This window comes from Rhipicephalus sanguineus, chromosome 1 (assembly GCF_013339695.2).
Source record: "Rhipicephalus sanguineus isolate Rsan-2018 chromosome 1, BIME_Rsan_1.4, whole genome shotgun sequence".
NCBI classification, from domain to species: Eukaryota; Metazoa; Arthropoda; class Arachnida; order Ixodida; family Ixodidae; genus Rhipicephalus; species Rhipicephalus sanguineus.
Genome location: NC_051176.1, coordinates 335,995,946 through 336,068,034, shown reverse-complemented (window position 1 = coordinate 336,068,034; position 72,089 = coordinate 335,995,946). Strand labels below are relative to the sequence as shown.

The 72,089-nt window shown below is 46.3% G+C and overlaps 1 protein-coding gene across 1 annotated transcript; it reads left to right on the top strand.

Moving 5' to 3' along the window:
* The first annotated feature begins 23,740 nt into the window (after nucleotides 1-23,740).
* On the top strand, nucleotides 23,741-64,192 carry LOC119388877 (F-box only protein 47-like). The gene is made up of 10 exons (XM_037656253.2): nucleotides 23,741-23,750; nucleotides 25,925-26,102; nucleotides 34,951-35,147; nucleotides 41,077-41,153; nucleotides 41,245-41,446; nucleotides 45,405-45,572; nucleotides 51,970-52,116; nucleotides 54,366-54,508; nucleotides 59,635-59,779; nucleotides 63,732-64,192. Exons 1-10 carry the CDS (start codon nucleotides 23,741-23,743, stop codon nucleotides 63,830-63,832), a joined length of 1,368 nt encoding a protein of 455 aa, XP_037512181.2. The 3' UTR covers nucleotides 63,833-64,192.
* Nucleotides 64,193-72,089: the final 7,897 nt, after the last annotated feature.

Here is a 72,089-nt window from a genome sequence, read left to right as displayed (position 1 = left end):
GACTATGGAAACTTGCAACTCCCACTATCTATTCCATTTTTTGTAGGGGTGTGCGAATATTCGAAATTTCGAATATTTTTCGAATAGTGTTTGCTATTCGATTCGATTCGCACTGAAATTTTACTATTCGAACTATTCGAACTTCCCAAAGACAAATGCAGTCAACGTCCGGTTGAAAGTGACCCCTTCAGATTTTTAATATGCTTCACCTCATTACACTCTCGTATTGCGGCAAAGCTACCTTTCAAGCTCCGTTACGGTCGAACTTCCAAGAGACAAAGTCCGGTTGGAAGTGGTCCCTAGATTTTTTAATATGCTTCACCTCATCACACCCCCGTATTGCGGCAAAGCTGCCTTTTAAGGTCCGTTACGGTCGAACTTAGCCAAGAGACAACGTCCGTTTGGAAGTGGTCACTAGATTTTCAATATGCTTCACCCTCATCACAACCCCGTATTGCGGCAAAGCTGCCTTTCAAGCTTCGCTACGGTCGCAAATGTATTAACTCAAGAAAAGCTGGTTCCAACATGGAGATGAAAGATGTGGCGGAGTTGGGGGCTCAATTAAAGCTGTTTTGGACCTGAAATTTGGGCAGGAAGTCCCAAAAATCGGACGCCGAAGCTTTTTAGCATCCAAAATTTCAGATGTTCTTATATATCGACATCTACAAGGCAGATTTGGAACTCCGGACTTGAAGGGAGCACACCCTTGTCTGCCACATCAGTTGGCCTTCCACAGAAGTTGAAAGAGAAGGAGGGGCTGAGGAAATGGGATCTCTGCCTATCACGTGTACAGTGTTGTCGGCAACACTTTCGTTGCACCAAATCATGTACATAAATACAATTCGGCCTCTACATTGCCTCATTCTTGATAAGAAAGACAACTATGAAATATGACCCCACCAGCGCTTCATCAACCTAGTGAAAAGAAACACTTTCATGTTGCTATTTCACAAGAACATACTTAGGGATTCTCTGCAACTTTTTCTGTAATTTCACTTCGAATTATTCGAAAAATGCTTGAGAAATATTCGAAAATGATTCGAAATTATTCGATTCGATTCGCACTCAATCTTTATTATTCGAATTCGCTTCGCACCCAAAATTTTGCTATTCGCACAGCTCTAATTTTTTGGGAGACCATTCTCCTGTTTCATCGGAACTTGACCCCATGCTTAGTCTGAACACGGTAGGAACATGGTTGTGGTGCTGCTCCAAGCATGGTACCTTTGGTACTGATTTCAGTCAGCCATATCACATTGCCTGTTTCCGGCGTGGGGAGATGTGTAGGTTGGTGGCATTGGTCAAAGTAATGGCTCTGCCTCTTCCAAACCTTCCGGCTATTAGTGACCGGTGACCACCTTTCTTGGGCAGAATTGTCCTGGATTGCGGTGCCGAGGCAGCATTGAGACCCTTGTCCTGAGCTGTCTGCCCATTAGAATCTTTGCTGGGCTGACTCCCTTGTCTCTTTAGTGTTTATTGCTCCCGCAAAAGCGCCTCCTGTTTCCTGATTGACAGCAGAAACATGTACCTCTCGTTCTCTAGAAGCAGTCCCTTTCTTGATGTCCAAAGCAGTAAGTGTAAGAAAATAGATAAATGTTTACAAACACAATACGACACTGGCTTAAGAAATAATTATACATATTGCGCCTAACCAAAACCATACATGAAATAAAATAAACATGTTAGCACTGACTCAATCAGAAATAGAAAGCAAATACGTTTTCATAACGTCTTTGAAGCAGTTCAGTGGTGTGTAGTTTTGCACAATTCTGATAGTGTTTGGATGTGGATTTATAAAGGATGGTATTAAATATGTTAGTTTTGTACTGCAGATGGTCCTCTGCAAAAGGGAAGTCTCAAGTGATCATGCCTGAAATTGTATTTGGTGTTACTTGAAAGATACCATTGAAGAAAAAGGGGTACACCTCTCTCAAGTTTAGCTAATATATTTAGTGAGCTTGAATTCATGTAGGTGATTATTTTTTAGAAGGCTGTGTTGTACGAAAACATTTGCCATATGATTGTGGCGACCGAGGTTTTCAATAGAGCAGACTGCTTGCTTTTGTAGAAATATGAGATGATTCAAATTTGAGGGCCATGTAGTTCCCCATACCAGTAGGCAATAACTGAGATGGGATTGAATTAATGTGTGATACAAATGATGTTTCATACAAATAAGAACAAGATACCTAATCCTAAACAATATGCCATTTGACCTACAGATACTAGAATGAATCTTCATGACATCAGGGTTAAAACTCAGATTTTCATGAAAAAGAGCTCCTAGAAATTTGAAAACTGAAGTTTGCTCAATTACAGAGCTGTTAAACTTGACACAAAGCACAGTCATCAGGCTAATTTACAGCCTTAAAAACGATGTATTTGGTTTTGCTGACATTTGACTGTAACTGGTTCACTGAGAACCAAATTGAAAGTTGATCTAGGCTGCAGTTTTGAGCACGCGTAGGCTGTTGCGTGGAAAAAAAAAAAAATCTTTCGCTGTTGGCGTACAAGACTAAATCTAGAGTAAGTGGTCTGTTAACAATATCATTTATATATGAAAGATGCAGAGAAGGTCTTTGATGGCAAGGTGTTGCTGTGGTGTTTCCAGCCTTGGCATGGCACAAGTGCAAGAACACAGCAGGTATCTTTACTTGTGATGGTCTCATTCTGCATAATTTTCTAGTGAAAGGCAACTCTGCCCGTCTTGTAATGTACATTTATGTTTCTTGTCAATTGCAAAACGAGCAATGTCGTTATGGAATATGTTGTTCAGCATTATCGCATACCGTCTCAGAGGTTATCTGTTTTTGAAGACTACATGTACAAATAACCTGTAGCATTTTTTTATCTGTTTTCTTGCTTTCACATATACTCATGCTTGCGACATACATTTTGCTGCCAGTGAAAGTGTACATGATCATTTGCAGTAAAATTTGGCTTGTGTGTACTGACAAGCAGTATTTGTTCCTGATAATTTTAAATTATTGAATGTTGCTCATACACATTTGCATTTTGTAATATACATGGTGTACACAGATGCAGTGCATGCAACTTATCAATTCAAGAAACAATTTGTTATTGGCATTATTTATGAAATCGCTCTGACACTGCTATCAGGTGTGCTGTGGGTTGATCTCTAGGTAAGCATTTCTGTCAACTGCAGTTCTTCGTTATTTTTATGGTTCGTTGTCTGCTGGAGATAATTTACAAGCCCATCACATGTCATGAATTATGCAAAATAATGCTATAGAGTAGATGCATGGAAGGCTTGCCTAAAATAACACATTTGTGATGAAATTTCATCTGTAAAGTTACCACAATGAGAGAGATGCTTGTTGAATGTGCTGTTTTTGCACAGTGCAAACAAATGGGATGGAGATGTCGAAAGAGAAAAGAGTGCTTACTTTGAAATAGGCAAGTACTGTTGTAAAACAGAAAAAGTACATTTATTTAATCCACTTGTGTGCCCCATCTGCACTGAACAAAAACATCAATACCTTAACGGGCTTCGACAAACTACAGCTAATTGGAAGGTATCAAGCCAGAACTTGCTCAAGCAGTAGACCTCTACACACCATCTACTGCATACTAAATCAGAGGCTGAGTCCGAGCTAGTTGGTACAGTGACATTGTGAAACTGGTAGCACTCTGTGTGTCGTGTTCTTGTTCCCACCTTAGTGCGCTTACCAGTTTTATAATCTACTACATAGCTTGCCCACTCGGCTGTTGGCTGTTAGTGTAGGAAGCATTAGCTGAGCTACTAGCCAGCTTGCAGATGCCTAAGGTTAGAATAAAACTTGTACAAAATAGCTACAAGACATAGCCTTAGCCTGATCAAGCCAAAATAGACCTCTACTATAGCTGACTTTGCCTTGCCTGAATGGGGCTGTGCAGGTCCACCACGATTGTCCATGTTGCGATGAGCGTCTCTCCTGCGCATGCGATGTGAGGCTTTTCCTTAAATCTTATTTTTTGTTGTGTGTGCAAGATTGTGACCCTTTGCACAACTCTGCTTCCGTAAGGTGCATGTACAGTAACTCTGCATTTGCAACGAAGCTTGCCTCCTGGTGGTGTCGTTACAAGACATTTCCATATCTTGTCACTCTTTCAGTAATGAACTGTCTTAAGAGAATTCGTTGCTGGGCTAGGGTCATAGTACTTAACTGCAGAGTGCAAATTATGTACGGGACATAAAAGAACACACACACAGCACAGGTCCTGTGCTGTGTGTTTGTTCTTCTATGCCCCATACATAATTTGCACTCTGCAGTTAACAGCAGTGAACCAGTTTTGAAAAAGTACCATGGTAAAAAGTGCCCTAGATGGCATCTTGCAACTTCCAGGACATAAAATTTGCCCTGGGGTGGGTTCTGGTGAGGAGCCTTTTAGATATGGTGTGCATTTATTGTACTCCGTGGCTGCTCAGGTCTTCTGAGTTATATATTGTATTGCCCCTGACATTTAGGTTCTGGAAGCAACAGTTTGTTTATATGGTTAATCGATACAAAACCCTGTGGCACCCAGTGAGGAAGTCTGGTTAGTAATGCATTCAGGATTTTGGTGGTCCACATTTACAGTTATCAAAGCTGAACTGTGCGGCTGTTGACGGACCTTGGAGCATCAGCCCTTGTTCCATTTGTACTGGTGCCTTCCGCTCTATATACTCCTTGGCATAACATGCCATTACATAAGAAGTGTATGACTCGCTAACCTTTACACCTCAGTATATTTCACATTGCATTGACCGCGATCAAGGTTGGCATTTTATTTTATTTATTTATTTATCAGTACTGTTGGCCGAAGGCCATTGCAGGGTGGTTGCGAGACAAGATATTAAAAAATTCACCCCACCTCCCCGAAGGGAATCGTGAGGAAATGCGAATGCATTTGGCGTCTCACAGCAGCTTCCCGAGCACGGAGTTCGGCGTCGGCAGCTCGCTTCAGGCGCTTGCGTTCGGCGTCGGCAGCTCACTTCAGGCGCTTGCGTTCGGCATCACGCGCTCTTCGCTTCGCAGCCTTGTCTTCCACGTCAGCCATCTCGCGTCAGCGAAAGCCGGCGAACGGGTCGAGAGAGAGTAGAGCGCGCGCTCCGCTCCATTTATATACGCTTGTGAGCGAGCGAACGGGAGAGTCGGGCGCCCGCCGAGAGGAGAAGCGCCGAAGCATGCGCCTACCCTCGCCCACACTCTCCCACACACACGGGAGCTCCGCCGAGCTCCTGCGATGCGAGCACCCTCACGCGCCCGAGCGCGCTGTTCCTCTCCACTCACTCTCCGCTGATCCGCCCGCACCACTTGCTCCGGTTGCTAGGGGAGAGGAGGAGCGCGCGCGCTCGCAGCTGTTGCTATGGGAGAGGGGGTGGGAGCGGAGAGATCGCGGATGCCGCACGGCGCCTGACATAGCTCGACTAAGAAATGCATTCGCATTAAAAAAAAAAAGAATTTTGTAACACTCCGTCGTCTTTTTTACCGCATACATCATTAGATTGGAACCACGATCCACGGGACATTGAAAGTAATATTGGTAACCAGCTTTTCCGACAAACTTTAGCTAGCATTGTATAACTATTTGAAAAACTTATTTACCTATTGTATTTCATTGCTGCATTTGTTTTCCTTTGTCTTTTTTTTTGCTTTGTAACCACTCCACTCTATAATGCCGTGTGGCCCGGAGTGTAAAAAGAATAAACAAACATAAATGCATGTCTACGTTTATTTTCATACATAAAAAGGTTCACTAATGCTGAGCACTGAACTGTGAACTGTGAGCACTGAACTTAATGGTTTGTTCGACTGGCATCTGTTCAAATTTGTATGTATTTGCCAAATGTTGGCTGTGTGGTGAGCATTCACTGAACTAAAATTGCATGGTCAAACTCAGTGCTGCTAGTGGACTGCTTCATTTGTGCTGCAGGCAAGTTGTACATATATTTGTGTTGATAGCCATTTTGTGTAGCAATTTACACTGAGGCCTACATAGAACATAGCGTGACCTGCAGATAATGAGAAAGTGAGGAACAAGTGTGACAACAGAATCTAAAAGAAAGCAATAAAAGTTATCAACGATTACTGTACTCCTTAATGGAAAACGTTAACGACGAGGTACGCACGTTTTCGTTTGGCGATCAATTGCGGCAAGGAGTTTCAAGGATACATGTTATGTGTGTACATACATTTGCACGGTACTCTTTATTTTAATTTTTTAAAAACTATTTTAATCTTTGTTGTTTGATTTGTGTTATTTCAGTTTTTGGCATTTTTGTATTTACTATTTTTTATTTAATTATTTTCTGGTTAGGCAGCATGAACTGCAGTTACAGACAATGCTTTATTTTACTTTGCTTTGTGTTATGTATACTCTTTTATATATATATATATATATATATATATATATATATATATATATATATATATATATATATATATTATATATATATATATATATATAATTGTTTTTGCCTATTTTGTTGGTGAAGGTTCCAGAATAATCCAGCCGGCCTCAGCCAAAGAAGAAGAGCATGGGCACTTCAAGCCAGGAGAGCTTTTGTGGTGCTTGTTCGTTCGGTTATGGTGATGGAAAACCACCAATGCTCAACCCAGGGATGTGCGCTTGAAAGCTGTGCTCTAATAGGTGCTTGCGTGCAAACAGTGAGTCAGTGCTTTTTGTTGAGTGTCCTGTCTCATGTTTGCACAATTTTTTGCTGCTTCTTTGCATATCAGTTTATACCAACTTGCAAACTCATTACTTTGATTTTGTGAATCACCACTTCAATTCTGTAGACCAGAATGTCAAATCCAACTTTTACCATTCTGTTTTTCATTCTAGTTCAGTGAAAATGGTTCAGTTCTGGTTCAACTCCAGAATGAAAAAAAAAAAAAATGACAGCTTAGAATGGTTTGAAATGGTGTTTGCATAAGTTTAACCCTTTGCGGTCCGTTGTCAGGCAGCGCCCGACAATACAACACGGCCGTAGCAGTCCGCTATCGGGCACCTCCTGACAAGGGTGTTCGTGGTTTAAATTTCACTGTTTTCTCACTGCAAGTCTCGCACATATTTTGTATACATGAAGTGCCATCTCTTGAGGAATAAATGAGCTTTGTTTGTTGAGGTTTACTTTTTTTACACTAGGGTGCAGCAATGTTCTGCACGGAGCCTAGAGCGTACCCACTCGCGAGCGGTTCGTGGAGAAACATGGCCACGTTTTCATCGCATGCGTTTTACGGTGGTGCTTTTAGCGAAAGCGAAGATGACTTTAGTGAGGAAGAGAATTACGTGCCTCCACCAGACAGTGATGACAGTGATTCGACAGAAGTGAGTGACGAAGACGACGACGACGGCGGTGGATTCAACGCCTCTGTTGACACACAACGGAACAGAAATAACCCTAGCCTGCACCCAGGAGAATGCTCTGAGCGGTATCATACGCTGCCCAAATATCGCTAAAGGAGTTGCCTGCAGAATGCAGGAACAAAAATGAATATCCTGTGAGTTTTTATTGCACAGTTTGTGTTTTTCTTTGCGCGCCAGAAACTGGCAAAATAGTTTCGGACTGGTAGAGCCGGAAAGTGGGTAAAAGTTTTGGACCGCAAAGGGTTAAAAAAGTTGCAGGCACACAGAAGAAATTTATTTTATACCAAGCTAATTGATGCTCCTGAACGGCTTAAAGATTAGGAAAAAAAGAAGGTATGCATGCTACAACACGCACCTCGGATGCAATGTATTGTTTCTGTTGTCTGCTTCAGTGTGTACTAAGAGCGCAGCTAAAAGGGATTTTCAGCTGGGACATGTTTCTTCGATCATTCCAGGAAATATATATATATAGGTCTTCCCCCACTAGTGAATTATTTGATGGTCACCAGCCAAAAATACTAACAAATGTATAACATTGAAGCCTCCCAAATGCTGTGTTGAAAGCTACTCATGGTGCTTCCACTTTTAAAATAAAAGCACACTCACGTGCATTTGCAAAGGAGGCTGCATGGCTGAGCTGCAGGTGCAGGCAACGTACAAGTGAAAAGCTTTGGAGACAGTGTGCCTAACTTGATCCATAGTCAGTCTCTTTTTTTCTCATTTGCTCCGGAGTGGAAAAAGGGTAACAATCAGGCTTAATTCCAGTTTCCAGAAGAATTTAGTTGAGCTTGTTTCGTTACACTCCTGTAGACTGTCTTTCAAAGATTAAATATTTTTGCGGCTGCTTTTTAAAATTTAGTTTTGTTTCTCATTATGTAAATGCCATGCACCGAATCTTGCTTGTTTGCACTTTGCTGTTTCTTCTAACCAAGGACCGAGATGCTCTTACTAAGGTGAATTAGCCGAGTGAGGTGCAAAACTTCGTGCAATGGATACTATTTCTATGGGCATATTTTTTTCATGAGTAAAGCCTGTGTGATGGCAACAGACTTGGTTTCTTCCATATAGCTTATGCACTTTACGAGTGTGCATGTGCTTAAAGTAATTCTGAGCACGTGGATCAGTGGCAACACATGTATGTGGTCAAAGGTTTCCTTGGACAAATTCAAAACTGTTTAAAAAGAAGCTGCAGTGTTTTTTTTTCTGTACTGTGGTATCAATACGAAATCCAAGTGAAGGGTCTGTTTGGCTAGTGTTAATATTGTTTCAGCAATAGTAACCTTTATTAAGTTCGGGCCTTGTGAGATGTTTTGTGGTAACGAATTAACAGTGAGCAAAAAAAGATTAATGACCCATGAAATATCAGGGCCAGCAATGTTGTTTTCATTGTGCTTTTGCGTTTTTCAATTTTGATTTGTTACCATTTGTTACAAACACTAGGTAAAACGCACACTTTGAATGTTCGTGTGCATTCGAAATGAATTATTTTAATTTATTATTGCTTATTTGAATTGTTTTCTTCAAATTGGCATGGTCTTGCCTGCTGCACAGATACACTAGTGCAAAGTGGGGATGGCAAGCTGCTACGAATGAATGACCAATGACTCAAGACTGCATTCGTAGTTTCTTGCACGTTCCTTAAAATGCTTTCTTGTTTCTGAAAGCAAATGTGCTATTGGGAGTTATTAAAATACAAACAGTGTAGTGTGTATTTCTTGTGCAACCTAGCCAAAGGTGTACAGCAGGGGTCTCATACTCACCTCACCTAGTGGGCCGCAGTCACGAAATTGTCTCCTGATGGGGGGGCCGAATAAAATGTCAGATAACGTTGCCATTTGACAGGCCTTTCCCATATCTTATATATGGGTCATTTCTGAAGTTCATTCGTTTAAATGTTCCTTTAAAACACTGTATATATTCCTTTACACACTGTAAACCACTTTGCACCCTTAAGGCAATTTCATGCGATGAAAACGCCCTTTTGCCTAACAAGAATTTGCAGAAATGGGGTTGTAAGGTTGTTTTGCTTCCCCGAACAGCCTTTTGGTTTGCTAAGGATTCATATTCTAACTAAAACACCCTTTAGGAGCTAAGGTTATAGAAAACCCTGTAGCCCATGCGGTTGAATATTAGGTGCGTTTAGGTTGACGAAATTTGTTGTGTGCTATCTAGAAGCACACAACAAATTTGCGCATATTCTGTGAACGTTTTTTATTTAATTATTTGGAACAGGGATATCCCCACCGGCACTGAACGGCAGCTCAAGATAGCATGGCTATATATACTAGACACCCGCAACAGTGGTCTAGTGGTTGTGGTGCTCGACTGCTGACTCGCAGGTCACGGGAATGAATTGTGGCTGCGGCGGCCGCAGTTTCGATGGAGGTGAAAATGCTTGAGGCCCGTGTGCTTAGACTTAGGTGCATGTTAAAGAACCCCAGGTGGTCGAAATTTTCGGAGCCCTCCACTACGGTGCCTCTCATAATCATATCGGGGTTTTGAAACGTAAAACCCCAACAATTTTTATTATTATCAAGAGTCCAAGGCATAGCTTCAAGGGTTCTGTTGACATTGATTGTAATTGCAATTAAAGAGGTGGCTTGAGGTTGAATTTTCCTGAATGACTGTATGAATGTGTTGTATTCACTCATCTACTCCTTAACTGAAAGAGTGCAAACTGCATGCTCAGTGGCTCTGCATTAAATTTGAATGAAGCAGCTTTAGGTGAAAGAAGCCATTTTCACCTTTTACAGTTGTCGGTTTGACCCCTTTTCTTTTCTTGTGGATTTGATTATGCAGCAGAGCACGGAGATATCCCAGAATATTCGAAACACGCAATTGTTCTTTTATTCTGATGGCAATTATATGAACATTTCACGCGCGTTTTTGCAGTCACCGTCACAATAAGGTTCTATATAATGTCTGAGGGCAATAAGATTGCCCTGCGTGTTCTATGTTCCATGTGTGAGTGAAAGCGTGCGAAAGCAGCAGGCAATCGCTGCTTTCACTGGGGAGGGGAAGGGGGCGTGCCTGTGTGTTTCCAGCAAGAACTGCGTACTTTGGGCAGCCGGGCACACCCTATCTTTACAGGGATCAGCTGACTGCTCGTGCCTTTGTACATGCCGTGTTCTCACTGCTCAGTTTGCATTGAAGCGATAGACAGCATTGTGATGTGAGGATAGTGTGTTTTAAAGGGTGCGCGAGTGCAGTGAAAAGGGCTCATTGAGAGAGGAAGAGGACAATGGCACAAAGTGTGGACATGAGCACTCTCGGAGAAAACTCGCCAAAGAAGATGATGCACAGCCAGCTGCAACACGTGGGAGCATGGAGGACTTGCTCAACCGATGAGCACCCTCCACAGTGGGATTGGAGGAAAGCATGGGAGTAGAACGTGAGAGTGAGTGAGATGTGGCCAGGAGATGATGATGTCCAGGGTGCGGGAGTAGTGGCCAGCCAAGTTCTTGGATGAAGCAATTCATTTTTTCCTTGTATAACATCTCAATAGAACAACCTTCCTGAAACTATTGTAAGCATTGCATCGAATCCTCAGTTTTATGTGTGTGTTCAAGACCTCTAGCACTGCACTTGCTTGATCCTGTACTTGGTTTCTTTTATATATGTATGATAACTGGATATCAACAATCTTTTGGTTTTGTTTTCCTGCCTACATAGCCTTGTTCGCTTTGTGTGACTGTTTTGTACTTGCATTCACAAATGTACAACACATTTGTATATCCCCCTCCCCCCTTTCCTGTTATAATACTGTACTCTTGGTTCTAGAGAATGCGGGTTTATGTAATAAGTAAGTAATAAAAAAGTTCGCTGCAGGCTTCCACCTGGTACATCGTAAAGCTTCGGCCCGCTCCCTGGCATTCGTGGATCGTCGCAAGGGACATCTATTCGAGGGCCACCAGTGTCTCCAAGACAAGACCAAAAGCTTCGGCTGGCCAAAAGGGCGTCCAGCCACTGACTTTTACTTGCTTGGTGCTTACACAAGTTGCAACTTGCATGAGTGTGAGAACCCAAAATCAGATAATTTCAGCATGTAATAGCATTATTTTGCAAAAGCTTGTTTCTAAAGTGAATGCTGCTGAATGTTTTGCAGTATTGGATGTGGGAAAAAAAATCGGTATACGAGAAAAGCTTCTTCGCTTTGTTCTGGTACCTAATGGGAAGGGGCCTGACCACTCCAATTTTAAGAAGCTTAAATTATATAGGAATCGCAACAGAGAACCTTGGAGCCCAGGGGTAAGAGAGTGCAGCCTCAGCGAGCAGTGCATACAGCAGTGTTCAAGCATACGTCGGACAGCAGAATGCTAATGCCATCTCTGTACTCTGTGGCTCTCGTAGCCCTAAATTAATGGCACATTTGTTTGGTTGTCTTCAAGCGCTCCAGAGTGCTCTGGCAACGTATGTCACATTTGGCTGGCTCTTTCAGAGCACTGCACCCAACACTGAAAGATCTGAGGCACTCTCACTTCTGACCTCGGAGTGTGACTGACATCTGATCATGTGACTACTGTGCCTCATTTGTTTGCAGCAGAAGACACGTTTCCCCTTCTGGCCTACGATTGCTCTAGTGAGCGGCTGCACGTCCCTCTCGAATAAAGAGTGGGATCCGCATTGCTGCAATCCTAGTCATGAGCATTGTGGCACCCAGCTAGATGTACCACAAGCCTGTCAAGTGCATGCTCTGTGCCTCAGATCAGAAACTGCATGGGAACCGTGGCGACAGTTTGTGAGTTCCTTCATGCGAGTCCAAAATGCCTAGCTGCCCTAGGTATCCAAATTGAAAAGTTAATGCCAACAGCTTGCGTGATGTGCTTGAAGTCACTTTGTCCAGCCCAATGGGTCCAGAGGCACAATGCTCTCAACGTGCTTGTAAATCTTTTCCACTACATTTGGTCTACTGTCCATGACATTAGCGACAACTGGAACGAGATGCTCAAATCCTACTGAGCGCTTTGCAGAGAAGCGAATTTCTCGTCTCTTTTTGTGGTTGAAAAGATTTTCACTTTAAGCTTGCCATTACACAAATACTTGCAAATAGTAAACATGGATCTTTCATCTAATCTCAGGTTGGCTGAAGACGTTTTGTTATCTGGATGTAACCTTCCATCAGGAGCTCACGAGGTGTTCGTGAACTTTTTGAGCGTATTTTGTCAGTTTATGAACAGCTTGGCTTTTGGCCATGCTCAAATGACAAAAACGTGCTCAAATGTGCCTTCGTAGACTCTGGAGGAGTACTTCCATCATTGTGTATTAATTCCATTTCTCGAAGCTTTCACAGAACAAATTGAGATATTCATGAACCACAAGAGCACTTGCTCGACTGGAAGTTTTCCAGCCTTCCTTTCACTTGTTGCGAAGCAAACATGACAAAAATGCAATGTGTATTCTTTGTGTGAGCTGCCATTCTGATGTCACAGACTCTGTGTTGTCTTCTGTGGGAGAGGTACATCTCTGGTACAGAAAACTTCAGCACCTTGAAAAACGCCCAATGGGTCTGATGGAAGCCCTTGAATTCTGCGTGGCTAGCATTTTCCAAAAGGCTCTTCAGATAATGGCCATTCTCCCAGTAACTACACCTACAAGTGAGAGCACTACTGCCTTCAAAAGCCAGTGTCAAATTATAGTGCGAACTGTTACCTACCACCGAGAGAAAGGAAAGTGCCAACTCCAAAGTGCACGCACTCTACCCTACCGGTGAAGGCAGCTGCCAAAACAGCTAGCATGTTTCAAACCAAGTGCTTATGCAATGCCTGGAAGGATCCCGAGACTGTTTCTGCCAATGCACACCGAACATGCGAGAAGGGACTCATTCTTTGCCAAGCCTCTGCTATGCTGTAAAGGGATGAGTCATATTCAAGAATCTAGAATCTGGACGCTACCCGATGTAAGCATGCGGAGAAGAGCAGTCAGTCAGTCAGGGAAGATGTCATATGAAATGATGCAGTGCACTCAGGCACGACAGCAGTCTCTCGGGCAGTGGCACCGAGAAGGCACATGTGATCAGATGCCTAAGGAATGGGGAATTCCTTGCTAACGCTACATTGTACGTGGGCCCATGTGTGTGCAGGTTTCCAGAAGAGGAATCTTTGAGAAACAACCCAAGGATCGCCATGGACTGGACTGTGAAAAGTCTGGCAAATATGAAAGGGATTAAGTGTTGTTGAATATTCTGTAAAGCCTGACCTTGTATTTGAGTGCGATTTGATTCATTGTTTTGTTACAAAACAACTCGGATGGGTTGTTAAACCATCTGAGTATTGTGATTGTATTGTGATTTAACCAGCGAAGTGTGCATGTATGTGAGATATTTGTACTGCCTTAATGGAGAATATAAAATTTTTTTAGTTTGACAACTCTGGGCTCTGACTCAGTCTTTGGACCACAACCAGCATTCGATAGCACACTTAAAGGACCTACTCTTAAATTGTCCGTGCTGTTGTGGTGCTTTTTGGGGAACCAATTTGTCAGTTCTTGAAATCTGCCTGATGATTGCATCTCTTTAATGGGTTGTGACAGAGGGGTCCTTCTCAACTCTGAGGCATCTGAAAACCTACCTTTGCAACACAACCTGCACACTGAGGTTAAACTACACTGTACTAGAAGGGGGTTGTGTGCTCTCTGCCCTATGCTACGCAGGTGGCGCTCTGAAGCCGCTCATGTCGCCGGTACTGGGAGCCACTAGGGGCGCTGCAGCAGTTTCCTCTTGAAGTTTCTCGCGCTCCTATCCTTCTGCTGCTGCCGCTCTTTTGCTGCACACGTGCTAAACGAGGCGGCAAGTCGATTGGTTTTTGGTGCTATTGAGAGGTTCAGTGGTTTGCATCAACAACAACCACGGTATTTGTTTTCTGATGACGTGTTCATGCTAAGGTATGCTAACCAAGTATGTCTACTAGCGGCACAATCACTGTTATCGTGCCTGGGTGCCAAACGTGTGCAGTGTGCGAATTGCATTTTAAGCTGCATTAAGTAATCGGGGACTACATTCATATAATTGATGGCAAAGAGACAGCATTCCTCGTGGTAGACCAACGCTGTCGGCAGACGCTGTTCCAACGATCCTTCCGAATCACCCCGCGTACCTTATCAAAAGGACTCCCAAACCCTGGAGCGAAGGAAGCGACAAGAAGGTGACCAAACAACCAGCAGCAACAAAAGTCGAACCGCAGCATACGCGCCGTCCGCCGAAAATGACCCGAACAACCAATCGCCATCAAATAAAGCATATACATTTTGCGCTAGCGAAGAAGCACAAAAACCAACCTGCTCAGATGAGGTACGGAACTACTTGAACTTTTTTTTTTCCACCTCAACCCCTTCGTAGTGCTAGACGAAGCATTAATTTTGTTTTCCATTGTTTTCCGGTACTCTATTGCACTTCGACATTATGCCAAGAAACGACTGTGGTGTCGGAAAAAGTTGGCATGTATTTCATGCCCACTCCAAGGTGTATATCAGGTGGAGATTTGTTGAACAACATTGTTTGAGTTGCCGGGAAGAAGCAGAAAGCCTGCTCGAAACATTGCAGATGCCCTCGCAGCAGATACGTTCTTGTTATGTAAATGTTGTTGAAAGAAAAGTTGACATTATGTACTGCCACACCATTTTAGAACACAAATTTGTAGTACTTCTGGAATCTAAACAGTTCTTAGAGTGTATTTGCGTTTGGTGGATGTCTTGTGTGTAATCTTTACGCCAATGCTGTTCATAAAGAATTTAAATTGCAGAAAGTAAAAATCAGATTTGAAAATAAAATCGTTTAGCAATGCACCATCACAAGAAAGTTTTGCTCGAATTTATCCATTTTTACTTTAACAGCTGGAATTGCGCTTGCTTGAAATTTCAAGGTAGTAATTTTCCACAAATAAACTGGATGTTGTGGATGCCTTTTATTATCTTTCTGACAACGTGCACTTTCACGTGCATGTGAAGCGTTTTCTTATGCGATAAGCACACCGTCTTTCGTAACTTGACTGGCGAGTTCCGTCGACTTCGGTCACCGCCAACGCTTGGCAGGCGTCGAGCATGCCTTCAAGGCGCATGCAACGTTCGAAAATGCCTGATAGAGCTATGCGTAAACAGGTGCAAACGTCGCGCTAATTTGTTGACAAGCCATCACTTAACTCTCCGGGAGGCAGCCGACATCTCTCCAGCCAGCGCTGCAATCATAGCGGCAGCGTGTTTCCTTTGTATTTCTTAACGAGAAAAGCGAATGCGTGTGGACAGAACTCCAACCGTATGGATAGCAAGCACTTGTTTATAATTACACAGTCCGCTAAAATAACCCGCAACGCCTGCCTAACGTAGCCACGAAACTTGTAAAACCGCATAACCTTTCAAGAGGAAATGCTAGTGGCGCCATCACTCGGAGGCAACATGAGGTGCCTCAGGCACCTCACGTTGCCTCCGAGTGAGCCCACTGCCCCTATTCTAGTACACTGTAAATAAACTGTCCAGCTTTTTTAAATATTTACTAAGAAGTTTCTCTATTGCTAAAGTACATTTTGGACGAAATGCAATGAAGCCATGGCGGCTGCACTTTAAGCTGTAGAGTGTCTTATCTGCAAAAGTGCCGCTGCTACTAATGCCTGCTTGAGACCAGACTTAATGAGCACTATCTCCTGAAATGAGTGGTTTTATACTAGCTTCTGCTAAATGTATATGCCTATAGTTGTGCTTACAATTTTTTGTATTTGTTTTAGTTACTTTACTTGTGTTTAATGATACACATTGTTACCTTTGGGCACTATTTGCACTTATCCTACTTTTCAATACCTTCTTTATTAACTTCTTCCCCCTAGTGTCATTTAGTATAGCACTGTAGGCCAACCTGCATTGCTCGCACATTCTCTTGTTTCAAAGTTCAGACCAACATTAGTCATAAGTAACCTCCTCAGGTACTTCCACCAGTCAGCGCTGCCATGACCGTCTGGCCACTTCTCTACAACTTGCCATCTTTTGTAACAGCGGCGCTGCCATCATATGTGCCGCCAGTACAACTTGCGAGTTTTTCCTGCATTTTAATTTTCATCTGTTATTCCCAACCCCACCCTCTTTCTACCCTCAGAATCTAGGCTTTTTTTACTTGTACCCGTTCTGATGACATTCAAAATGTATAATATTTACTCCTTTCAAAGTTCTCTTTTGCAAGTTGTCAACACCAGTAGCAAGACAAGGGAATGAGCCCATGAACTGCACCAAACTAACACGCCTCTGATGACGCGGCTGCTTTGACAGCGGCAAATCCTTATGTCAAAATGTTGGCCAACTAACCTGAGGCACCTGATTTGATTTTTCAATTTTGCCATCTATGGTATAATCATACTGGTCGAAGGCCATGTGATTTCCCGGGGCTGCAGATATGAATTTGTGAAGTAGTTTTTTTATGGTGATTTAATTTTGAGGTTCCAACTATAACAGAGAAATGTTAGAAAATTAGATTTACATTTTATATCAAGAGCAAAATGAAAACAAGCACTCTTGTCGCAATTTCCCTCATTAAAGAAAGACCTGTTATAAGGAAAGTCATCATACTGGCCTTTTGGTGGCATGCGATTTTGTGGAAGTAAGTCTGGGTGAGGGTGCAGTTTTCCTGCACCACTACTTTGTCAGAAACATTCCTGCAGTGTTACTTGCAGAGAAAAATTGAAAGTGGGCAAAAAATTGGCTAGACCTGATATCATAATCAAGGTGAGAGGAAAAGGGTCCAAAAGGTAGTACTAGTTTATGACCTGTAATTTAAGACCTTTACTGTTGTGCCCTATCAAACTGCACCGGTAAAACTATATCACTGATAAGTAATCAGTCTTCCAGCAACAGCCGGAAACTAAATTCTATTAGAGCAAGACAAAGGCGGTTATGTCTAATACCTGCAATAAAGTGCGATATGGCAAAGGAAGTGGATCCCCGTTTTTTAAAACTTTAGTGGCTTACTTTTTAGCAAGTCTATGGACCATCATATTAAGTACTTGAATAAGGTATTTTTCATTGTCATCTGATATATGCGGTGCCATATCTCTAGCTTTTTATTACCCCAGTCACTTTGTTACTTTATAAACTTTTCCCTCAGCTTTATATCAGTTCTTTATGAATTGCCACAGAATCAGTGTATTTATTCAGACTATGCCGTTCATGTAGATCCAGCTAGTTAAGGGTGGCGACGCACTTTAAGGTATAGAGTTTGGCTAGGCTGAAAGGAGACATAATATAGGATGGCCCCGCCACAGTGGTCTAGTGGTTATGGCGCTCGACTGCTGACCCGAAGGTCGCGGGATCGAATCCCGGCCGCGGCGGCTGCATTTTCGATGGAGGCGAAAATGTTTGAGGCCCGTGTACTTAGATTTAGGTGCACGTTAAAGAACCCCAGGTGGTCGAAATTTCCGGAGCCCTCCACTACGGCGTCTCTCATAATCATATGGTGGTTTTGGGACGTTAAACCCCAGATATTATTATTATTACATAATATAGGATGTTCTGCTCTTATAATTTAGAGAATGTCCAGCTGCAGAGTTTCTTTGACAGCATCAGGGCAGCCACCAACCGGCTGGCACGTCGACACCCATATCACTGCGTGGAGTGACAAAATTGGCAAAAATAAGCATGCGCCCAACAAGCTTGTTGGAAACTATGTTGCACGTTTGTTTATTCACTTTACTGCTTATTTTCTTCGTGCACTGCTTTGCAAAATGGCTTCTTGGCCCTGTCAAGCTTAGGACCTTTTGGGTGAACACTTGAGTGATAAACATCGTCATCATACTTGGCGTTATTATTGTCTTGCATTTTATTCGCTGTTGGAATCCTTCGGCTGTAGCGAGGAAATGGCATATTATGCAAGGCATCTGCCGAGTGATTAGATTTAAAAGACCCAAACACGACTACTTGCCAAGGCATGTTTCCCAGTGTACAACAGTGGGACTTTGCTATGCACATATCTTACCATCTCCCATTTTTGTGAAGTTGCAAGTGCTCAAGCTTAGTGAGGAAGTGGGGGGAGTGGTTGCACCTGCCAGACGTTAACAGGAAGGCAGAATTTGTTGGCCGCATGAAAGTTTGGTGGTTAACAAGTGAGCCATGTTTATGCGTTGCTGTGATGTGCTTCATTAAAGTGTGTGACAGTCTGCTGTTTTGGCAGTGTTATTGCATCTGCCTGTGTGTGCTGATAGACAGGTAGTGCACAAGCGCGTCGGGGTCACTTTTTGGACCCAATAAGGACAAGTTCCCGACTCTATACTTTCCTTGTGGTTGAGTCTGAACTTGTTTGCACATTGTTGATCAATTCAAATGTCCATCTTCCATGAGGCCGTTCGTGTGGTCTATGTTGACGCACAAAAATTTTAAAAGCTGACATTGGCGTGAGGTGGGCCGTGTTAACCAATGTGCTGTTGGTCGAGGTGTGACCATTGACAATGTGATCTGTTTCTTCTGTTTATGATGGCTTAAGATTTCTGATAGAGCTTGACTGCTTTTCATTGTTTTGCCAGTTTTTATTTCTTTTCTAGAAGAAAATAGGTACTCATAGAGATTGTTGTATTTACCAACATAGTTTGCAATGTGGACTACTGTATGCCAAATAAGGTTTGTATTTGACATGTAAAACCCCGTGATGTCTGCAACTTTTGGCACAAAGAATCATGCACAATTGGAATTTTTTGTCTACATGGCACTGCTGAATAGTGAATGCTGTACAGCTTATTGGTATGCTGGTTCTCAGTATTCCTGTGGTTTCCCATCGTGATTTTATGGAAACACAAAATTGCTGTTAGGACTGAAAATAGGCGATGGCTAGCTGCCTATAGGGAACACTTTCACTGAACATAGCAAGCAATCAGTGTTCAGTTGAAGTGTGTTTCATATTGGCAGCTAGCCATTGCCTAAGTCCAGCACCCTATCACATATGTAGGTAGCAATTTATAACATCGTTTTGTATGTAGCAACATTTTAGGAAGAATATTGCCACTTTGGTCACATTTCTGAAATTTGACCAAGAAAGCTCCTTGTTAAAAGCAGAATGATCAGCGAGCATATATTCGCTAACTTGCTATTCTGCAGGGAGAGGGGAGGAATGGAAAAAGGCCCCAGAAGAACGTGGGCAGAAAGAAATGTAAAAGGAAAAGAAACGAGATGCAGGTCTTGTAATAGGTGTCCCAGTCGGTGAATGTACAGTCTTGACAATTACTGTAATATATGGGAAAAAAAAAAGAAAAAAGGAACACTTATGGGTACAGTGCACACTTTCTTCATTGAAGGATCAAAGTTTGCTGAGAAAACCAATAGATTGGATGTATGCGAACAAGAAGTTCAGTGCTTTTTGCTGTTTCAATGGGCAGCGCCAGGGTCACAGCATCCTTGTGAATGTCAATGCCCGGGCCTGGTCGAGCTTTTTTAGAATATCTTGATATTGTTGTTGCTCATCTTTGTATGCCTGCACTCAAGCAAGATGTGCTCTACGGACTCCACAGCGGTGCAGTTGTCACAATACGGGTTTGTAGTCTGGCTGTTGTGGTAAAGCAGACAGCTGACCAAGTGGTATGCTGCATAGAGTATCGTAGATATAGTGTGAAGTGTTGGGTGTTGTCAGACTACAGGGTGCTGTTGAGGTGTCTTGACTGAATGACTTGTAGGCTTAAATTACTTATCTGAGTTGATGGGAGCAATTTATTGGTCTTGCCGTTTCTTGAATTGTGGGCAATTTGCTGAAATTCTTACATATTCTGTAGCTTGTGTGTTTGTCACTGTGCTTTCAAGTAGAAAAGTGCCACGTTCTCTCATGCCTGAGCAACTGCTACATTTTCAGGATAAAGGTGGTTGAAAAAAGTGTGTGTAAACACTTTCTTCAAAAAGAAATTATGGCAAAGTCTTATAAGAAATGCGGCACAGCAATTAAGCTTGATTGGACAAAATTAATATTTGAATATTTTAGTCTGGTTGCAGTGGAAGCTGGGTATCTGAGCCAGCAGACCATACTTTCCTACAGTCAATGCACCTTTGAAGTATTTTCCTTTTTTCGTTTTTCAATAATTCTCACATAGATGTAGTATACACTCACTTGCTTTCAATCTAAGTACCCTCCTTTGCTTTTGGTGTTGTGGGCTCAAAATGGAAGATGGTGTGGTATTCTTTAAAAAACACAGAACAAGAATTTTCAGGCTAATGTTAATTTTTTTTTTTTATCACGTTTATGGATGATGCATTCGCTGTGCAACAAAATGTTGCTGAAAAGGTAAGTTGGATTTCAATCGGGAAAGTGAAGGTCTGATAAGATAGCCGAAATAATGAAATGAGTCCATACTGTTGTATGCATGCATGGATCTTGCAGGGGACATGAAGCATCGTTTTCCTGTATATGCCCACTAATGAAGTGTACCTCTTTGTGACTACTTTTTAATGTTCTTGAATGCCCTTTTTATGAACGATGCTATTGGCATTCAAGTGATGACAACCTTCACAAGCTTTGCCCTCTTGCTTGAATTTGAACTGTTGCGCTCATGCTGAAGGTGTGTAGCATGCTCCGTCTATCACTGTGTGAAGCTATTTGCACTTGCGTAACTTCTAAATTGTGTAAACGAAAGAGGGGGATTGATTGATTGATTAATTGATTGATTGAGAGGGTAGAGCATTGGACGCATTATCCGAAGCTTGTAGGTTCAGTCCCTACCTGTGGCAAGTAGATTTTTCATCCACTTTAATTCCTTTCCATTTATGTCATAATTACTAGTATACTAAAGTTAAAACATACAAGTTATGTCCCCTATACCTTCCTTAGCTTCATTGTCCATTGATTTAATTGGTTTGTGTGGTGTGACAACCCATTGTACTGCCTCATTTTTTTAGGCAATGGTATAAGCACGGTGGTATTGTCCCAGGAGTCGGTGCTTAATTGTGACTTCAAAAGAAATTCGGGCACTGGCTGTTGTAGAAAAACCGTGTGTGATATACACAGAGTGGATGGGACAGAGTAAATTTAAGGAAATAAAAAGTGACATAACAAACTAAACTGAGCTTCGTGCTGTGAGTGAAGCAATTGTCCATGGTGGTGCGGGAGAACAACTAAGCAGACCTGTTTGTTGAAAGGGTGAATGGTACAGGGTGTTGCCCCTTTAAAAGTGAATTGAACTGGTAAGAACTGGCTTTTTGCACGTTGTTCCACTGGTCATTTTGGGGCAGATTTGTAAGTTCCATCATTATTTTTAATCATCTCCAGGGCAGATCACAATTTTTGCTGCAATTTTGAGGCAAATATTCACTTCGAAGTCCAATTCATACATAGCAGGCAATGCTACAAAGGCTGCAATGTCTCTCAACAGAAAAAGCATTACATGTGACAGTAAGAGGTATAGATCATTCAGTTTCATGTGATATTAAATTTAATATTTTTTATGCTGCGAAACATGTTATTGTTACTTGGAAGGTGTAATGTACCTTGACCTTTTTACCATCGAGTGAATGGTGTAACACGGCAGGTCTGTAAAAGAAATGGCGCAGATGGAAAACTTGAACAACGGAAATTTGTGTAAGATTTTTGTAACAGCTGTACTTTTTGTAGCTTCTGCATGACCACATGCTTAGTATGAAGTGGGGTACAGGTCAATGGCTACCAGTGACAAGTTCTGCTGCGATGCAGAGCTGAGGACTTTTGTGTTGCTTTTTTTCGGCAGGTTTGGGTTTTTGAAACCTTTGCACTTACGTGAGTGCACAGCTGCCCTCGCAGAGCTGCCTGTTGAATTTGGCATTACTAGTGTGTTTTCATTTGGACTGTACAACTACTTCCTCGTTCAATGCTTTGTCAGCTGCCTCACCTGACAGAAATGGATGTTGTCATAAACAGTTGTGCCTAGGCACATTTTATCATAAGTGTTATCTTTGTGTTATCTTTGAAAGGTTGCAACATCAGTGAGTGCTTGTCACTGCTGTAGGCATGTGCTGAATGCAATGCTGTTCAATTCAAAAGTGAAGCTGTTGCAAAAAGTAGTTGATTGTGAGCATAACTTGTCATTTTCATGTGGACAAATGTGCACGTTTGAATTGGTGTTTAAAATGCCTTTGACAGAGTGAAACAACCGTATTCACAAGCTTCTTTTATGAACAATTGGGCTACGCTCTCGTAATTTGGTTCCAGTTTTTAAGACCTTGCACACACACTACATTATATCAAAAGTCATTTCACCACATAAACAAATAGGACGTGCACATGCATTTTCAACATTTCAAAGGGCTTGTTTCTTTTTATTTTGTTTTCTCCGAGCTCCTATGTTTAGCAGAGGTGCTATGGATGCCGACCTAATGAGCTCATTTTTGTAATCTTCAATGTTTATTGTCGAGTCTTTGTTTATATTGTAGCAGACTACTTATGAGGAACCACAACCTCAAATTGCGTGGGCCTCATTTTCTAAAACAGTATAATGTATTGCAGTTAGTGCAAGCTAATCATTGGAAGTTAAGCATTTTGATAGAATTGCCTGCCTGGTTGGGTTAAATAATTAGGACTTGCGAATGACTCTGACCAAGTATTGTCACAGTTCTAAGAAATGCTCATTTGTGAAATTTATGCTTTAAAAGTGCGTGTACGTTTGTACCCTCCTTCCCTGTTAAAACATCTATGGAAACTACATATGAGTATTTATTCATGGTAGGACATCTTTTTATCTTCTACAAAACTGATAGAAGTAAATATACACATTCAAAGCCAGGTGATGTGCTCTGTCTCATCTAGCCTTTCCTCACTATGCATGCTCACATTGTACATTCAGAAGGGAACATCCGTGCTGTAAAGTTGATACTTATTGAACAGGTACTACTTTTATTCCAAACAGATACTGTTGCAGAGGATTGGCACGTGGCGCAAGCAACACGCGGCAAGCCTTCGGACTTCGCAACAATGTTGTGCTAAGGTGCAGTCATGCCGGAGTGTGCAGCAGCTAGCTTCCCCCTAAACGAATTTAACCCATTTTCTTTCTTAAAAAAAAACTAACGTGTCAAGCGTTAATTGTGCGATCAGGACCGTAAGATGTGCTCTTTCTTCGAAATTTGAGCGAGAACATCGAGAACATCTTGCCGGTGTGAACGTAACTCACGGGATGAACGGTGACAACTAGAGAGAAACCGGACGTCACCGAAGGACCGAAGCTGTTGGATTTTCTAGGTTGCATTGCCAAAAAATTAATTTTATTATATGTTTGCGAGCTTGTACAGCATTAAATATCGCTGCTACGGTACAAACAGTTTCTACGATGCACTGCCGTCTGCTTCGCGTACCACAGATGTGTGTGCGCATTCCAGACGTCATCACTTGCGGCCTGTGTGATAACCTGTTGTCCGCAAGCTCCAAGCTTTGTTACTTTGTTTGCACCGACAGTAGCTCGGTCGCCACGCTGCGCCCACGATGGACAACGGCAAGTTACTTCTTGTTTATTCTGAATCGGTGCTAATTAGCCGAGTAAGACGGTTTGAAAAACTGTCATTGCTAAGCCTAAGGCAGCCTTTATTCCGAAAGCTACGAGACGTGGTGCTGGGGTGCAATCGCGGAACGACGCTATTTCCGATTCCAATGCCATATTCTATGCTATTCTTATCATCCACCACTCGCGGCTGGCTGATCGCGTTGATAACGCGGACGGACCATCGTTCTGACCAATGGCCAAGCGCGAAAACCACGAAAAGCATTGGAATAAAAAATAGAATCGTTCCGCGATAGCACCCCTGGGCTACGTCCCTTCGGTGCACCAAATGGGTTCCAGATGGCCGAATGATCTGCTTTCGTGCATTTTTATATTGTTCCACCTGGAAACATTTGCTGCCATCTACCAAAGATAAAAGATCACGTGATATCACACGGAATCGAGTGATGAAAAGTGGTTGAACAAAGAAATGTCACTGGATCCAACGCTACGACAGTGGGCTTGCCTTCGCCTACGCAGTCCTGCAGCTTGGCGCATCTGTACTGCAGCACGTAGCTTAACTTGTAGAACAATAATGAACTTGTGGAATAACGAGTGCTCAGCGCAGTTACAGCACTGCAAATTTTGTAGCTGTCCGTTTTCATGAACGGAAAGGTGGTTTCAAAAGTTGTACATTTTACGCGACGCGCCCTCTGCTGCACAGTGTGGCTGAACACGCCGAAAATATGCCAAACATGTTCCTGTTTAAATCGGCCTTTACCCAAATTTGAGTGCAACGTATGATAAATGCTGTGAGAATGAATGGATCATCGACAAAAGTTTAACTGTTTTAGCTAACGAAAAAAATAAGTTAAAAGCAAAGGTTGTGGCCTCCGCGATCGGTAACGGCGCGTTTCCTGAGCCAATCACGAAGGCCACGCAAAAGTTAATTTGCTGCTGTGTGGCGACACCAAGACTCGGCGGCGCTGCGGTAGCTGAAAGTAACGGCGCCATGGTATCATAGAGCTAGTGCTCAAATGCATGGTTTGGGCATGTCTCTATGCCAAGTCCTCGTCAATTTTTTTCTTTAATTTCCCATCTCCTTTCCTCTTTTTTCTCCTCCTAACTTCCTTTCCTCTGTCTCTTCCCTCCTCCCGAAAGAGTAGGCAGGCGTTGTGCCCCTCCTAGTGGCAGTTGCCAGCCTGCTCTCTCCCTCTTTTCTCTGTGTCCTTGTGTATCTATGTATGCAAATCAAATAAATAAATAATGCATGGTTGTACCCTTGGTTGTGATGTTGGCTCTCTTTGTTCTGAGCCCTTTCAGACGCCACCTGTGAAGAACTGTCCGTAAATGCATCAAATCGATACAATGTTATTTCAAGGCACTCTTATTATATTGCAACAAAAATAATGTCGTAATCAGGCCCGTAGCCGGGGGCCTGATTACGACATTATTTACAGGCCCGTAGCCGTTTATGATGTCATCATAAACGGGTATGTGCCACAGAAATTAGGTAAATCCCACTACTCACAGACACCACTGCTCCACCAAAAAAGAAGGCAAGTCATGAACGCCCTGATTAGAAACTTTGAAACTTTATTGATTCCAACATTCCATCGTTCGGGATGCTGAGCAACGACGTATGCAGTGTTATAAAAATGTTCGTTGTCAATAACTTGACGACGCCGAGGTTTCTATATGACACAGGAAGCTTATTTTGCATATTTACAGCTGGGTTAGGGAGCTAAAAGAGGATCCTTCGTCTTTCGTTATTCGAACGTCTCTGCTCAATTGCAGAGTCCCAAGAGCCCGCCACTCTCTCCCTCTCTCGTTCTTGTTAGCGCCGCCGTCCGGTACAGCAAAGGGGCAGTACGAGCTTAGCCATAATCCCGTTCACGGAACATTGCACAGGTGTCCAAATCACACCGCCTCCCTCACGAGAAAGCAGGCGTCGGCCAGACACACGCAACGACTCAAAGCGAAAGGGAGTATCTTGAACATGCAGCTCCTCACTGATTCCCACAGCGCGCGGGATCTGCCGGACTCTTTAGTTTTGCTTTCGCAGCACCTGTTGTGTTATTTTCGCGGACGTCCGCAGTCTGTCCAATCGCCGCGTTATTCCTCCTATACTCTACTGCATGGCCCACAGCTGATCAGCTGTCATCTAGCAGTGGCGGGGGTCCGTGCAGACTTCGACGCAGCCGAGCGGCTCAGCGCCCGGAGGCGCGGCTCGGGTGGAAACCTGACAGTGCTCGACGACGCAATCTTCCAGCGTGCTAGGGGCACTACAGCTGACCGCCAGCGGCTATCACGCTTTGCCAGCTGCCGCCCCGAAGTTCTCCCTTCCACGTTTCCGGCACTGCGATGGTGAGGCCGTGACTGGCACTGTAGGAGTTGGTGCTGCCCTCTTGCCTTGGCTGTAGCAAGAGGGTCGAGAGCTTTTAGCTACAAATGATGATGTTCTTAAGATGCTATAGTGAATGACACTCCAGCAAAAATGCGACGAGATGAAGACCAAGGCCACACCAGTGGTGCGATCTTGTACGCATTCCAAATAAACACGGAGGCGTGGCGTTACATCCAGCGCGCGAATGGCCAATGTGAACCGCGACAGACGTCACGGCCCTGCATTGACCAATCGCGTGCGGCTGGATGTAACGCCACGCCTCCGTGCTTACTTTGGAACGCGTAAAGATCGCACCACTGGTCTTCTGCGTAGATTAGCCATATTGCGTGTACCTGTAAATATACTCACTCTTTTCTTCCTTGTTTCATTTTGGTGGATGGGCATGGCTAAACTATAACGGTTCAAGATAGGCAGGGTGTTTTTTTTAGATAATGCATATTTTAAAAATAAAAATACATGACAGTAAGGCTCCTGTCGTTTTCGCGCACGAACTCCCCGTCGAGGCGGCAGTACTTTGCCGCAGCTAAAATGGCATTGAGGTGACTAATTAACAAAAGTTCGTTAATGAACTTTTGAATTATTGACTTGAGGGCACTTTTTTATATGGGAAAGTTGTAGTCCCTCAAAATTATGCCATACCCGTTTTTTAGAAATAACGAAAGTTGCATGTAGGTTGAGATGTTCGTCATCGAATTTTAATGACAATATCGAAACTAACCGCGCCCCGCGCGCAGGAAACGCGGCCACTCTGTTACGTCAGACCGGAACTTCCCTTGACGAGGAAGTGACGAAATTTGCACCAAGGCGCGTCGAGGCAGAATCTGGTCAGGCAAAGCGCAAGTAGTTTGAAATAGACAAGTAGACCGCTTATTCCTTGCGTGCGATGTGTGGCGCTTATCTGTTTCGTTCTTAAACTATCAACAGGCGCAAATAACTCTTTTGCAGGTCTCCAAAAAAAAAAAAACAAAAAAACAAAAAAGGCGCCGAAGTGGCTGCTCCCGAGTTTTATGCTGTACAGAGAAAGAAAAGATAGATATTGCTACATGTAGGCTGCCGGAATTCATATGGTCGACGCGCGTGTGTGCCCGACGAAGAGGACGAAGGTCGCTAGCTGCTCGAGCTCGTCGGAGCCGGTCTGGTCAGCGCTGCAGCCGCTCTTGCAAATATATCTTGTGAATAGCGACTTGTAAAAGCGACTCGTCACTCACGTAACATATTTGGTGGAGGTGGAACGTTCCCCGTCCTCACCACGCAGCTCCGCAGTGGCCGCGTCATTCAGCCTCTCGCCATGGCTTCCAATGACAACCCGTCCCCATCTCCATCTGCGGCTCCTACGACAACCTTTGTCGCGGTCCCCACACCCCGCGATCCCGGGACATTCTCCGCGCAACCTGGCCTCGACGTCGACTACTGGCTTCGCCTGTATGAACGGGTCAGTCAAACTCATCGGTGGGACCCTACCATGATGCTCGCTAATGTTCTCTTCTACTTGGACGGAACCCCGCGCATCTGGTACGAAACACATGAGACCGAGCTCACCAGCTGGGACACATTCAAGGAGAAGCTACGTGACATCTTTGGGAACCCGACCGGTCGCCACGCAGCTGCACGACAAGAGCTCGCTACCCGTGTCCAGTCGCCTACTGAGTCGTATGTCTCCTACATACAAGAAGTGCTTGCTCTTTGCCGGAAAGTGGACGAGGCAATGCCCGAAGCTGACAAAGTGGGTCACGTTTTGAAAGGCATCGCGGACGACGCTTTTCATTTGCTGGTCTACACCAACGTCTCGACTATCGACCGCATCATTCAAGAATGCCGCCGTTTCGAAACGGCCAAAAGCCGTCGTGTGCACCCTCAATTTTCTCGGTTGCCAAACACGGCTGCCACGTCCACCTGCTCCGATTCCGCCGCTACACCGCCCTTTGAGCGGAGTGTAACGCGTATCGTTCGACGGGAACTTGAAGCGGCAAGTCCAGCGCCGTTCCAGCCCTCTCCATTCGACCATGCCACTATACAACCAACCCCCGCGGTCTCCGTTATTCAGGCGGTCGTACGACAAGAATTCGCCAACCTCGGGTTCCCTGTCGCCTGCCCGGTCTCTCGCCCCTCGTCCCGACCAATGCCCATGAATGCATCTCGAAGTGACCCATTCGTTCCTCCACGATCTCGCAACCCAGCGGAATGGCGAACTCCCGACGACAGACCCATCTGCTTCCGGTGCCACCGCGTTGGTCATGTCTCCCGCTACTGCCGCGCCACTTGGACGCCGCCCTATAGGACCCAACTTTTCTCGCCTTCCCGCCCATATGAAGATCTTCGCCGGTATCCTCCCAGCCGTACAGACCCTACTTGTGACACACCCAACAGCCGCCCTCCTGCTCGTTCACCGTCCCCTCAACGCCGTCGTTCCCCGTCGCCCCAACCACGCCGCCACCCCTCGCCGCCCAACTTTGCATCGTACCCGACGGAAAACTAGATCGTGCAGCTCCTGGAGGTAGTGCTGCATCATCTCCTTCTGCACCAAATCCTCCGTTGACGCTTCCTACGAACAAGAACCTCATCGATGTGCATGTGGACGGTATTTCTTTGACGGCTCTAGTCGATACTGGAGCTCACGTGTCCATAATCAGTGCTCGCCTTTGTCGCCGACTGAAAAAAGTCCTCACGCCTGCTACTACAAAAGCTGTACGCGTCGCCGATGGCGGAACTGTTCCTGTCACTGGAATGTGTACAGCTCGCATAAGCATCGCCGACCGTTACGTTCCTGTCCTATTCACGGTGCTCCATAATTGTCCTCATGACCTCATCCTAGGGATGGACTTCCTATCGACCCATTCTGCCCTGATAGACTGTTCCGCTGGTACTCTTTGCTTGGACCTTCCTCTTCAGCCAGATATTCACCCCGACCTTCCACACAGCCTCTGCACCACGGATTTCATCCGCCTACCGCCTAAAGCCCTAACATTCGCCGAATTCACAACGACTTCATCCGTGTTGGATGGGCACTACGTCGTCACGCCGATTACTGATGTACTTCTGGCACGTGACATCACTGTGCCTCACTGCGTCATTACTATAGCCGCTAACCGGGTACATCTCCCCGTCATAAATTTCGGCTTCACGAAGCAAGTCCTCCCTCAAGGCATCTTAATCGCCACGTTGCGGTCCTTAGCCGATGACCACGTCACCTCTTTTGCAGCAGACGTATGCTCCAATCTTCCTTGTCGCCCACCCGATGCCACAAGCCTCGACATGGCATTGCGCCCCATGATTGCCCCAGACCTCCCCCCAGCGCAATCAGCCGCCCTCATCCGCCTTTTGGCTTCTTACCGCGAGATCTTCGACCTTGACAATCGACCACTCGGCCAAACTTCTCTTGTGCAGCACCGTATCAACACAGGTGATGCTGTTCCCATTCACCGTCGACCGTATCGGGTGTCCGTATCGGAGCGCCAGATTATTCAAGAAGAAGTAAACAAGATGTTAGCTAAAGGCATTATTGAGCCCTCATCAAGCCCTTGGGCGTCACCCGTCGTCCTGGTTAAAAAGAAAGACAACACGTGGCGTTTCTGCATCGATTACCGGCATCTAAATCGAATTACGAAAAAGGACGTGTATCCTTTGCCCCGCATTGATGACGCTCTCGATTGTCTCCATGGCGCACGCTACTTTTCATCCATAGACCTTCGCTCCGGTTATTGGCAGATTGCCGTGGACGAGAAAGACCAAGAAAAGACCGCCTTCGTCACTCCCGATGGCCTGTACCAATTCAAGGTTATGCCCTTCGGGCTATGCAACGCCCCAGCCACGTTCGAGCGCATGATGGACTCTCTGCTACAAGGGTTCAAATGGTCAACATGCCTTTGTTACCTAGACGACGTCCTCGTATTTTCACCTACATTTGAGACCCACCTTGAGCGTCTGTCGGCTATTCTCGACGTCTTCCGCAATGCTGGCCTCCAGTTGAACTCGTCGAAGTGTCACTTCGGCCGCCAACAGATTACAGTGTTGGGCCACCTCGTTGATGCTTCTGGTGTGCGGCCGGACCCTGAGAAAATTCGTGCCGTCACCAGTTTCCCAGTACCCCAATCCGCCAAAGATGTTCGGAGTTTTGTGGGACTCTGTTCCTATTTCCGGCGGTTCGTGAAAGACTTTGCAGCGATCGCTCGACCACTTACTGATCTTCTGAAGAAAGACGTCCCATTTTCGTGGGGGTCCACTCAAGCTGCCGCCTTCTCTCGCCTCATTACAATTTTGACGACGCCACCTATATTGGCCCACTTTGACCCATCCGCCCCGACTGAGGTCCGAACTGATGCCAGTGGTCACGGGATCGGAGCCGTCCTCGCCCAACGTCAGCAGGGACACGACCGCGTTATCGCCTACGCTAGTCGCCTCCTTACACCTGCAGAGCGCAACTATTCGATCACCGAACGAGAATGCCTTGCTCTTGTGTGGGCGGTCTCCAAGTTCCGTCCATATTTATATGGCACTCACTTCTCCGTAGTCACCGACCACCACGCGCTCTGCTGGCTTTCATCATTAAGGGATCCCACAGGTCGACTTGGTCGCTGGGCTCTGCGACTGCAAGAGTACACTTTTGCAGTGACGTACAAGTCTGGACGCCTGCATCAGGACGCCGACTGCCTATCTCGCTATCCGGTTGGCGAGTCGCGCACCGTCCCTGACACGGACGCTTGCGTGTGCACCGTTTCCCAACTGACCCACATAGCCGACGAGCAACGCCGTGATGCATCCTTACGGGCTATCATCGAGTGCCTCGAATCCTCACCTTCGGACCGATCTCATCGCTCGTTCGTACTCCAGAATGGTACACTATACCGCCACAACTTTCATCCAGACGGACCATTTCTGCTGCTTGTTGTACCCAAACACCTCCGCTCGGCTGTACTCCACGAACTTCACGACGTTCCAACTGCCGGTCACCTTGGTGTGTCCCGCACATACGACCGAATCCGCCGTCGCTTCTATTGGCCAGGTCTCGCACGCTCCGTCAGACGATACGTCGCGGCGTGTGAGAAATGTCAACGCCGCAAAACACCGTCGACGCTTCCGGCTGGGTGCCTTCAACCCCTCGACATTTCGTCTGAACCCTTCTTTCGCGTCGGCTTGGACCTACTCGGCCCTTTTCCCCTGTCTTCTGCTGGCAACAGGTGGATAGCTGTGGCCACAGACTACGCCACACGCTACGCCATCACACGAGCTCTTCCAACAAGTTGCGCCACAGATGTCGCCGATTTCCTTCTGCGCGACGTGATCTTGCAACACGGTGCTCCACGCCAGCTGCTCACGGACCGTGGCCGCACATTTCTATCGAGAGTCATAGCGGACATCCTGCGTTCATGTGAAACGCGGCACAAGCTCACTACGTCGTACCATCCGCAAACGAATGGCCTCACGGAGCGTCTGAATCGAACCCTAACCGACATGCTTTCAAAGTATGTCTCCTCAGACCACTCCGACTGGGACCTTGCTCTACCGTACGTGACATTTGCCTACAATTCCTCGCGCCATGACACGGCTGGTTACTCCCCATTTTTCCTGCTGTTCGGCCGCGAACCCACATTGCCCCTCGATACATTCATTCCGTTGCCAGCAGCTCCGACCACTGAATACGCCCTGGACGCTATCAGCCGGGCCGCTCATGCACGCGAAGCCGCTCGTACTCGCCTTCTGACCTCCCAAGAGAACCAACGCCGTCGGTATGATCAACGACACCGCGACGTACACTTTTCACCCGGTTCTTTGGTTCTGCTGTGGTCTCCGACCCGGCACGTTGGCCTGTCCGACAAACTGCTCTCTCGGTACACAGGGCCATACCGAGTGCTTCGTGCGGTGACTCCCGTCACCTATGAAATCGCTCCTGCTGCCTCGTCGTCTTCATCCACCCCGCATGCCAGCGACATCGTACACGTCGCACGCCTGAAGCAGTACCACTCGCCCAATGACGTTGACGTCTAGATGCACCGAGACGGCGCCTTTGCCGCCGGGGGTTATGCTACATGTAGGCTGCCGGAATTCATATGGTCGACGCGCGTGTGTGCCCGACGAAGAGGACGAAGGTCGCTAGCTGCTCGAGCTCGTCGGAGCCGGTCTGGTCAGCGCTGCAGCCGCTCTTGCAAATATATCTTGTGAATAGCGACTTGTAAAAGCGACTCGTCACTCACGTAACAATATCATGGTTTTCTTGCGCACAGCCCGAAAGAACTGCATGTGCCTGAATATGAGGCATTTCACAGATTTTTCAATGTTCGCGCCCCTTCCTTTTCGAAACTACTCGGTCATCTACTTCAATACTTTTTTGACACACTTACTGCCAACTATCCAGCCGTGTGATGTAGTTGCCTCGTGCTTATAAACTTTGTGGAATTAAAAAAAAAGTCGAAATGGGCGCAGAATTACCGTGTTGCTTCACCACAAATCAGATCGTGATATAAAATAGCGGATGTCAAAGGGAGAGAGTAAGAAAGTGTCATTCTTTTTCTAGCAGCCAGCAGAGATTTAAGGCGCATTTTTTAGAGCGTTATTTGGAAACTTGGGTTTCGCCCGCTACGGCTACATTCAAATCACTGTAAGGCACCGAAAAATTTTTCTCTTGCCAAAATACTTTAGGAGAGCAAATGGGGCACTAGAGTGATTGTCCACGATTTTTTCGTGCCCTATGTCCACTGTGTTATAGCTTGTGTTTATACCTGTGTTTAGTCCACTGTGTTGTAGTGAAAATCGAAATGAGCCGCCCGTTTCACTGCAGTCGCCACACTTTTTGTCCGTCTCTTTCTTCCTTTTGCCGAACTTTCCGGAACTGAAGTGTCTCACGCTTACCGGCAAGCTGTTTTCTCCTTACACCTCTGTGCAAGCAGACAAAGCAAACGTTCATTCGTCTGACCCGAGCTTGACATGAAAGATAATTAATGATTAAACGAATGAACTAATAAATAAATAAATAAATAAATAAATAAATAAATAAATAAATAAATAAATAAATAAATAAATAAATAAATAAATAAATAAATAAATAAATATTCAGTATCGCTTAATAAAGGATTTCGATAGCTTGACGGTACGCCAGTAGGCGTAGCAGTTTTGAAGCTCTAACGTTTTATTTGAAATCCGGGAGGCATGGAGGCATCAAACGGCGCCGCTGAAAGACTCATTCGCACTCGCGACAAGCGCCAGTGGCGCCATCACGTTAGTTGCAAAGCGACCGATCGCAAATGGCCGGTTTGGTCGAAAAGCGACTGCTTTGGCTCAGTCATTCGCTGCTCGATTTTTCACCTCTGAACCAATCAGGTGCGCAAGAAAAGGACGTCAGTATTTCTCCGGCGCGTTATACAAATTTATTAACGGCACTTTTGACAAGGGGAGAAATTCGGCCTTGTTGGTAAGACATTGGGAAAAAATCAGCGCAAAATGACACAAGGACGAGAAGGGAGGGCACAACACGTGCGCTTTTCAACTGTTTTGATAATTAATCCGCAATGAAAGTGTGCGTAACACCCGCCGCGGTGGTCTGTTGGTTATGGTGCTCGACAGCTGACCCGGAGGTCGCGGGATCGAATCCCGACCGCGGCGGCCACATTTCGATGGAGGCGAAATGCTAGAGGCCCGTGTGGTTAGATTTAGGTGCACGTTAAAGAACACCAGATGGTCAAAATTTCCAGAGCCTTTCATTACGGCGTTCCTCATAATCATATCGCGGTTTTGGGACGTAAAACCCCAACAGTTATTATACACTAGCGCAACGGTGGCCCATTCATGACATGTCCGAAGGTACTGTGTACACCACACTTCAGCGCGCAACTTTTGCCAAGCGCCCGTATCGCCAGGTCCTGCTGCGAATCGTTGTAAATGACATGTTCAAGACTGAACGCTAACGTCACGGTGTACAGCGAATCCTCTGAAACCTACGTAATCCTCGTCGATTTTACTAGGTGAATTCGCAGGGTATATCACTTATGACGCACAAAGGCCGGCAGGAAGCACGAGTGGCAGCCGCTCCGGAGGTTCGGAAGGGTCTTACAGCTTCAGAATCGTTTATGTGCTAATATTTGTATTAAGCACGTACATACGCACACACGGTGGGCACTGGCGCTATTATGTCTTTAACGCGTCAACGTTAACAGCAGTACGCGTTGGGAAATTGAACGTGCGTCTCCAAGGCTTGCAACGTTGTCTGGCGACGACCACGCGACGTATCCCGGTCGTTCTCGAACCTTGTACGAAGGTACATAGTGTACGTTTCTGTCGCGAATCTACCGCCTGACCGTCAGCAATAAAAATGCAAAAAGTGCCATTAACTTTAAAAAGCGAGTACTTAACAAAAAAAGGCACTAATTTGCAATCCTAAGGTGTTATTTCGCGCCCAAGCCTCATGTTTGATTAAAAGAACCGTGCGTAATTTCTGGAGTTACGTAGTCAAATTTTCGCAAGTGTCCACGCGTGCCCGCAAGTTAGTCAGGCGGCGTTTGTTACGTTACACGCACGAAGTGTAACCGCGACATCCAGTCATTTGGCGTGTATAGTGTTAAGCTCGCAAAAAGACCATATATGTATTGTTCATACAAAGCAAACCAACCACAGAAGCTTTATTACAGCGTCCAAGAGAAAGAGCGACGAGCTCAGTGAAATGCAACCTGTTTATCATGTTATAGAGCGCAGCGAACTGCGCTAACCTTGAAACGTACTTCACTGAGACACTCATAACTCGCGTCGAAGATATTGGCCTGAACTCCTCCATTCCAATACGGTGCATTCACACGTCTTTCTTCGTAACTCGTCGCACCTCAGGACGGTGTCGCGCGAACTGAGTCAAGAACCCGTCACTCGCTCTGCTGACGCAGTGAAGTCCCTTGGTGTCGTCGGCATGTGCTCCAAGTTTATGCGGGACCAAGTGCTTGGTTACCTGAGTTGCCCAACCGCTCTCGAAGTGCTCAGCTTCGAACACATGGAACAGGTGGACGCCATCAGGCACTGCAGATCGCTCGGTGAGTTCGCTTCATTGGGTATACAGTAGAGCACTGCACGGGCCGGATTTTACGGCCCGGGCCCGGCCCGGGCCCGCTTTATGAAGCCCGAGCCCAGCCCGGGCCCGTGGTTCCAAGCGCGGGCCCGGCCCGGGCCCGAGCGTACGTGACCGAACCCAGCCCGAGCCCGGCCCGGGGCCGGGCGTACTTGACCGTACCCAGCCCGAGCCCGGCCCGGGCCCGCCGTTCCAAGCCCGGGCCCGGCACGGGCCCGGGCGTTCATTACTAAACTAATCCAGGGCGCACTTGTTCATGACCAGGCCCGACCCGGGCCCGCTAGAGAATATTAGTTGATGATGATTATTAATGATGCCGTGCGCTCTGTGGCGGGCGATCGGACGGAAAATCCGGTGTGTACTTGCATCGAAATGTTGCTTTGCCCGCAGTGGTAGCTCAGCGGTTAAGCTGTTTTGCTGTTAAGTCCTAGGATGCGGGTGCGATTCCCGCGGCCATGACGTCCGCAATTTGATGGGGGCGAAATGTAAGAACACTCGTGATTATACTTATCTTTAGGTGCACGTTAGAGAACTCGAGGTGGTCGAAATTGATCCGGTGACACTACGGGGTGCCTCGTAATCATATCGTGGTTTTGGCACGTAATACCAAGGAATATAAATGAAATGTACCGTATGTGTCAACCTCGAATAAAAGGCCGAAATCTTTATTCCTCCCATGGGAACAACCGTGATCTGGCCCATTGTTAGTGCTGTTAATATATATATATATATATATATATATATATATATATATATATATATATATATATATATATATATATATATATATATATATATACACACGTGATCTGGCGTGTTTATACGGAAATCCACCACGATGTACTTGTTACTTTGACAAAGTCTGGTCCAGCAGACGAAACGTTAGTGAAAATATACAGTGCCATCTATATCTATACTGGTGAAAAAAAATTGCACTTCTTTCTATTTTTATTGCTAAGCTTTACTAAGAGCCAGCTCTTTGCACGTGTCACTTCAGCTTGGCACAGTATACCTTGGAGCTTAGACCATGCAATGCATAACGTTCGCGTGTGCTCGAAGGCTCGACTTACGCCTTGTAATGAGCGGTTCCGAGTCCGGCCCGGCCCGGCCCGCAGCCTCAAGCCCGGGCCCGGCCCAGGCCCGCGGCTTCAAGCCCGGGTCCGGCCCGGGCCCGCACTTTCGAGCCCGGGCCCGCCGGAAAACGCTTCGGACGGCCCGGGCTTTCGGGCCGGCCCGGGCCCGTGCAGTGCTCTAGTATACAGTACGGGATTGTTAGAGTGGTTACCTCTTTGCTTCTTTTAATTGCTTTCGTACAGCGTTGTTACGTTGCGAATTAACTCCGTGGCACATTAATTAAGGGGCATTAGAGTTCATTCACGGATTGGTTAATATTCTTTATTGATTTTTTATTTATCTGCGTCGCCTTTGCAGGCATTACGCCAGTGGGTGAAGGGGATAGATCTACACAATTTCTATTCAATACCAACACACAAAGCGTGGTAAAATTCATCATTTGACTATAATCGTAATCGTAATAGTAGTCGACATTCACAACAGAATATGCAAAAAGGACTGCCCGTGAACCCCCCCCCCCCTCCCCCGAGAATTGGAATGAAATGCTAAGGGTACTGCAGCACAATAAAATGTATAGATTAGATACTAATAACTAGAGACCGGATTTTAGGCAGATGCCTATTTTGTTGCTTGCGTTCTTATCGCGCCACTTTGATATTTGAGCATGAATTAGAGGCTAAGAAAGACTTTTGTCGAGTTTTTATAGTGCCTATAAATGTCTAAAATGTCTATTTTTGGCGGTTGGGCCTAAATTCTTATAAGTGCCTATAAATGCTCCTTTTCAAAATTGGCGTTTATATGAACACTATTCAACCTGAAATTTCGCTTTTGAGTGCAGTTTGAGACCGTTGTTCATATTACTTTGCAGCAATGACTGTTCAGAACTCTATGGTGTTCAACATGGTCCTCTAGTTCGACCTAAGGCTCCTCTATTTTTCAAAGGTAGCAGCAACTACACGCGCGCCTTCTCGAGGGTTCCAAGGAGTAGCGCTAGCAGACAACGCGCCGCTTGCTCCCGTGCATCTTGCAGACGCCTGAAACCAAATTGAGTGCGCGCGTGAACCGCTTAATTATTAACATCTGGGGTTTAAGATGCTCAGCAAGTATCAAACTACAGGGCAATAACTTCAACGTGCTCGGAGCACGTTAAACGTTGAAATAAAATGCGTGCGTTTCCGAAGCAGCTTCTGAGCAATTTCCCACAGCAGCTGTTATGCAGGACATTTAATTTTTTTTTTCGTTCTTTGCATGTTTTGACATTCAGCGTAACTTGAATTATCACTTGAAGTAGGGGTGATATTTCGGTGAGCTAATACTGCTTGTTTTATAGTTCGAAAAAAAAAATAGGCAGGTTGTGAGCTTACTCCTATTTTCGGAAACCTCATTGGGTACCTAGCGCTCTTGTAGTGCGCAGTGCAAAATATATGCGCTGTTAATGATTTCATTGCGTTTGTCAGCGTTCGGACGTATTCCTATGGTTACACGGTATTTTTAACTAAGCCTATTGTGTTTTTAAAGTATTCTAATAGGTTTACTTAGGAGAAAGAGTTGCACTGCATGTGTGGAATATCAGCAACCAGAGTACATTTCAAGATCCATATAAAATATAGCATGTCCACTAGTGTCTCGCCCTTTTTAATGTTGATCTGTTTTTAAAGAAATGCATTTATTCAAAGCCGCCCTCTTTTACTACCCCCGCCGCCTCTATGTTCTGCAGATATAAAGGTACGAGGGCTATTCAAAAAGTAAAGGCCGTTTGCTAATATTTAAATATTTACACGACAGAATGAAGATTTAGTTCTGCAGCGTAATCTGTTAATTCTTCGCGAAAGTACTGAAGTTGTTGTTCTGACTCAGTAGTCGTCTGCTTTTCACGGAATACAAACGTTAATGTCTGCGAAAATTGTTGCTCGCGCCTGTTCTGAAGTGCGAGCTGTAATTTGATTTTGCTTGGCAAAGGGCTTCTCATATTTATGCGGAGTTGGGCCTAGTTCATGGACATGAAGTGATGAGTGAAGGAAAGGTCATAAAATGGTGTCCAGACTTCAGAAATGGCCGCACAAATGTGCACGACGAAGAGTGGAGTAAAAAGGCCATAATCCAGACCAATGAAACTGTCCAAGTGGATCGGGAATTGCGATTAAATCGACGAATGCCAGTTAGTCGTCTGTCGGATGAATTTCCTCTTGTCAGCCGCACTACAATTTGCACGATTGTAACTGAAAAGCTCAGATATCACAGATTGTGTGAAAAGTGGGTACTAAAAATGCTTACCGACCAACTCAAACAGCAAAGAATTCCCAGGCGGCGAACTTCTATGCAGAGAGACTATAAGCAAACTGGTGTAGCGGTACGAAAAGTGCTTAGAACTTAACGGTGATTATGTAGAAAAGTGAATTAGTTGCTAAACTAAACCAGCCAATAAAAACATTTACTAATGAATATTTATTTTTGGGGGTCCAAAGGGCCCTTACTTTTTGACTAACCCTCGCATGTTGCAATGTTAAGCGATTCATGTGGGGTATCTATACACCTACAGGCCCTAAAACCAGACTATGACCAGAAAAGCTGAGTTGCGTGTCTTTTTGTAGCTATGCAACAGAATAAAGGAGCACTTATTTAAAAAAGGGTTTTATTGCAGTAATTCATTGCAAACTTTTTCTTTGGAACGTTTGTTGTAAGCACTGATTCCCCCCCCCCCCCCCCTCATTCGTTTGCAGAGTGGCTTCCGTTTCTCTTGCCTTGGCCGTATAGAGCATAGATGCTCGGTGCGGCATACGGTTTCAGTTTTTTTCCACTCGGTGTCTTGCAGTATTATTCACTTGAACTCGTCTAAAGCATTAAAGATATCACGCGGAATGCTTCAACGAAGGAGCCTTGATCGACCTCGCGCATAGCAGTATGGCAAAAAAAAGTAGTCCAAAATGGTCCTTTCCTTGTGAGCTTCTAGTGTTGAAGCCACCCCGGTGAGATAAACAAACGCAGTTGTATTGGGGTCCCGAGCTATATATTGTGAGAGATGCAGGGCGTGACTCTACAATGAGTACTACGCACGAATCCACAGCATAAAGAATGCCGAAACAATAATAGCGTTGGTGAGATAATGCTCGTGCATATGCACGAACAAAAGCACGCCGGCCAGGTGATGGGCGGCTTCAAGTTATAAACATTGCAAAATTACTTACTTCGTCGCATAGGCGGGTGTTTTATGTGGGCACAATTCATTGCGCCTGATTTTGTGGAGTCGTACCTTCCTTCAGCAGATATTGTTGGCACCGCCACCGCGAGGATCGAAAAAAAAAAAAACTTTTTGTCATCCTCCGCGCGGTGAGGCAACCGAAGCCCAGCATACTAGCCCGTCACGCTCCAAGCATTCACTTCAAACACAAAATTCCTGCGTCCACTCAAGCATCAGGTACATAGGCACTTCCAGTTGGCAACAACAATGCGCGAGGCGCGTGAAGAGGCGCCTGCTTACTAAAATGGTCCAACTCCACGCTTGAAAACACAGACATCCGTACCTAACATCGGCACGGCGCTGGCGCCGCTGGACCCTTAGAGCGGAGCGCGAAGGTGGAACGGTCACGTGTCGCCAACCAGCCTATCGCAGGGCGCGGCGGCTGGATCAAAAGGTTTCGCTACTTTTGAATGATGGAGGGGCTTTAGTTCGACCAACTTTCGAAAAACAACTGCTAGCAGCGGTGAAATGGGACGCGCCGACCACCATACGCTGCCGCGCTGACATTGCGCGAGCGGTTGGCGAATGCGAAACCGTGGAGAGCCGTCAGGGGAAAGGAGAGGGAAGAGCAAATGTGATGTGCACGCTTTGTGTTTGTAATTTACTTAAGGTGGTCATCAACACGGGAGAAATCGACCCCACGCGATTAGAGCCAGATTAGTCATGTCGAAAAGAAAGAGACCCAGGAGAGTGTTTACTCAACAGGGTACACTAGACTCGTCACGCTAGAGAATAAGAGAGACCGTTTTCTGCGAACCGTGCGGGAGAAAGGACAATTGCGCGCATATATGTTCAACTGTTGGCGCCTGTGTGGCATCATAAACAATTCGTATGAGCGCGTGTTGTTTTGCTCGCTTTCCACATGTCAGTACGTAGCGTACAGGCTCGCTATAGTTTCAAGCGTCAATGTGGAATTTCGTTTCACTGAAATGAGCCTTTAGAGCGGAGCGCGAAGGTGGAACGGTCACGTGTCGCCAACCAGCCTATCGCAGGGCGCGGCGGCTGGATCAAAAGGTTTCGCTACTGAATGATGGAGGGGCTTTAGTTCGACCAACTTTCGAAAAACAACTGCTAGCATCGGTGAAATGGGACGCGCCGACCACCATACGCTGCCGCGCTGACATTGCGCGAGCGGTTGGCGAATGCGAAAGCGTGGAGAGCCGTCAGGGGAGCGAACCGTGCGGGAGAAAGGACAATTGCGCGCATATATGTTTCAAACTGTTGGCGCTGTGTGGCATCATAAACAATAAGGTTTTTCTGCTTTCCATGTCGTAGATACAGGTCTGCTCACGTCTTGTTTTGAAATTTCCATTTATGTAAAGTTTTACTGGGCCTACATTTATGACGTTGGAGCCTAAAAAGTGTTTACCTGCCTATTTTCGGCGCCTCAAAACGTTGTTTTGCCTGCACTATTTTAAGTGCCTAAAAATCCGGCCTCTACTAATCACTACAACAGAAACATCAGATCTGGTCTTATGACCATGAATAAAGAGAGGAGTACCATAGAGCGCATATGTAGTGTCACTCAACTGTTTACAAAGTAACAAATAAAATGAATTAAGACCTCCATCTATTGCTCCAGGGGTGCTGATGAAGAGGGTCACCTTCTTGTTTCCGATAATGGCACGACTGCGCACCATGCTGCCGTTCATCGAGAAGGTGAGCTTACTATGCATCGCCGGCCCCTGGCTACACCAGAATGTCTGTCTGTCGACATCGTCATAGTGACAGTGGAGTGCATATACCGCAGTTTGTGGGCCGGCCGAAGCTCAATCTGAACGAGCCAGAGCAAGACTTGGACGCCACGTGTCGGCGGTGGCACCAGTACGGCGCCTTTGTGATGAACGCCATACTCGGCTGGAGGGACAGCGATTGCGATGTGGTCTACAGCGTCCTTGTAGGGCTGCTACGCACGCGCCTATTCACCGCCAGGGTGCTCGGGGCAAGGTGCGGTGAGTGTCACCATCATACGCAGTGCTACGTAATGCGGGCCTTTTCAGCGATACTTTATTGATATACTGGAGGTGCTAGCCTGGCTTGCTACTAAGACGCCGCGGGATAACTACTGCAGGGGCGTAGCCAGAATTTTATTATTCTTTTTTCTGGGGCCGGGGGTGGGGTGTCGGCCCTTTTTGTGCGTGTTCGTCGATTGTTTGTGTGTAGTGTACTGCGTGTTATACTCATACAAAATGTAGAAATTTCGGGAGGGTTTCGAAGCTTCCAAACCACCCTTCTCCCCACTGGTTATGCCACAGAACTGCGGTATATACAGTGAGCACATAGGAGTTGCGCCCTTACGTATGTGCTCGGACACAAAAGTCCACTGGCGTATCCAGGGGCGGGAAGGGGGGGTGTTAACACCTCTCCCCCACTCCCCGAAAATTTTCAATTTTTTATGTGCATGTATACACTCACACATACAAATATACGCGCTCACCGACACCCCCCTCCCTTCCCCCGTCCCAGAACGAAATTTTTGGCTGCGCCCCTGGAGAAGTCAGGCACAGAAGAGTTGTGGTCAAGATATTGTTGTGCATGTTGTGTGCTTCGATGAAGAGACACTGAAAGTCTGTCTGTCTGTCTGTCTGTCTGTCTGTCTGTCTGTCTGTCTGTCTGTCTGTCTGTCTGTCTGTCTGTCTGTCTGTCTGTCTGTCTGTCTGTCTGTCTGTCTGTCTGTCTGGTAACAACATGACATAGCATGACACGTATGACAGGTCATAACATGAAGACCATGTGATGCATGTCATGATATACATGACGACACAGCCTTGGTGCTGTCGCGGCCGTTTCATTAAGTTGATATATATCAGAATTGGCATGGCATGGTATGAGTGTATGACGAACATAAATGGCAGGCCATAACATGGATATCTTATCACGAACGCCATGATACGCGACACGGTGTTGGCGCTCTCGCGGTGGCTTCATTAGTTTGAAGTAAATCAAAATTGGCATGATGTCACATTAGTGTACGACCAACATGAATTACAGGTCATGACATAAAAAAGCATCACGCGCATGCACGTCACGTATGTACATTATGACATACATGACAGGATGCCGTTGTGATGTAAGGTGGCCGTTTCATTACCTTGAAGTGTATTAGAACGCGCATCGAACGCCATGCGAACGACAGGTGGCAACATGCATGTTCATGTCATCTGTGCCGTAGCATGAATCACACAAATGACATGATGCAAACGTCTAGAAACCGTCGTGGTCGTTTCATTAGCAAGGTATATACTAGAATGCACATGCAGGCGTGACAAACATGCGATAGTGAATGACATGTCATCACATCAATGTTATGGCTTGTCTCAAAGCGAAACGATGCGGCGTATGCAGCTCTTTGCCGATTGCTTCGCGTAACAACGATTTCTATAGTGCGCGGTATCTGCCGGATTTTCATTTTCACATCTTTTATAGCTTACTACGGCTTCGCTCGCGGTCACATTAGCCTTTTCGGAGTTTCATGCATGTCTAATTTATTAATTGACTCGAGGTTAATTTTCAAAAAAAAATATTTCTTTATGAATAGAATGGAGCCGGAGAAATCGTTTTCTGAGCAACCAACTTTACTGATTTCGAGGGGTTATGTTGCCTTGAAAGGAAGTTAATATATAGCGACATTAGAAAGCGCGTTTGTTTAAAAATTCATGAAAATGCGAAAACTAACAGAGCTTAGCTATGGAGTCTACAGCTGTGTGACTCAAAATGATAAACACGATATCGCAATTCTGTAAGCTGCACAGGCATGCCAATAAACATCTAAGGCGACCAAAACTAACTTTTTTGCGTGACTCTAAAAATTCAACTGATATTTACGTCCGATTTCTGCGAAACCCTCGTCCACTTGGTAAACAGTTTCACGCATGCTTCGATTTTTATATGATATTTCTCCGCTTTATACGACCTAAAGCACGTCGTCCGCATGATTGCTTTTGGTGCAGAGTGACGAATTTACAAACTTGGTGAATGTATTAACGCAACAGCGTTGAAGAGCTCGTTTCGGAGAAATTCCGGTGTCGGCGGCGGTGTTGTTGGCCTTGAGCGAAAAGGCGTTTACCTACCGAGAGCGAAAAATCACGAAAAATGCAAGCAATGAAAGCCATGGCTTCGAGCCGGAATCGAACCCAGGCCTTCTGCGTGCCAAGCTGGCGTCCTACCACAGAGCCACGCCAATGCTAGGAACTGCTTCGAAAAAAAAAAAAAAAACTTTGCACGTGTCATTCATTGCGAGGAGTCGTGTTAACATGCGTAAAACTGCGTGGCAGAAGCATAAAATCGCACCGGGTGTCACATGATCTAAATTGCACAACGACTGAGGTGTTTAAAGGCCCACCCATTACAAAGCTCTCAGGCATAATTAATCATCGTTATCACCAACAGCATTAACAAAGTGTGCAGATGAGTAAATCCACGCAATGCCTTAAAGGGACACTAAAGAGAAACAATGAATTGGTTTAGATTGATAAAGGGTGATCGGAGAACTCTTGTGTAGTTTATTTCACCACCATAAGTTTATTATTAGAGGAGAAAACCAAGTTCAAAGTTTCATTTTTAAATTTCGCGCCGAACTTTGTAATTCGTGACGTAAAAGATTTCAAAGAGCATTTAACGTATTTTGGCGCCACTGGCTCGACGAAATTTTCACAAACTCGTTATGTCAAGTCTCTGGTCCCCTCAGAGGACAATGTACTTCGATTTAACCGATTAGGAACTACGTAGGCCCAAGCAGGCGCCGTCAAAAATATGTGACGTCACGGCAAATGGTGCGGGAATTCCAAGGTGGCGTCGCCACATGTATTTTCTTTTTGCGCGTTTTCTCGCTTATTAAGCGTCTTCTCGCAGCAAGCGTGGTGTTTTTGGTATCGTGGAAGACTACCTTTACTAATGGGAGAAAAATCGTTTTGCTCTTTAGTGTCCCTTTAATGACAAGTAGTGGGTACTTTCCTAATTGGCAAAATGGATGAATTATGGTGTGGTGGACACTTCGCAACTGTACTTTCAGTAGGCAGTAGGCTTTCAGTAGATTCTACGCTATTGCTTCGAGCGCGATCGCATTAGGTCCTGAAAGCTGATTCGAGGAGCTATCAGCTAGTTTAGTAATCTTCGTCCCCCAACGCCACCTACACTGTAGGGTAGCACACCGTATGCTTATTCTGGTTGGTTTCCCTGTTTTTCCCTTTCTTTTATCTCTCTATTTCTCTCTCGGGAGCGTCGTTTGAGCAGTCGCATAGTGCCGTATCGTGGAGATCACCTCTGGTAGGTTAGGTACATGCGCGCACAGCATATTGGAGTCCGCTCATCGTCTGCCACATTGAAAGTCGAGCATTCGAGAAATAATAATAATAATAATAATAATAATAATAATAATAATAATAATAATAATAATAATAATAATAATAATAATATCTGGGGTTTTACGTGCCAAAACCACGATATGATTATGAGGCACGCCGAAGTGGAGGGCTTCGGGAAATTTGACCATCTGGTGTACTTTAATGTGCACTAACATCGCACGGTACACGGTCCTCTAGCATTTCGCCTCCATCGAAATGCGACCGCCGCGGCCGGGATCGAACCCGTGACCCTTCGGGTTAATCGACAAACATCTCTCTGTTTAGGGAATAAGAATAAGGGGAAAGCCATCTTCTTTTTGTATTCATCCCCACCGAGAGCTTTCTGCCCACCTTTGAACAAGCGGCGATGTCGTGCGGTGACGTCATCGCGTGATGTCATGTCATTACGTCGTCGTGACGTCATGATGACTTCACTGGGCGACGTCATTACATAATGATAATTTTTTGCACCACACATGTCGACGCCGACGGTCACTTTTCGCGTTTGATGAGGCATCTAAGGCTTTCGCCTTAGTGAAGTGCAGTCGGATGAATGCGTGGCTTGCAGGATACCTGCTGCACGAGGAGTTCGTGCTCCGGAACTTTCTTCAGTGCCTGTTCCTGTCCGAGGTCGTACTCGATCAACGCTGCGCCTGGCTGTCGAGGCTGCTGCAACGATGGCCGACGGTGCTCCGCGCCAGGCTACTGTTCATCATCTACGGGCCCTGCCATCACGGTGAGTGCCCTCTCTAGCCCACCTTTGTGGCAAGAGTGGCCGGCGGCATCGCAAAAGCGTAGTTTTTTTCTAATAAACCTTACTTGATATATGTATTTTTCACCCCTTGTACATATATATATATATAAAATTCAGTCATAAAGTCGGAATAAGTAAGTGATCTATCAAAACAAGAACAAACGAACACTACGATTTTTGAAGAAACTTCTTGTTGGGCGAGTTGGTGGATGTCTATGGTGGGAAACGTTGCGCATTCAGTCCGACGAACTCGGAAAGAAATTTCTGTCCACTTACAGAAAGAAAAATATTTTTTTTTTCTGTCCACGTAATTTTTCCAATTCGTCCGACTGTATGCGCAACGGTTCCCACCATTGAACACTACGTTTCTTTATTAAAGCGGACTTCCCCTCAATAGTACAATTTTACGTGGCGAAGCATTACTTCAACAAACGAAACTATATATTGTTGGGTATCGGGTGTCTCAGCTTGCGGCTGCATCTGCGCAGAGCCGATAGACGGAGCGGACAAGGTGACGGTGAGTAAGACAAATTTATATACATATCAACAGGGGCGTTACATATTCGGCACTGGGGCCGACAGCTCATGGGGCTCGCACTGAGGTGCGACGACGACCCGGGATTTCTTCGTTCGCTGTCCCTCTCCCCGCGTAGCTTGTTTCTTTTATAGCCCTGGCCGACTCTTGCATCAGCCAGTAGTTCGAAGCCTCCATCAGGAACCGCCGTTAGTCGCTGGCTGGAGTCGGATCCGCGGATGAGAGGGCTGCCGCACGTTGCGGTCAGGCGCATCGCAGGAGTTGCCGGGGGTTGCATGAGACTCCCGCCTTGGTTGGCACCCGTTTTGCATCAGGCACCTCGCTGGTGTTGACGTTGGTTGCATCAGACAGTGTGTCGATGTTGACGCCGCTTGCGTCAGACGTTCTACCAGCTTGAATGCCTTGCCGAAGCAAGGAAGCTTGGATTGGGAGCCCTGGCATAACAATATGAAACTGGTGTTACCAAAACGAGAAGCTATTCCTACAGCTTGTTTCGACAGAAATGCTTTACGTTTCTACGCCATTTGAACGCAAACCAACTAATCTGTGCCCAGGACCAAGCCGCGGTAGTTCAGATAGCAAGTTAGGAGAATTATCGTGTTCCATGGACACCAACAGCTCGCCTGCTGGCAACTTCCCTGCCTGAGCCCTCGGCAATCCGCCTCTTTCATTTTCCAGTGCTACCCTCTGCCGTTTTGGTAGGGTTTTGGTAGGGGCCGGGGCAACCGGTACGGCCAGAAGGAAAGCCTCCGAGATGAAGAGACGTTTCGCGACTTTTCCGCTAGCGGAGAGCGCATGCGCCGTGACACCGTGAAAAAAAGAAAGGTGGATTCATCAGGTCTGGTAGCTTACGTTACTGCGGCGTAATTTTAACACGATCGTGTTAAAGAGCTCGTGTCGCAGAAATTCCGGTGTCGGCGTCAGTGGGTGCGTTCCAATACTCACCGTAGACAGCTAAGTGGACTGCGGCCATCTTAAGTCCCATTCCAATTCTCACGTAGCCGGCAAAAATAGACAGCTTCAAGAAGACAGCATCGGAGACAAAAACGATGCAGGCTACTTTGCTGTCCAAACAAGATGGCGGCTCAGCGAAATGCTTGCGTAGCTCGGATCTCGCCGGTATGGTCGTCTGTACACCTTAGGCGCTTTTCCAGACTCTCAATGTCAGCTAAGTTAAATTTTTCATTGGTTTGAACACGAAAGAGGTTAAAGAAAGAACATTTACGTTTGTTTTTCTTAGCTTTCTCTCCTCGACGCGAGGTGGCAATCACGTCGCGTAGACGGTCTTCTAGACGCGTTCCATTTCTCGGACAACATGAGCTCGATGCTGTCTTCTAAGCTGTCAGCGTAGGCTGTCTACGATGCTGTCCAGAATTGTCGTTGGTTGTGAGCGAAAAATCGGCGTTGTCCGTGAGCGAGAAATCGAGATAGAAGCGAATAAACAATAAAAAAATCTTCGGCTCGAGCGGAAATTAAACCTAGGCCTTCTACTTGGCAGTCAGGTGTTTTACCACAGAGACACGCCTTTACTTGAAACTGCTTCAGAAATAAACCCTATACACGTGTTATGTAGTGCCTGTGCGAGGAGTCCCGTTAACATATACAATATTGCGTAGCAGAGCGGTAAAATTGCACTAGGCGTCACACCATCGGAATTGCGCAACAAGTGGGTGGTTTGAAGACCCATTACAAAGCGCTCAGGCGGAGCTAACCATCATCAGCAGCAACAGCATCCAACAAGGTGTGCAGCTCATTTGCAATATGATGAGTTAAGTATGGCCTAGTGGGCACTTCGCAACTGCACTTGCAGTAGGCATTCTAGGCGAGTTTGAAACCATTGTTACGCGCACAAACGTTTCTTCCCTCGCGACACGGTTGAGGTTTCCACTTAGAAGCGAAGCCTGGCAAGCGAATGAGAAGACGATGCCGGAACGGAGCATGCTATCGCGTTCTACTCTTAAAGGCGAAGCTCAAGCGTCCTCAAGTTTTTGACACCGTTCTATACACGCGCTTAATAAGATTTTTGTAGAATCTTTGTGAATGCGAAGCACTGATTTGTCTATTATAGGAACGAAAGGGAAACTCGAGGCCGCCCGGGGCCACAAGTTTTGTCGCCGGTGGGCGCACATGCGCCGCCACTGCTTTGACGCCTCCCTCCTTATTGCTTCACTCTCCGGCACGTGTGCGCGCGCCACAAGTACACCTGCATCGGTTCCACTGTATGTGCGCGTCGACAGCTCGCAGGGAGTCACGTTCAATGAACCGCATATTCCCCTGGTTAATGGACTTGGCGGAGTGCTGTCGCAATTACATGCGGGGTCGAAATGCATACAGGCCCTACATATCTTGACTGATCGAAACGCCGCTCTTTATTTGTGTCGGCTATTGGCATGCTATCTGTGTTCGACAGCAGGCGCCGACATCTCCGAAGAGAGTGAGCACAGGCATCAGTATTGAAAGAGGGTGCCTGTTAAAAGACAACTTCACGCTCCGCTTCTGAACCCTCCTTGCCGCGCACGACTGCAAGATTTGGCTGAGATGTTCATAGCAATGTTTGCTTTCCGCAGGATATGTTATTTCACCCAGCCCGAGGGGATGGTTCGTGACCCCTTTAAGGCAGTGACCACGACGGCTTCACGACATATATACCAAGTCGTTAGTTTTGTTCAAGGGACGATATCAACGAAACCTATGTCATACCATCCACGTCGTGATATGTAGTTCATGTATGCCGCACACACAACTCATGTGATGCACATTATCGCATTAGTAAGATAATCAAACGGCCACCGTGACACCACGGTGGCACCTTGTCGTTTGCATGTCATGATATTCGAGTCACAACCTGTCATCCATGTTCGTCATACACTCACGTCATGTTATGTAAATTTTGGTAACCTCAGGTTAACGAGACGATCACGAGAGCTCAAAGATGTAGGCGGCGAGATCGATACAGACGATATGTTTTTGGTTCTCCGTGCAATATTCTTCGCGATTGTATGTTTCGTTGTCAGCCAAGTCAGGGCTTAACCATATCTCGGTGAATGTAAGAACATGTGATTGACTATCATAAAAACTGAGAGCCCTTCCACTACTGTGAAGATAGAAGCCATCGGCTGCGGCTGCACGTTCTGCGGCCACTGCTTGACGTCGTTCTCGCGCCAATTCGCCCTTCTGTGCGCGTTGGCGCTCCTTCAATTTCCGCTATTCTTCCTCCGAGCGAACGACACGCGTCCGCCTCAAAGCGAGTCCAAAGGGCAACTGCTGATAACATGCTAGCGCTATATCTACATCACGAGACAAAGCGGCACAACGATTAGTGGAAGTGCCGCCGCCGAGTATCCCGACACTTGTGAAAGAGGCATCGGCAGTGGCGAGGGAGACCCGTGGTGAGGGCCGAGGCGGTGATGCGCGAGGAGCGAGGGCACCGAAAATTGTTGCTCTACGCGTCTTCTGTCTACAGACCCGATCCTCCGGAACCTAGCCATACAGTTTCGCGTTAATACAAGAGACCATATGACGTCTAGAAAGAATGCTTCATCTGTTGGTGCATGATATTGATAACGATGTAGGTGTACGTGAAATCTGGGCCTAGCAATTTATGATTACATGCACGCGTGGTTACTTCTAGCTGTCCGCAATATGTCACAACTGCGTTAGTAGCGGTATCCTATACACCAGAGCACGCCTGTCTCGCACCCAGGCTGCCCAGGCTGCTGGCGAGCCGAGCGGATACTCTCGCACCTAGACGCCGGGCTTCCCGGGGCTGCCAAGGCGCGCGCGGGCTGCACCAAGTAAACAGGGCAAGCTGCAGTTCCGAGGCTTTAAAGTGCGAAAGAGTGCCCGTTCACGCCGCTTCAGCGTATAAGAGCTCGTCTGGGCACTACTGCGTCGTCTTTGGATGCCAAAACAAGCTGTGCAACAAGAGGATATTAGCGTTGTCTGCGACGATTACGACGCGCCACAGAAATAGTGCCGGTGCGGTGTTTTCAGCTTCGCCGCGAGTGGATAACTGTGATTCAAGCAAAAAAACTAGGAGCCGAGTGAAAATGCGCGAGTAAGTACACTAACAGCGTGTATTCTGCAGTGTGATGCCCACCTATTTCATTTTGCGAATCTAATTTGCGTGACACGCAGCTGGCTTGAAGGCAGGCGTGAGCTTTGTGTGGGGGTGCACTTCATACCTTTGAGCGTTTCCTTTGACGAAAATCTAGGGCAAGGTAGTGCTTTCAAGCACAAGCAATCAGCATGCCTTGCCACTTTCAACGTATTATTAAGCTTTAGTGCTTTTGATGGCATCCACGCCTTCGAGATTTCGTCTTCAAAAGGTAATAAATGGCACGGTGCTCCTCAACAGCTGGCCAGAATTTCGTGCTTTCATTTCAGTGTTTGATGTCCCCAAATTTATTTGGACACGAGGCATCCAGCTGCACATAATACATATATTGGCACGTAAGTAAACAGTACTCGCGCCAGTGTCCTTTACGTCGCAGGCGTAGCTAACCGGCTTAACTAAGAGTAGCACAGTTTCGCTTGTAAAGCACCATCGTTACAAGATTAAAATCGCGCAGGTAGCTTCCAAAAGGGATCGCTGAACGGTACTTCAGGTTATACTCTCTGATAGCACGCTTTTGTGAGCAAGACGCATTATTGTAAGAGCGCCCGTGAAACAAAAATTACGTTCCGCGAAACTACCCGTAAAGCGTACTCTAATTATTACGCGATGCATGCTGAAATGATGAGCTTTCACAAAACTTTGTGCACAACTTGTAATATGGGCAACAAAACATCGTTTCACTCTTTCGCGAGCTGCCACTGCAATTATGATTCACGCGTACTACAGCGAGAACGTTTTTTTGCAAATGTAACAGCGTACGTAGCTGACGAGGTTGCTTCCGCAGCCCACTCAGCACGTACTGTATACATTGTGGACTTGCATGAGCAAGGTGTTCTTGATGTTCCAATATAATCAGCGAAAATGTCCAGGCTAGAAAGACGCGAAACACGCTCTCCGACGGGCTGAGTTTCGGAAGTTTCACGTTTGCTCTGTGTAGCGTCTGCTGGCGTGGCAGCCCGCGCGTGTTGTTCGTCGCGTGTGCGATAGATGGCGCGACGTGCGATGCAAATATGGCGATGCGCATGGAATTCGCTGTGTTCTGGTCTATAGCCAGGTTACATTCTCGATGCGCGGTTTGTCTACAGAAAGCCTATACAAAGAGGTTATTTTCAAAATGAGACACACCCGGAAAAATAAACTAGAGTAAGTTTGACGACAACGAGAAGCACGTCTACTTTTATTTCATATTAAAAAAATCTGCTAATCAAGATTGCTCAATTTCCTCTTGAAACGACCATTTAATTAATTTGGAAATTAAAACACCATCTCCCGCTAAAGGGGACCATGAGTCGATGCGAAGCAGCGTTTCGGCATGTCGAGCCCGCGTTTCAGAGGGGCAGTGGAGAGGGAGAGAGGGGGAGTGGGGAGGGGTAGAGATATAGTGAGAGGAGGTGTGTGGAGAGGGTGTGCGCACGCGCAGTAAGGGTGGTCACACCGCACACCACCACCACCACCACCGGATTGAACTCCGCCATAAGATGCTTCGCATCTAATACTGCTATGCTGGACCTGCTTGGGTCAGCATGGGCCAGATCCACATAAGCGACGGACGTGCTCCACGTGGGACCCAGTTACCTTGTCGTCGTACTTTCGTTCCTACTGAAAGCGAACGCCAAAACGTGCTGCTTCTTAAAGGCTGCACTGTGTGTGGGGGGTGGGGGGTAAGGAGCGCCCAAGGTAAAGGATCGGCGTATTTTAGAGATAAACACGCCTCTGTATACACGCAGGCGAGATCCTGTGGGCGCTGCCAGCGCATCCACACACGACGGCGTGGTCTCCGCTGCTGCGCGTCGCGCTGGCCGAGATGGGAGCGGCGCTGGCTAGCCTTTATTGGAGCTTGGGCGACACCATCGACATCATCGAAGAGCTGTTCGGTAAGCGTATGAGCACTAACGCGGCGGCCTTAATGAGGAGCAAAAGAAGTGGTAGAGGCAGGGAGAAGTTACGATGCAACAGTAAAGCGATCAAATACATTTTTGTCCTGTACGCAGTACGTTGTCGATACAGAGCACTGCGCGCAGGAATATAAAGTGTTCGCACAAAACATTCTTGCGTAAACATATTTTGCGCATTACCATTCACTCCACATTCTCTTCAGAACGGGGCTGTAAGTTTATGTCTGTTAAAAGTTCGGCAGGCATCTGATGGCGGGCATGGCCACCCTGTTTTATGTCCACTGCAGGACGAAGGCACCTCCCAATGATCTCCAATTTACCCTGTAACGTGCCAGCTGAGTTCGTTGTATGCCTGCGAACTTACCAATTTCGTCGCTCCGCCTGACTCGCTGCCGTCCTCGGCTGCGTTTCCCATACCTTGGTAACCATTGCGTTGCCTGAATTGACCACCGGTTGTCTGTGCTACGTGCGATATCTGCCGCAGGGTGATTCCACGAGAGATCGAACATGCATGACCGGTCAATATTTTTTCTTTTGTCTGGGTTTTTAAAGTGTTATGTGGGCACATTCAAAGTGCACGGAACCCAAAATTTCGTTTACAAAAAACGCTCCCAGCGCCCCCCCCCCCCCAAAAAAAATATATTTGAAGGTGGCGGCGCGGGCGTCCGGGCGTCCTGTTTTTGCTCGCCGCAGTATTTTCGGATTTCACAGCCGAATTTAACGCGAACTGTAAACGTTGTGTCGAAAATGTTTTCTGGCGGTTTTAGTACACATTACTGTGAATTATATCAATGCTTTTTTTATGTCCTAAAAAAAACAAACTTGAAGGCAAAAAATGGCAAACTCGGCCCAAATAAAAAAAGTTTGCCAACTTTGATGCGCCTTTGCGCGTTTCCTATTTCACACAGAAACTTCAAAACATTGTCAAAGGCCTTTGCAACATTTCTGGGTAAGATTGTTTTCCTACAGGCAGCGTAAAAGGAGAAAAAGATAGTTAAAGAAGCTGGTTTTTTCAAAAAAGCTCATTTTCAAGAAATAAAAAGAAAACTTCGGTTTCAATTTAAACGAAATTTTTTTATCGAGGAGCACTTACGTCAGTCAAAACACTCTTTCAATATCATATGACCTCGTTTGCTTTGTTCACGAGATATAACGGGCCAAAATTGCCCTTGCTCTGTATGTGCTCACTTCAGCGCCAGTGATGGCTGTTATCAGCTTGTATTGTGCGTAAATATACAGTTTTAATTATTTTGCTGCAGCAAAACTTTGCTCTGGCGGCTTGTCTTCAGGAAAAATGTATTCTCAGACTTTATTTGTGTCTTTGTCTTTGTGCGTTTATTTTATTTGTGCCCGAGGCGGTTTGCGTTGAATTTGTCTCCTCGGAGATAGAACGTGATGAAGTAGATTTGATGGTGGTGCTTTAAGGCAATGCATTATTTGTATACCGGGTGTTTTTTTTTTTTTTTAAGTACGGAACCTTTTAATATCGCCTTTGACTGATAGCATAATCGCAGTAATTGAGATCGATTACTCCAAGTGACGGACTTGCGCGAGGAAAGCAGATACACAATTGTCTTGTTATCGCTAATTATCTTCTTAAATAATTACCTTTCGGCGCATATTACGATTTGCGAATTGTATCCAGTGGCGTGTCCAGATTGAACGAATTCGAAGGATGGCACCAGTTCCGAGATATTAATTCCGAAAGTGTGCGATTAAATACGTGGGTATTGCAGTCGCTTTTGCGCTTAATTGCAAAAAAAAAGCAGCGCTATAATAAAAATAATGTAACTGGAAAAACCACGCATCTTTATCGCCCAGTTTGATGGCACGTATACTGAAATCCACACCACCCGTCAGATTTCATCCCAAGTTAATGTGCCTTGTAATGTAGCTGCTAAAAAGGTCATTACGCAATCTTGGACGATTAGTGAAACATGCGTTTCGAGTTTTTTTGCAAGTAACATCCGCCCTTCAAGCTCAAGAACTGCAATAGCCCTGTCTGTCAGCGGCGATACTTGAAAAAAATTGACTTGTCTTTAAAAGGCACTTTAGAATATTTTCATGCGAAGTTCCGCTATTCGCTAAGGTGCCTGTGTGCATGACCAAGCGGTGCATCGTGCATCGCGAAGCAGTTAAGCTTAGTACTCTGCGAATTCGCTCGTCGATGGAAAGGCCCATTGCATGCGCATTGTACCTGATAAACGTGCGTGCGGATGACGACGCAGTGATGTGCCGAGAGTGGCTGCCACTGAACCGTGCCATGTTGCTGACCTACTGCGGAGTGGACATATGCGTGACAGTCATCGCTTCCAAAATCAGGGAACGGCATGAAGATGAAGTGGCCGGCCTCCTATACAACCTGATCTTGGTGAGAATAACTTTTCTACAGCTCATTACAGCCTTGACATTACGCCATTTCCAACGTGCAATGTAAACGGCACGCGTGCAGTGAAGGGCTTTGATGTTAACTACCACCGTTAGCAGACACACCGTGAAAAATAAGAAAACGCCTTTTCTTAACGCCTTCAAATTTCGCGTTTCGGTTTCCTCCTTGGGAAAGGTGGCTTCACCGCCCTAAGGGTCATATTGAGGTGAAGCTTCTTTTTTCGCACATAATTGTGGACGCGGCTGTCGGTGTTTTCCGATCGGGGGCTTACTTCGAAAAGAAATCGTGTGTGACAGCAAATTCTTTATTGCCTGGTTCTCACGTGGTAGCCAGACGCTATTGCTCTCGACGGGTTATCCAAGCGTGCTATCGCAAACCGTTCCGAAGTACAAATAACATTTAAAGGGACACTAAAGAGCAAAACGATTTTTCTCATATTAGTAAAGTACTCTTTCACGATTCCAAAAACACCACACTCGCTGCGAGACGACGCTTAGTAAGTGAGAAAACACGCAAAAACATAATGTGGGTGGCGACGCCACCTTGAAGTTTCCGCACCATTCGGCGTGACGTCACATGTTTTCACGGCGCCTACTAGGGACTACGTAGTTCCTAATCGGTAAAAATAAAGTACATTGTCCTCTGAGGGGCCATAGACTTAACATACCAAGTTTGGGGCAATTTTGTTGAGCCAGTGGCGCCAAAATACGATAAAAAACATCCGTGACGTCACACGAAGAGATTTCAGCGCGTAATTTTAAAATGAAACTTTGAACTTGATTTTCTCCTCTATTAATAAACCTATGATGGCGAAATTAACGACATTAGAGTTCTCAGAGCACAATTTATCGATCTAAACCGATTCATTGTTTCTCTTTAGTGTCCCTTTAAAATATTGCGCTTGCCAACTCTAGTTTTACGGTGCTATTTTTATTACTAGTCGCAGTAGTCGTGTGAACATGTCAAGACTCCACAAAGAGAGAAGGAAACTCCACCCAGAATCTCCTTTGGGAGTTGTCTAAGCGATGCGTTAGCACAGAGTTTTATTGTAGGATACTGTATGGGTGCGGCCTTCCCTGGAACAGTTCTTGTTGGGCTGCGTCTTGTTTCGTCTTCTTTCAGCGCCTGGAATTTACAACTGTGACAGTTCGCGCTCATCCTGTGTATGTTCGTTCGGTGCGTCCTTTCTGCTTGAGGAGCGCGTTGCAAGTTTCGAGCTGCTTGCCGTTCTTCGCGTGACATTTACAATTTGTTGCTGTAGCATTCATCCCTTCGCGCTTGGGGCGAAATAATGCACAACAAACGCTCTACTACGTCTGTCAAGACACGTTTCACTTTCGTGTTATACCAATTCCTATGACAGAGGGATCAGCCATGTATTTTTTTCTTTTGTCATAATATCGCAATTATTTATTTTCTGGGGCGTTTTATAAGCGTCAGTTCAACAACTGCGACGGTAACTATTTATCGCCAATCACCAAAACTCTTACGCCATTAGTCAATCACTTTTTAAGATCCCCTGAAGTGTAGCGATCATTGGAATATAAGGCATGCTATTGCGCGTGTATGTATACATGAATATCCGACATTTTGTATCATATCCATGGTGTACATTTTAACGTTCGTTTGTGTCTACAATCTCACTGGTATGGTGGATTCAGACGCAAGGAAGAGCTTTTTATGGACGAAGTATGCGCGGCTCCTTTTCAGTGCAGCACATTTAGAGCAATAACCAATGTATCACTCACTTTTAGTAGAATTGTCATCTAATCACGGGTATTTTTATGCCACAATTAGACTAGATTAGCTCGTTGTTATGCTTTTATGTACATGTACAATGAGTTTATTTCGCCCAAGGAAAGCTATGCTACATGAAATGGTACTGCATGCCAAAGAGGCGTCTATTCTTCAACATTACTTTAATGTCTAGTAGCCCCCCCCTCCCTATTCGAAGGGCCGTTTTTTTTTCGGGGGGGGGGGTGGCAACCATAGATCACCGAAACGCGTGCTCGGCGTTAATTTTTTTTGCAGAATAGGAATTTTCCTTATGTGTGCAATTCTCCTTGTCTGTTTTACGTTGTTTACCAGAGAGGGCTTTTATTCCACCACCAAGGAATATTTGAACGAAGCCTGCACAGAAAGCGTTCTCCTCATGACTGGCCGAGTGTCTCTCCCACTGCCAGTGGACAAGACACACGGCTTTGGTGCGTGGGGCCATGGGTTTGAAACCCATGTAGTACCGCCAAAAACATTTCGTTTTACACATTTGCTTCGAGATAGCGATTCGTATTACGGGACAGACGGATGGACGGACACAGTTTTTGAGTCGAGTCGGCATAGAAATTCTTGCGCATTTAAAAGAACTGGGCCGATAACTGCCTTCTAAAAGGAAGCCACGCGTTCACTGGTCGATCCTTCACAGTCGATCGGCGTTGAACTCAATGGACGCAGCCGATGTGCGAGTATGAGCTAGCGTGACAGTACTGAGAGTTCAAACAGCTTTCAAGATGCGCCCATAGCACTTACAGATGTTCGGTCAGTTGAACCCGTGCAATAAGTTAATTTAGTGGAATGCCCACTTTTCGCAGAGATATTAGTGAAAAAATATCACAGATGACCGCATAGGTGATAAGAAAGTACAAAAGAAAGGAAGGAGGATGGTGAACACGTATGGTTTTACAAAACGTCTGTTGAAGTTGACCAGGAATGAATATCCCAGTTTTTCTTCGTTCCGTTAGCAAACGCTGTACATAGAGTGGGTTTAAGGTACATAAAGCACTGTAACCAATGCCGTTTTATTGCGACAGCAATTATATGGACAGTCTCGGCTGGTTTTTCCGTCGCCGTCGCCGCCGTCATGCACCGTATATGCATAAGTATGTATATACAGGGTGTTTCAAGAAATGTGTCCAGTATTTTTTGGAGGTATCTATGTGCTACCTGCGGCGTTACCTTTACTGTGGGAGAGGGGATATTGAGATGCGTACAAACATTAATTACGGCAGTAATTATAGAAATTAAGAAAATTAACTTTTTAACCAGTGGAAATAAGTGGTCGAGTCTATGGGCGAATGGAAGTCCTTGCTGAGAATAGCCCATAACCGCTTTGAAATTTTTGAAAGGCGGCCACTGGTAATCACCGCGGAGCGATGAAATCTGGCAAATTTTGCTGGCGATACCGAAACCGACGCACCAAAAAGCGCGTCTGCCATTCGCTGCGGAAACGCCCTCAGTGACGACACTGTTTCCCTCGCACGGGGGGAGAGGAAGATAAGCGAGCGCCGTTATCATCCGTTGATCTACATACTTCGTCTCGTTGCTGAGCGAGCCGCACATCCTCCTCCTCCCCCCTACCCCCCCCCCCCAAAGTCCCAAAGAAAAATAATTCAGAAAAATGTTTCCGAAGCGCGGAATCGAACCAGCGACCTCTCGCTCCGCAGCGCGTGGCGCTAATCACTACGCCACAAAGCCCAGATCCTTCAGGTGGCTAACGGCGAGCGTTATATACACACCCTTTACCGCTGGCAGGACTCAGAGACGGCAGGCGCTTATAAGCGTTTCTTCATTACCAGCGAAGTGGCGCGAGGAGCGCAACGGGCGCATTTAAAAGTCGTCGGCCAGCTCGCTCGCTTCTTCTAATATTTGCGCAGGGAGAACCTTGTTCTCCGCTGTCTGCTAGCGCGGTAGCTGCAGCCGGGGGGCAGATGTTTGTGCAGCGTAGCAGCGCGTCCATCACGGGCCGCTTTTCTTGCTATCGCATTCATTGCTTCGCCGTTGCGGCGAAACTGTGATTTTTTTTAGATTACTTTTGCTTACCCCTAGAGTATTTCTGTGACTGCATCAGTATGTCATGTATTTCTGTCAATCTTTTCTTTCTGTACCGCTTTGTTGTGTCTACTCTTCGGCTAGAAACCAAACCGATGCAAGTAGGACAAAATACCGTTATGCCTTACCTTAAAGGGGTCATGAAGCACCCCTTGGGCTGATTGAAAAAACACATCCTGCGGAAAGCTGACACGGCTATGAACTGCTATGCCAAATATTACAGTCGTGCGCGCCACGTAATGGCCACAAGCGGAGCGCGAAGTTGCCGTTTCCCCAGGCACCCTCTTTTCAAACAGAGGCCGGTTCTCACTCTCGTCGGTGGGCGGGGCGTCTGTCCGCTGTACGTCGCAAGAGACACAGCATGCTTATTGGCCGATAGCCGACGTAAATCGAGAGCGGCGTTCGGATCAGATGCGCTTCTTGCCGCGGGGTGCCGCCACTTGCCGGCGCCGCACTCCTCAGTACACGGTAGCCGCACTCGCGCAAGCGAATCACAGCGGGAGAGCGATCGCGTTTCATGACGCGCGCTGGCGTAACTTCTTTCCCCCATGCCATCCCTCCTTGTCTAGCTTCCAGTGCGCTCGCCGGCACGAGAAAAGAGAGAAAGCGCTGGGAGCGTGCGCCAAACCCCCGTAACTCCGCTGATTCTTGACGGATTCGAGAAATTTTTGCGGCAATCGATTCGGGAGGCAGTACACTCCGATACTGAGGCCATTAGATCATTACTTGGAAAAGTGGTTCATGACCCCTTTAAGGCCATATCCCAGTTCTGATTGAAGAAGAAAAATGTACATATTCAAAACGTAGAAGATGCCGAAGCCGATAAACCGTAACCAGGAGATAATTTTATTGGCACTTGACAAATGGCTCTTGACTTGCCGATAACAAGGTAGTGTGGTTCGTGCTAGAGTTACTGTATATGCTACCTTTAGGTAGCAGAGTTGCGCATCGGTCTTCCAAACGCCGCTAACAACCATGCATTGTGGAGAAGCTGACGCTCAGGCCAACTTTTGTATTTCTCGACGCCGCCGCTGCAGCGAACTGAATTAACACTGGTCATCGACAGCCAATGTTTATCGCCAGTATTCGACACGCCAAACAGGTTAATCGGTGACACGGTAGGCATGTCGCCTGCAAAAACTGAGTGCGACTTCACGGCATAGCTGTGGTTGCTAGCCAGACCTATGCGCAACTCTGCTACCTAAAGATAGCATATACAGTAACTCTAGTTCGTGCCATGCAAACGCTCCCTCACGCGGCTGGCTCGTCACTTGAACGCGCAGGCGCAGATCCACGGGCCCCGCTCGGCGGCCTTCATCATCGACGTGGTGAGGGAGCTCTGCGATTTAGTGGGGCACGTGAGTTTTCTCCAAGAGATACCTCAGTACCGTGTCCCGCTCCTGCGTGGTGCATTGAGACATTACTCAGGTGAGCGCCTGTGTGTATTTGTCCGTCTGTCCCTTCGGTCGGCCGGTCGGTCGGTCTCATTTTTTGGTCCGCTTTTGCGCTGTTTACTTCGCCAAGGAGGCATCAGGAGCCTCTTGGAAGTGTATAATCGGAAAGTGTATAAGCCGACATCCTCGTACAAGAGAAACGCAGGGCAGGTCTTCATACAGCAAGGTGAAATGTTGCGCATGGACGCGGGCAAAAGCGCCTGATGTGCGCTCTGAGTACCTCCGAAGCGATGTGAATCGTGACAGGGTAGCTATATGGCCTCAGCTGTTGATGTTCAGTTTGGCAATCCAAGACAGAGCCTGAATGTTTGGCCTTGAGCACCTTCGACGTTACTTCTGCAGGTGTTGGTCACTGCCGGTAAGCTATAGCTGTGACGCGGACATCGCATGCAATTGACGTACTCCACGTTTTTCCTCCAAGAAATTAAAACATATGTCAAATGGCCGCGTTTTTTGAGACCGGCAAAATGGGCACGTTAGCAGAGATCTCGATCACTGATTACCCATAAAAATTTGTGCTTCCTGGCGCTTGAAACATGTCGTCCATTAATGGGCATTGTTCCGGCCGGTGACAAGCAGTCAGAACTTGTAAAATACATAAAATTAACAAAATAAAGAATGATGTCATTAGCTTTCGCGGAACGCGACCAGTGCAGGTTCCTCAGGTTAAATCTCGAGCCTTGTTCACTAAGATACGCCGGTAATGAAATCACTTCGAAGCCGTGCGTGGATCTGAGGACGTGTTGCCCATTTATTTACGTACAGTGCTCGTGAAATGAAACCCGAACACCGGCAAGCCTTCGCAGTGGTATAGTGCGCGCCGTCCAGTCACCTTGGACAGGCGCGCATATACGCATTGCGGTCAAACCGGATGCGCGCGCCTGTCAATGGTGATAACTGGACGGCGCGCACTATACCACTGCGAAGGCTTGCCGGTGTTCGGGTTTCATTTCACGAGCACTGTACTAGAGGTGTGCACGGGCTCCGGGTAGCCCGAAAGCCCGAGCCCGACCCGGCCTGCGGGCCGGGCTCGGGCTACTCGGAGTTTTATCGGGCCGGGCTCGGGCCCGGCGCAAAGCCCGACTCAAGCCCGAAATATGCAGAATGAGCGGGAATTGTTTTCCTGCACGCATACAGCGCCTTTTCCGCGACCGCCCTTTACCGCTTTTCCTTTCCATTCGCTACTTTAAACAAAAGGGGAGCAGGTAAAGCACTGCCTCTGTTGCACTCCGACAAACAGAGAAGTAACACCACCTGAGCTAGTGACGACGCCACGCGACTGTTCGCGTTAGATTTAAGGCCAAATCCCATATGAGTGAAAATACACGCGACAGCGACCCGACGTAGATCGCCTTCGTGCAAGCTGACGCTTGCATGGGCATACCCCATACACGTGACGGCTTTGGCGAGCGAACTCCATTGTTGCTGGCATGAGGCCGTCTACTTGTATAGCAAAAGTGCCGCGCTGTGGCAGGTATGCAATGCAAATGAAATATTTGTTGCATGTTGGTACGTAAAACGTTTACTGTTGTCTCGCAGTATTTTTTATATGCACGTGCATAATTATTACGTTATTTGTTGGTGTACAGCTGATGTGCTTAGTACGTCGCTGATGTACATCCGGTTCGGGTGTTTTGCGACTTCCGGGTGAAGAGCGACGGTTTCCAAATGTGAAGAAACCGAGCGATCGCGCGAACGGCCCGTTTCGTCGCTTGTCGCTGTCGTGTGCATTTTGGCGCATATGGGGTTTGGCCCTTGCTTGTAACTACTCTACGCGAACTCTGGCAGCACGCAAGGAGAGTGGATGTGACTCGCCAGCTGTCTCGCGTTCTGTTTTTCCTCCGCCAGCTAAGCCCGGTAAAAAGGACAATAAAAAAAAATTCCCTTCATTCTGTGAAAAAATCGCTCGATAAAGAAATGCATTACCTGCTCGTTCAAATGTTGTTCAAAAAGCCGGGCCGGGCCGGGCCGGGCCCGGGATTGTGTTTTTGTACGTCGGGCCGGGCCGGGCGGCCTCGCGGCCTTTTGCCGTCGGGCTCGGGCAGGCCTTCGAGAAAGTCAGCGGACCCGGGCCGGGCTCGGGCTCGGAAATACGGCCCGTGCACAGCTTTATACTGTACATACGATACCCCCAAGGCCCCAGGGTGGAGGGGAGTGGTAAAACCGATAGTAGAGTAATAGCACAGCACATTAGTAATACATCAATGTACTATGTTAGCTAATACCTTGCTCAATAGAGTTCAAGTGCAAAATATCAGTAAACAGGACAACATGTTAACGCAGCGAGTTGTGCATGTTGGTACATCTTTTCAAATAACTGCAGCGCAAAAAAAAAGTCAAAGAGGAAACAAAACTACAAGGACGAGCCTTGAACTTCTAACAACATTTATTCAGAATTTGCACTTACATGTAAGCTGCCCGGTACAGTATACATAATCCATTGCGCATGCGTAAAAACGCTAGCTCTTTATCGGAAAGCCCTATGGAAGCAACGCTCGCGCAACACTCCCCCAGATTAATAATGCGCTCAGCTTCAACTATTTCTCACGTCACGCTCGTTCTTTTTTCCTTGATTACGGAAGTGTGTTTCAGGTCGGGCGAGAAATCCTGACAGTTTATACAATGGCTAGAAAATATAAGTGCAAATTCTAAATAAATGTTGTCGGAAGTTCAGCGCTCGTCCTTGTCTTGTTTCGTCCTTGTCTGTTTTTTTTTCTTTTTTTGCGCCGCAGTTATTTGAAAACGTGTTAACATTTCCTAGTTTTTCAAGTATACAGATCCCGACGTTGGAAAGAGCGATTTTTCAATTTACGTCATAATTATCACACTACAGGTAAATACAACAATTAATGTCACCTATGCTTCCCCTGGCTTAATTGTTTGTTGGATTAATTTTGTTGTGTCAAACATAGACACGAGCCCATCGAAAAATTTCCTCTAGCTTTACAATGTTATCTAAAGCCTTGCGAAAAACATCATCGACGGCTGTGATGCCACGGGACACGTGGTTCCAATGACGTTTTGGTGTTTTCTGTTTTAATCATCACTTTATAGCGATGATCGATACGGTGCGATAAGTAGTGGGGCTGAGTAATGAGGTCCCTGCGAAAGGAAGTGTGGTGATAGAATTTGTGAAACAAAGTGTGCTATTCTACGAGCTGATAGCGATGTAAGGCATAAACTGACTCTCATTCAAGTTGTGCTGGCATTACAGTTATAATTCCAATAAATAAATCGCACTCAGTTATTTTGAAGGAGCTCGAATGAACAGGCGAGATTTTCATGGGGTCGGTTTCACACGACAGCAGCGTATTTTAGTTTGTGGCGCCGTGGCAGTGACTTCGGAGTCTTCACAGATAAGGTGGTGGGCGTCAAAGTCTTCAGCGACAATCCATTGACCGGGGTTCTCTGTCGATCTGTTTTCTTAGTCTTTTTCGTAGTTTCGTATCAAATCGGGCTGAGGGAGAGCACCTACTAACCCAAAGGCAAAGTTTTTCTTCGCAGTCAGGCAAACATATTGGCTGTTATCACGAGGTGGTACAGGCTGAACGCTGCAGGTAAGCTCGCGAGGAATTGCAAATATGGTAATAAAAAGGAAAACAAAACGGGAAAGAAAATCCGCACAATGAGACAAAGAGCAACGCCTCGTTGTTTGAAGCCAGAGCTCGCTGCTTGACGACAAAACATGGTGGATAAAATATCCGCACCTTTGTATCTGGTGCGTTCATGTCACTATACCATTGAGTCGAAATGGAGTGTTTGTTAGTTACTAAACTTGTTCATTTAGGGTAAGCATAATTTTTTTTATCTTCAAAAGGAGAAACGTCCGCGTTAAGGTGATGAGCCTGCGATTTTCTATAGTCATATAAACGTTCCTGCGCGTCGGCTGATTGCTTTCAGCGCCAATCTCGTCTCTTCCTTTCCAGACGGTGAGCCGCTGAACCAGGCGGGCTACGCGAGAGTCTGCCATTCCCTGCTCTCGTTCATCTCCTCGGTGCTTGAGATCTGCATGCACGAGACTGTGTGATGATCAGGGCCTATTCAACCTGAACTGTGCATGAATGCGCTGTCGTTTGCTGCATGCACACTCAATGCCGAGACGGTGTCCTGTATCCAGAATTTGTGTGGGACGAATGCTCTTAAAGAAGACCCGTATTGCTAAGCCTGTATGTTGTAGCCCAATGTATTTGCACGCATGTTGTTTTGTTTATGAGCATGTGTACGAGACGAGACATTTGCGAATGGAGCAAAGGCGCACCAACTTCAGTCCGCAACTTCTAGTCATTGTTTGGGAGTTCTAGTCATTATTTGAGAGTGAATGGAGAAATCTCGAATTTTTAGTTTGGGTTCAGTCTGTTTTTATCTCGGAAACGCAATTCTTTTTTTTTTTCGTCGCTCTTTGCAAAGCCGCTCATTACTCTAACGCGGTGCGGACACCTGTTTTTAGATAATAAAATGTTATGTTAACTTTTGTCTGTGTTCATTTCCTTTCATTTGCCCTCTACGTTTCTTCGAGCTCCGAGATACCGTAGTTTGCACGATTATAGCGCGCTCCCGATTGTAACCCGCAGGTAATTTTACATTAGGAAAATTGAAAAAAGTAAGTAGATGCCGATTTCGCTTTTGAACACGATTGTAAAGCGCGCACAAATTTGAGGGCTGCACCTAGCGAAAAAGAAAGTGCGCTTTAGAATCGGGCAGATACGGTACTTTAAGCAAAGTAAAACACCATGGAACGTGCGCTCTACCTACACACAGGTACGCAGTGAGATACGTTTATCATGTTCCCTCGAGGACATAGGCGTGCGCCCGGTGGGGGGACGGGGGGGGGGGCAGCCCCCCGTAGTCACCTAATGGGGGGGGGGCGCAAAGTCTTCCCCATACTTTGACTTAATAGGGGGGTGGGGGCGCTGCGATGAATCTTCGCCCTCCCTGAAGGGGAACCCTGCGCACGCTTATGTTCGAAGACACTGGATATCATCCATGAGCGAGCTGTTTTGGTTATCTAAAAAAATTGCCACGACAAAGAACTAGAGTGCGAATGGTGAGCCGCGCGGGCGGGCTAGCAAGGGGACGACGTAGCCACGTAGCTTGAACGGCCCTCAGCGGACGCATAATAATGGTTAAAATGTATTGGTCTTTCTCGCATGCATTCTAACGGAAAGGTAGGCTGGTGGTTTTCATAGTTGATCGCGGTGATGATCGAGTTGATCGAGGCTGGTGGTTTTCGTAGTTGATCGAGCTAACTGATAAGCGGTGCACGGTAACGCTCAGCAACATTTGGAATGTTAATAATAGGATACAAAAGCGGATAGAACTGACTCGTATACTCACTCAGGTAAATCCCTGTGGATCGGTCGTTCGCACTTTCTCGCCCACTTGCGAAACCTGGCGAGAAGGTGAGCGTGGTAAAGCTAAGTGGATGAGAGGGAGGCCTAGTTTAGCGACTTGAGCCTGGTAGAGAAAGGGCAGCGAAGTGGAGAGGGTGAAGCGGGGTAGAGAGGAGGAGAGCAAAGGCGAAGCTATGGCGGGAGCGAAGCAGGTGTTGTAGAAAGGAGGACCGGCCGATAACCGTCCTGGAAAAGCGCAGGGTCTCGCCTTCGTTCTGGAATGTTCGGTAATAGCTAAGCTACAACTGATGCCAGCAGCTCCGCTCTTTAATCAGCATTCGCGACGTTAAGTCAGTTGAAGCTGCGCATAATTTCTTTTTGTGAACCATGCGCGCGGTCATGCTCAAGTGCATTTGCATTCGTCGCCGCTCACTCCATAACCAGTTGATTGGAATAGGGGACTACGACGCACCACTTGGGGCTATCGCAAGAAAACCTCAAAGGGAGACCGCTTAGAATAAATAGCCGAAGCATGCGCACTTAAACTTATTACCGTGCCTAAGGAGCCGACCAATATTTGGAATAGTGTTAGTATGAACACCTTCCCAAACCTAACGTTTACCTGACGTTATCCGATTTCGCTATCTCCTGGTTAGGGCCACGTTAACTTAAGGTGGGAAACCTGCTTTACCTTCGACGCAGGTGTCGACCTAAGATCGCAACATCTCCGAGATCGGCACACTTTTTTTTGCCGGTGACAGACGAACGGACGAAATTTACTTTCATCCATACGGGAACAAAGATTGGTTTGTAATTAGCGTCCCGGTCATCTTTACTGACTGTAGTGCTGGGCAGTATCGAAGATACATGTATCTTAGATATTATATTATATACTCTTTGGGTATCTTGTATCTGTATCGCGATACTTCTCGCAAAACGTGTATCAGTACCTGTAGTTTAGATGCATTGAAGAATGTATCGTGTATCTTAAGATACAAGATACTGCGATTGCACCACCACCGTGCGAAACAATAAACGTTGGCCGAGCTCCGCTTCTCTAGCTGCCACTGCTGCCACTAAGTCACCAGTATAAAACTAAATGCTTCTGCAGACAAAGTAGTATCCCACACTCTCCGTCTTCAGTAGGTACACAGAGGTCTCCCCTCTGTGTCCCGACTGTGGGGCGGTTAGCGACTTTAAGCACATGCTCTGGGCGTGCCCCTTTTTGCAGCACCACACAGACCACGGCTTGGCGGAGGAAGCCTTTTCTACTTTCCTCACGAGCCACGACTGGTTTGACCAACTCCGGCCTCTCCAGAAGGCCCACGATGCGGCGGTGAGGCTTGGCCTCCCTGTCCCAACGTGGGAGCGGCCCGCAGTCTTGCCCCTATAAGAACGGGGTGAAGATTCTTCCGGACCCGAATAAAGTTACCTATCTATCAGCTAGAGTTTTCCAGCTAAGATAGGCGATTAGTTCTGAGCGTCCCTATTGGCTGAGCAGAGTTACGTGGTGGCGCTCGCATCGTCTCGACAGACACGCGCGCAAATGTCTACGCCCAGCCGACCTTTTGTTTTATCGTTTTTTTTTAGTTCTGTCAGTGCTATGACACTTGGCACTTAGCCACTGTCCTGTGCCGCGTACTCCAGTGCGTGCGGCGTCTTTCGCACACATTCTGATGGCGCTGTAGTGTCATTATCGAAGTTTCTCTTGCTTGGTGCTTCGTTACGAAGTCTGAAAGTCTGAAGAATGCAATATTTGTGGGTTGCTTTGCATCTCGTGGCTTTCACACATCGGCGATTTGAAGGTTCTCGTGGTTGTAAGTTTGACTTACATGCAATAAGATTGACTTATATGCAAATAAGATTCTAACGGCTATAGCACCACCGGTACCGATGCTGGATCTAACAGAACAGGCATTCACCTAACAGACGCTATCTTGGCGTACGTCTCTTTTCCTTTTATTCAAAGAGTTCTTAAAATCACAATTTGATTGTTAGCACAAGTTCCTTCTTAGCTGTCCTTCTTTTCCGTCCCATACATTACCTATGTGTCGGTATTCTTTTTTCCCGTCTGCTTACTGAAATATGTCTTTAACGTGCTGCCAAGGTAAGCTATCTGCTTTATTCTTACTTTTCACTGTCTGCGTCATTTCTGCTACTATTTGCGTTCCACTTCAGTTTACTGTTTGCCAAGACGACGTTGAGAAGAAATATGTAATCTGAGCGCGCCTGGAGTATGCAGTAACGAAAATTCTGCTTACTACTAAGCAGCATAGCGAAATTGAGTCTGCATTATAATAGCGTAAATTATTAGAAGCGATCCTAAATACGTTAGCAAAAGTATTCGAGAAAAATTGTTATACCAAATGCTCCATTTTTCTCATGACGAAAACGGAGCATTATTTTTCACGAGGAAATGTTTTTCTCATGAGGAACCGCTTTTCTATTTTGCTTATATATATATATTTGTTTTCCTTGTTTAGGCTTCCCTAATTTCTTTTACTGTTGCTAATCCCCAGGTTATCGGACCTATAAGTGGCAATAGTGTGAATAGCGGCACTGCCCTGCGGCGCTCTGTGCAACTCTAGAATAGGTCTGAAACATTTCTGGGCTGTACATGTTCTTGGTGACGTACACCTGCCCTGTGATCCATTATTGCGAAAACCGTAATCCGTTTACAGGCATGGCAGAACTCCACAGCGGTATTTGCGCCATCGTGCGGAGGCTTTTTATTGAAGTTCTTATGACTGGATGGCAACCCGCTTGCTGGTAGGCAAGCAGAGCAGCGATTCCCATCAATTACAAAAGGGACAAGCAAAAACCGCTGTCAGCGAAGTGTATAAAGAGCTGTCATGTTAAGCAGCTAAAGCAAAGCCAATAAGTTCTTTTGGAATGAAACTAGTATACCTTGAGCTAAAAGTACAAAACTTTTGAGATACTAACAGATTTTTCATTCAAATGAAACAAAATTGGTCGCACTTAATACATGTTCAAGCGGACATTTGGCGTTTAGTGTTACGTTATATAGATATATAACAACAAACTTCAGAATGTATCGAAGTATCTTAAGATACAATTGGAATGTATCGTATCGGATACAATCAGTGTTATATCTTGTGTCTGTATCTCAAATACTTCTTGCCTGAGTATCTTGTATCGTATCGCGATACAATTTCAAAGTATCTTTGCCCAGCCCTGACTGACTGCATAAGATGTTTGGTGATTTCCCCTGGCGTCGCCAAGCAACAATGACCGGCCTGCCAACTACTCGTACAAACTGTTTGCGTAGGAAGGCCTGCGAGATGCTCCTATAGCGTTGCACTTCAGAAGCTGATCTACCATTGGGAACATAGTGGGTAATGCACACGCTTAGTGCATTTCTGGTCTGCACACAAAACTCCGGGGTAACAAATCCCGGCACCGATTTTAACATCGGAGCTGTTTACGCCGAGCGTTGGTCCGTGAAGGGTGAACAGAAATGATCATCATCATGAACCGGCGCGCGCTCTCTTCATCCTCTTCGGCTTCGCTCCTAGAACACGTGCGCCGATTTGTCCAGTGTGGCCTGCAATAACCCTGATGGGTGAGAGAACGAGTACAGAGAGAAAGAGAAGGAAAGAAATTCTTGGCGAAAAAAAAATTGACGAGGCGGGATTCGAACCCGCGTACCACGATTCAAAGGGGGCGGGAAAGAGAAATGAAAGTGAGGAGGAGGAGGGGAGAGAGTAAAGCATAGTACAGTAAGAAAAAGAAAGAAATAGACAGAAAGAGAAGGTAAGAGAAAGATGGAGAAATATATAGATAGAAAGAGAAAGCTAGAAATAGAGAGAGAGAAATAAATAAATAGAGACAAAAAAGAGAAAAATGGAGAGAAAAAGAAAGAAAGAGATGAAGAAAGAAAAATAAAAATAAAGATAAACAAAGAAGGCCGTCCAGATCCGCTATTCCTTCAGGCTTGGCGCCACTAGTGCGAAGCTGTCAACTTTTTTCAGTAGTGTGGGTTAACCAATGCCTTCTTTCGCAAGACGCTCGGAACATTGTTGCATGACCCGGCACAGTGCTGCACACACACACACACACACACACACACACACACACACACACACACACACACACACACACACACACACACACACACACACATCGCGAGATAAACGAACTTTTTCGATATGTGCGTGTCGGCGAAACAAAATGGGGAAGGAACGAGCGGCGAGAGGTGTGAAAGGCTTTAAGAAATCTATTTTCTTAAAATTTTAATCTTCAGGATCGAATCGAGCTTGCCTTGCACATTCTAGCCACCTCGAAGGTGTTCCCGGCTCGGCTCAGCGTCACCCATCAGCATTGCAAGCTGCTCCGCCATTTGGTTCATTGCAGCATCCTCTCTAGCCACCCTTCTTTTCAGGTTCTCAAGAATTGTCTCTATTTTGCGCATTCTACTTATGCGCCTTAGCAACTCTCTTTCCATTAGTTCCACTTCCAGTGCAGCAACCTCAAATTTCAGCATTTCTTCGTGACGTTCTTGAAGGGTAGCGAGCAGCTTTTCTTTTTTCCTTTCGAAAGAGCTGTTGTCTGTCAGCTGCTGGCGTAGCATTCGCTGCTCATGCACCATGTGTCGATAATGTTTCGCTTGTTGCTTTGTTGTCTTGTACTTCTGCGGTAGCACTACGTGCCTCTTCTCCGCTCCTACGCGCTGTCCATTCCGCTTCTGTTTCATCGAGTCTAGTCGGGAGCCGCTATCTTTTTCGACGTCTTCCGGAATGTTTCCGTACTCTTGTTCCTGTGAATTGAAGTTTCCACGCAAGCCCTCGCGGCTCTTTGGAACGTCCGTGTGCACCGTCTTCAGATTTATCAATTCATCATTGGATGACTGCATTTCAGCTGAGAGTTGGGCACAGTCTCCAGTTTCAGGCTCTTCGACCTCCAAAGCGCAGCATTCGCTCAGATTGGCTTCAGTTGCCTTAAATTGCTCTTCATTATTCCGCTCCAATTCTTGCATGCTTGCACTCCCTTCTTCACTTGATGAGCAGAAATCTAAGTCCTTGAAGATATCCTTCTCGCGTTGTGACACTGCGGCAAAAAAGTCATCCTCAGGGCATGCTGAGTCAGTTGCACAAGATGCAAATCTGGCCGGAGGGGGCCTCAGGTGCAAACTCATCCTGTATAAGCGTCTGGGCGTTGGCCCGCGGGGATCACAGAGTTGCATGGTCTTCTTCTTCCGTGTCTTGGTTGGGACTCGTGGTGTTCCAGTCTTGGGGCGTGCACCTGTACCGGTAGGTGTTGCGGTAGGCTTGCTTTTGTCGACGTCAGAGTGTGCTTCGCACGCGGCCAAATCGACTGACGCCGGCGTTGTTGTCGAAGATTCACCGACTTTCATAGAAGTATCGCGAACCATCTCGTAGTCTTCTACGACAGTCAGCGGTGCTTGCGTATGGACATCATTGGCAGCGATGTCTTGCATCATGTCCTTTACGACTGCACTTATGTCGTGCACGTTTGAGTGCGCTAACCCGTAGATGTTGAACTCCGAAGCTGGCGAAACACTTGTCTCTATGGCTGCCGGTTTATTAGCTTCAGCAGGAACAAGGGCCTCTCCGTACGGGGGCTGATCGCAGTTGCTTTGACCGGGCGCTTGCTTTGTCCTCCCAGTGCTCTCTTGAGTGCATATCTCTGCACTGCTAAAGCTTTCATTTGTGCCTTGGATAAAAGGTGTATTCGTCTCATTTGGGCAACCTCCAACCGAGACACTAGTTGGCACTTCTGAATGCGGTCCCTTGACGTCAGTCTGTAAGTTACATTTCCCTCTGCCTAGTGGTGTACTGATATCTTCCTCACTGGTGCAAGTATTACAAGACGTCATCCTAGTCTCTAAAGTGGTCGCGTCACTGTGATCAGTTCTGTCATAGACTTGTTTTTCGTCGTTGCGGGACCTTAAGGGCCGTGTCGAGACGACCTGCTCACCACACAGGGCTGGTGCACATTTGGCTTTGGCGGGTCCCCCGACGTCCGTGAAGCTGAAAGCCTTCCTCATCTTTGATGTGTTCTCTGTGCTGGAGAGCTGTGATATGTCAGGTGGCGAAGCCCGCCGATCAGCGAGCCCACATCCGATGCCGGCTCCGCTGTTGCTGGAAGATGATCGTCGCGGTGCAAGTGCAGTGTTCTTCCGTGAACAGGCACGACTCAAGCTCCGGCACCTCCTGGGGACAGCCTCGTAGACCGGCTGCCTTTCGCCTCTGGAATACTTCGGCGCCGCACCCTCTTCGTCCATGGAGCCGGCAAGGGTGGATGCTCGGGCTTGTTGGAAATTCATGGCAATAGACTTTGTGTCCTCGCGCTGTAAGTCTACCGTCATGGAGCCGGGTTGCATTCGTAGCAGCGACACCTTCCTGCTGTATCACGAAATGATGCGGCTGCCGATGTGCGACATCTTAACTTGCCATCTTTCTGGTATCTTATGATGATGAAGCTCCGGGCAGCGTGGAACAAGCAGGACGAGCTGCGTGTGTCGGCCCGGCACTTGCTTACTTTTTTTTTTTTTGCTTGGCCCTTAATTCTTGGCTCTTACCCACTACGGGGGATTGGTAATGAAACCGGCGCTTAATATGAGTGGGGAAATTTAGAATTTAGACGAAGGAAAAGGAACTAATTGGCCGTCTAGGGTATGTAGAAAAATTGAAGAATTATTAGTTTGTGTACCACTAAAAATAGGAATAGGCCAATCATATGGAATACAATGAATTAGCGAGAGAAAGTCTGATGTACTAAATTTTGAGTGGGAATAATTAACAAGGAATTCTTCTTGTGTCCCCAAGAAATTCCCATGCGGCTAAGCAGACGTTCCTGTTGCAGTGGTCCAGAGAAGATGCCCCAAGGGAAAGAACATTTTCAGGGTTAAGAGGAATTCTTAAGGGGGGACGCGGAAATCGTTTGTAACTTTTCAGTTTCTTGGTCTAGGTT

What these genes read in the sequence shown, in the direction of transcription:
- LOC119388877 (XM_037656253.2), top strand. An exon ending in ACGTTTCCGGCACTGCGATG is followed by an intron (nt 26,103 to 34,950) that starts GTGAGGCCGTGA and finishes GTCGCACCTCAG; the next exon opens with GACGGTGTCGCGCGAACTGA. An exon ending in CAGGCACTGCAGATCGCTCG is followed by an intron (nt 35,148 to 41,076) that starts GTGAGTTCGCTT and finishes CTATTGCTCCAG; the next exon opens with GGGTGCTGATGAAGAGGGTC.